Raw genomic sequence first — 68,558 nt, forward strand, 5'->3', positions numbered from 1 at the left:
GTGATGGCTCTCAGGATACCTCTCATGGCGTTTGGTTCAGACATGGTTGGAGAGGAGGCGGGCGGGGGGGGGGGGGTGACTGGTTTCTTCTGGGATCCAGTCTGGTTGAAAACTATTGCTGATGATACATATCCAGTCTGAAACAATTGTATGTACCGCTTTCTTCTTCTTGTCATGACATGGTGTTTGAAGTTTCACGAAACGTTCCAATGATTTTAACTGATCATTTCGTTCTGATGTCATGTGCTCTATTGTTCCATCTGCCATATTCTTGTGTAATGTTTAGGACAGCATTCAATACAAATACTGAGAGGAGCTGGGGCTGTAGTTCAGGTGGCAGAAGGCTTTTCAGAATGCCCTGGATTTGACCACTAGCACCACATAAACTGTATAATGGCACAGAACTGTGATGACGATTAGGAGTTCAAGGTCATTTCAGCTACCTTCATTGTCCCAATGTCTCTGTTCCAGAAAGTGTTCTTGGTATTGTCTGGATCCTACTAAGCCCCACAGTTATGCCTTCTTCTGTCTCTGTACAAAGACAATACTGATTCCAAAAGCACATTAGACCGAGAATCCATCTTGGGTCGTGACTGGGCAGCTGAGGCAGTTGTGGGCAGAGTAAAGCTCTCTCCTCTCTCCTGTCTCCCAAGTGCCAGGATGACAAGTGTGCTCTCCCATGCCCACAGACTCAGTTTGCTTTTAAGAGGGAAAGAGTTCTTGCAGGGACAAATGGCCACTGGCATGGATGAGCAGGGGCAAGAGGAGGAGGCTGTAAATGATGAGGGTTAGACTGAGGGAGAGAGACAACACTGTGGGAGATGTATCATGGAGGACCTGCAGGACATATGCCTGCCAGGCTCAGCTCAAGACCTGACAAGTGGTTCAAGGAGCAGAAATCCAGGCTTGAGAGGAACTTGCCCAGAGGAGGCCAGTGACCTAATGGGAGTGGGAGAGAGAGAACAAGAACATCAGAATTTCAGGGATGAGAAGCAGCCTAGGCTGTGGGAACATTAGAAAGGAGACAATAGAACCCAAGGAGGTTCTATCTTAGGGGCCAGAGAGGAAGACTGAGGACCCAGCACAAGGCTGTGCCCTGGGGCATGCACAAATGGAAAGGTTAGGCTGCAGCAGAGGTGGGCACTTCTACTCGGGGATTTTAGTGAAAACAAGGAGCTGGTGGGAACATGGGAAGGACACAGGGCTGGGCCAGGCTGGTTCAGAATCAGAAAATTCTGTGTATCTATAAATAGAAGGGAAAGTAATATGAAAAGTGGGCAGGGGTTTGGCCAGAGGAAAGCAGCTGACTGAATGTCACAAAAATGTCATTGCAAGCTTCCTGCTGAGTCGGAGAACACAGACAGACGTCATGGGCACCCCGTGAGGACACACAACCATTCAGTCCTTAAAACGGAGGCATAGCGGGCACATGCTGTATGCAATGTCTGCTTTCTTATCAGTGTGTGCTCTGTGTGCACCAGGCAAAGTGCTCCTTGCTGTGTTCACTGCCAAGAGCTTTTAACCCAACACCAATGCTTTCTTCACCTGAGAGAGTCTGGCATGTGTCCTGCAGTTTTAGTCCTTGGGTCCTCCTTTATAATGAACCCGTTTCCCACTCTCAACAGCCTTATTCACTATAGAGCAGTTTACACACTTCCTGCCTTCTCTTAGCATTTATGCTACAATTACCCATAACATCACCATAAAACCATAACCCAAGCTATGGTGCCTCATGGGTGATTCTTCCTCCCACGAGAGGCTTTCCTCCTGATAGCTGGACCAGGGAAGGGGAAAGGATTTGGAGATAACCCATCACTGAGGCCTTATCACTAAGGAAGAGTATTAGGGGTCTCAGATCTCAATAAAGTAACAACAAAAGGTGTTGGCCTGGGGATACTACTGAGGGCTATGGGGACATGCAGTAAGAAACAAGCTATATAAGTATGTAAGAAACTCAAGGACAAGGAGAGCAAGGAGTAAATATGTGTGGGCAGACTCCTTGAACAAGAGAAGCTAAGGGACCTCGAATGAAGGGCCAATTGCAAAGTCTGTTAGTGCCTGATGGCAGGAGACCTGAAGTAGCATCTTGGGATAAAGGGCCAGAGTGGCAGGGTCTCCAGAATAGACCCTAAGATAAAAAAAACATGTCCACAGGAAACAAAAAGAGAGGCCGGGAATAAGTATAATCATCACAGGCAGAAGTGGCAGGGAGTTGTGGCCTGATAGAGGAGAGGGCGGTGTACTGGATATTCCCTTACACTGTGTGAACATGTGTTACTGTGGCTGCTTTAATAGAGATGAGTGGGCAATAGCTGGGCAGGAAGAGGTATAGGAGAGACTTCAGGGCAGAGAGAGAAAAAGAAGCAGGCAGTTGCAAGCCTAACACAGAAGGAACAGACATGCAGGAGAGGTAAAAGCTACGAGTCATGTGGCAACATGTAGATGAATAGAAATGAGTTAAGTTATAAGATCTAGTGGGACAAGCCTGAGCTATAAGGCGAACTTTCATAGCTAATAATAAATCTGTGTCATTATTTGGAGCTGGCTGGCAGGACAGAAAGTTACAGAGTGGAGATGGCCAACTGACTCGGACAAGATCCTTAGGATGGTAGGAATTACAGTATCTGTTGAAACTGCATACTGCCTACCTACCACACACAGACTGTGCAGGAAGGATGGTAGGGACGGTGGAATAAAGACAAAGAGGAAGAATATTTAGAAGATGCTCAAGAGAATGAGAATCAAGAGGTGATAAAGCTGCTGTTGGGCAGTGGCGTCTTAAAACAGAAGTGGGAGAGCTTAGCTGGGCACTCTGGTGTAAGCCTGTAATCCCAGCATTTGAGAGGCTGAGGCACTGGCTACACAGCAAATCAAAGACAGTCTTAGCTACATGAGATCCCGTCTCAAATAAAGTGTGTGAGCTCGGGAGGAACAAGGCGGCTGGAAACAAATCAGAGCAATCCCTGTGACCTGCTATTGAAAGCACAACTGAAAACATGAAGCAGCAGGGCATGAAGAGAGAAGAGGCCTGTGAGGCACTGAGCCAGGTGACGGGAGGGCAGGTCACCCACTGTGGCCCACGGTGTAGCCGAGGGAAGGAAGTTACTGTGTCTTCTTTGGTGTCCCCCTCCCTAAACATTCTAGACTGCCCCAGCGGTGCAATGAAGAAACAGATCGGGGATCCCCACATGGAGCCTTCTCAGCCCCAGCTTCCCTCCCACCTAATGCCCCACATATCCAAAGCAGGAAGACAAGCAATGTCAGTCAGTTCTTCTCGACCAACAACCTCCACTCCTATGGTCCTCCACTGCGTGCAGACAGATCTCCTCCTCCAAGACTTACTCTTCTGTCCCTCATTGTCAGTGGCCCTGCTAGAAAGTAAACACTGCACCAGGACTGTGTTCTCACACCTGGCTTATATAGGGGTCTCGTGCACCTCTTGAGTAGGTTGGGGTTTGAGCTAAAGCAGGTCTACAGGGTTCCAAGCCAGCATCCGCCCCTCTGCCTAGGTCTCTGTGGTGCTCCCTCTGACAGCTGAGCCCCTCCACATGTGCCACCGGAAGATGCTTTCGTCCCTCTGAATCAGCAAAGCAGATCTGGAAATGACTTGCTGGGAAAGATTTAAGATCACAGAGAAGTGACTGAGACACTAATAACCACTTTGGGACAGGAACCTGTCGGGGCCCACACTTTCATCATAGCATGGCTGAGGAGGCTCAAGATCACATTCCCCCTCCAAGGGCAGGTTCTTTGGCCAGAGTTCCTTGAGTAGCACCGCAGCACCACCATCAGGACATCTGAAGAACTGCTGTGCCTATGTCATCTGATGAAGCAGCTCTAAAAGGTTCGGGGGCAGAGAAGGCCAGAGACCTCAGCGTTAACTCCACCTAAAGCAGGAGGCCTTAAAAGACCCATTATTCCCTGCACCACATCTCCAGGCGACCAAGCCTCCTTTGAAGGTTCCTGCAGCAACTTCCTAAAGAAAACAAAACTTGTCAGTACACAGCGAGAAACAAAAGTTTACCAGCCCACTCAAATCCAGTTCTAGTTAACCAGTTCTGAAGGTCTAAACAGAGGGAGGAGAGAAAAGCCAGTCATGCAAAGATGTTTCAAGTCCTGTCAGAGAAGGAAATAAAATCAGACTTGGGGCATAAATCACCGGTTTTTCATAGGTATTCAAAATATCTAGTTCATATCGTCTGTTCCATGCAGAGCATGAAAAACAGGGGTGTGATATTGTGGGGCCCACTGGTACCCAGCACTAGGGAGACTGCAGGGACTAATGGTAAATTCAAGACCACTGTATACTTGACACGGGAGTTCAAGATGAGCCTAGGCTGCAGTAAGACCTGTAACAAAAAACAACAATAAAGAAAGAAATTTTCATATGAGTTATCCTTAAAATCATTTTAAAAGTCTACATTTTGACTGAATGGAAAGAGGGAATCAGGAGAGTTTACAAAATGAATTCTACAGTCAATGAATGAGAAAAAAATAGTCTAAGAAAAAAATTATTATGTAAGAAAACAATTATGTAAACAAAATTTACATCATAAACTTAAATAGGCAATGTAAAATGTATACTCTGAGCAATTAAAGCAATTGAAAAGAAAATGACATAGCTCTCTTATCAAAAAATAAATAAAAATGTGGGACTAGAGAAATTGCTCAGCAGTTAAAAGCACTTGATACTCTTCCAAAAGATCTGGGTTCAGTTCCTAGCACTTACATGGCTGCTTACAACCAACCAGCTGTCACCCCAATTTCAGGGGATCCAATGCCCTCTTCTGACCTCTATGGGCAGCAGGCATGTACAAGGAAAACACACACATATACAGGTAAAACACTATTCATAGAGTAAAAACAAGTAAAGTAAATCTTTAAAACAAAAACTCTAAACAGTGTTTGTAGCTCCACTGCCTAGCATGCAGAGCTCTAGGTTCAAACCCCAGGACCATATGGGTGCATGCGTTATAATCTCAGCACTCAGGAGGTGAAGGCAGATCATCCTCAGCAACACAGCAAGTTCAAGGTCAACCTGAGCTATGTGAGACTTTATCTCAAAATCATGATGGTGAAGATTGATTTGAGACAGATAAAATGATCCAACCTTCCCCAAGTATTTGACTAAGTGGAACACTTAACTATCACGAGAGCACCATTAATGTTAAATGAAGGTCTTTAGTATAAGCACCTCTTCAATGTTTACTTTTCCTTTAAATAAGATGTCGGGACCAGGGTGTTTTGATTCCCTAATTGGCAGCTGCTAGACTCTTCCCTGGGACCCAGCTGGCATGAGCAGCGTATTATCAGCACAACCCTGTTTGTGGTAGTCTACCCACTTCATACTCTATGGACACCTTGAGCAAACTACACTCAATCACATCTGCCTGTTGCACACATCTACAGCTCCACAAAGAACTATGACTGTTACATCAGACACACTACAGTAACTTTCTCAGTGAGGCTCAGTGAATTTCGGCAGTTATTTTCACCCAGACCGGTCAGGGAGCGCCTCCCCGGCGGCCAGAGAAGGCCTGTGACCGGTATAAACATACTTACCACATCTCTTTTCTGGACATACAAGCACTGCAGGCAATTCAGTTGACTTTAGGACACTTTCCTGTGTTGCACTCTACTGTTAAAATCACGACTGCGTCCAACAGAAGATTTCTTGTAAGCAGTCTTTTGCTGTTGTTTTCTCTGAGACAAGATCTCATGCAGTATGCATGTTGGCCTCAAAATCTCTGAGAATGACAAACTGATCCTGATCCTCTGCCTCTACCTCCCAAGTACAGAGATTATAGGCATGCACCATCATACTTAGCTCAAGCAATCTTTCCTTGCTTGCTTTTTTGGTAGTATCAGTGAGAACAGGCTGAGCTAGCTGGTAACGTAAGAGACGGGAGCAGAGGTAGAACAGCAGTGGTGGCAAAGACGGTCATTAATAACAGCAACAACGGCAGTGAAAGGGTGGCTAAAGAGCTCTAGAAAGTGACCAGAATCAGTGCAGAGCTGAAAAGGAACAACTGCAGGCCCTACACATGGACTGACAATTCCAAAAAGCTGCCAAGGCTTAAACACCTAGAGTCTTAAGGCTGAAGAACCATAGAACTGACCATTGTCAAAGGTCAAGCATTTCAGACACCCTGGGTCTGAGAGCTGTAACACTGGTCACTGTGAGAGCTCAGGTCTCAGTATTCAAGGCTCATTTAAGAGCTGTAACACCAAGTGTTACATGCCACCACTCCCTTTGCTCATGGCTATCAGAAGCAAAGGATTGTAATAGTTGCCAAGTGCTTAAAGCTCACAGCAGTTAAGCCTTCTACTTAAGGATCAAGGTCCAGAATTCTAAGACTTGTAAAGCCTACTGTCTCCAGCTCTCTAGCCTTAAGCCATAGACTTCTAGGTCTGCCAGTCCAGTTCCTATGCTTCGGGTGTTGCGGGAGGTCCTTCCGCTCCTCCAGCCAATAGCCGCTGAGATGCCAGCCCATTGGGGCGTGGTCTCTCTCCCTTTAAAAAAGGGGCTACTTCCCTCCTCGCTCTCTCTCTCTTACTTCCTGCTCTGCTTCCGGCCACTAGACTCCCTTCCTGATTGCGCAGAGGGCTGTTGTCTGGGGCGGTGATCTGTAAGTTTTTTCCCCTTTAAATAAATAGCCATTATATTAATCATAATTCCAAACTAGCGTGGGATTGTTTGTGAGTTATGCCTTCGCCTTCATTCGGGCACTCAAGGGCTGGTGCCTGTCAGCACCAGAAGAACTTCTTGCCTACCCACAATTCCTATCTATGTAGAACAAATCAAGTGGCGACAGATATACTTGGGGAAAAATCAATATGTATGCTTTCTAGAGAATAAATGTGCAATATTTATAGAAGTTTATTAAAACTTATATGACTTTCTGGTCAGGCTAACCGGTGATATGTAAAAAAGAAAACCAACTACAGTGGCACACAACTATTATCCAAATACTTACGTGGCTGAAGCGGAAAGATCAAGTTCAAGGTCGGCATGGGCTATAGAATAAATTCCTGTCTCAAAATACAAGACATAGTATTCAAAACTAAACAAACAGCTTATGCGAATTTTTCTTAGGAAATAAATCAAGCCATGGACGATATTTATAAAGGAAACTGTAGAAGAATCCTATGTCTGACAATAGGGGACTTGGTAAATGAAGCAGCTATGCTAATTAAAAAATACCAAATATGTTTATTGACTCTAATATAACAACTGTTACAAAAGAAAACATTAAAACACATTTTGATCAATTTATTATATATTTATATATCTACACATACAAAACAAAAAGACTAAACAAGGCATTTCTTTAGTGGTAATAAAGACTGTTTGGGTAACTGAGACCACTAAAATATACTGTTTAGATATAGACAGTAAGAACAGTTAACATTATTTCTCGAACTGAGCAGGAATTTTTATAATGAACTTCTCAAACTGAAGCAGGAACAAACAAGAGCCCTGGCTCCTGTGCTAGAACACCTACCTACCAGATAGGTACATACCATCCTATCCAGGGCCCTGGCTGCTCCCCCAGCATCACCAGAATTCTCAGAGGGAAGGCACAAAGGTGGTAGCTGGAAAGTGTCTCTGTGCTACTTGGTTTAAAGGGCAGAATTATTCAAACAGGCTCTAACTACAGTCCCATGTATCAGAAGCAAAACACCAGTCCTACAGTTTCCAGCCAGGAGAGGCAAAAAGGAAAAGGACGTTAGGTACAGTCATAATGATCAGCAATTTTTTTCCATTAAATTCATCCAATCCCAAAACCTATTTTCAGGTTTCTTATGGCACACTTAGTTATAAAAAGATATACTGAGGCATGAAGATGTAGCTGAATGGCAGAAGTGTGAAGTTAGTATGTTTAAGGCCCCAGGTTCAATCCTTATCATCCTAGGAAGAGGGATATTAAAGAATACTCAGATTAAAATTTTAAAAAAGCTATAAAAATAAATAATCTCGAAAGTGGTGCATGCCTTTAGCACCAACATACAGAAGGAAGTGGCAGGTGGATTTCTGTGTTCAAGGCCAGCCTGGTCTATATGGTAAGTTCCACACCAGTCAGGGACACACAGTGAGACACAGTGGGACTTGTGGGTGGCAGGAAGAGTCCCTATGGTTGCTGATAATGTGCATGAGAATTTCAGAAGCCTTACATCCTCTATGACTCTGAACCATGAAGCCTCTGCAAGATGTACCAGAAACTGTGCTTCTGTGGTGTGGCCTAGGCTGTATATCTTTTCTCTCCTTCATGCTTGGCCTTGTGGTACTTGAGGTAGTCGCTGTGCAGCTCCTTAAAGACATCTCGTGCTCCAGGCTGTAGCGAGGCCCGCAGAAACTGAATATCACGCTCTATGCAGAGATCCAAGATGAGATAAATTCCCTCCTGTAGCAGGTTCTTCACAGTTGGGTACAAGGTTACCTGGGAAGGAAGGAGGAAGGCTCTAAGCACAAACCAGGGACAAATCAGGCAACATGCTGAAAACATCGGAGCTCAGTAAGCAGAATGAAATTGGTGCAGCCACAGATCCCTGGGCTTCAGACTTTCTAAGACAAAGGCAGTTTCTACAGCTAAGATCAATGGTCAGTGAATGAAAACATATCCCAGCAGCTTCAAAACTCGCTGAGTGGGATGAGCATTAACCACTACTCATTCCAAGCTAGCAATATGATATGGAGAAACTGTTGTAAACCTAAGTTGGAAGTAAAAGAGCAAAGAACTGGAAACATCTTCCTATGTTTTCACTGGGATTCCTCACTACACAGAGCAGACAAAACAAGCAGGCCTGTAGGCTGCAGCATCTCCTGACCAACAGGGTCTTCCCAGGAAATCTGTCTGTCTCTCACAGGTCCTCCCACAACATCTAGTCTACAGAAACACAAGGAATGAATGCAGAAATCTCTCTGTTTGTCTTTACTCTTGGGCATTTAATTAAAGCTAAACATGCTACCTCGGAGAATTTATGGTTTTCAGTAGCAGTCTCTAATGCATATGGAGTGTTTTATTACTAAATTTAAAAATAAATGAAAGATAAGACCTAGACTTCTGCCAATGGACTCCAGGATGTAATGGCCTTAATAACTCACAAGCCCTTTTGGTTTTCAAGATTAAAAAAAAAAAAAAAAGAAAAAAAAAGAAAAAAAAATGGACAAGTTTAAATTAAAGATGAGTAATAAAGCCAGGAGACCAGAGATTTCATAAAATAAATCTTAGGACAATATGACTTCAAGGTTCCAATTATCACTTTCCTTTTTGTACCTCAGCAAAATGAAATTACTATGTCTCTTTTCATTCTCCAGTTAAAAAGTACAAGCTTTTCTCTCATCAAAAGCTTATATGTTAATGACTCACATGCTTACAGTGTATCAAGCTTCGATAAAACTGTTAAATGTGCATAAGGAAATCAAATGACAAGTCCTCATGTCATTCCAGAACCACTATAAGTATCTTCTCAAGCACTTACTTAGCACTGCTGCTCCCTCCTACCCCCTAGCCCAGATAAAGTTAATAGAATGACAAGAAGGTGTAGGGTGGAAAGTTACTCAACAGTTATAGTTACTTGAAATAGGGAAGGAAGCAATCTAGAAAGGCTGTTCAACCAAACCTCTCTGGAGAAATGCTGACTTTTCTAGCTAGACATTCCTCTACAGTGCCCACCAAGAGATCCAACTACCATGCATGCAAGAGACCCAGTACCAATCCGGTCCACCAGACTCACTATTTCCCAGAAAGCATGTAAACATGTTTATACAAATACAAGCAAATGGATTTATTCACTTGACTCTGACACACTGGCATTCATTAATCAAAGTAAAGTTCCAATGTCATTTATAGTTCTAAACTGGCCTGACCACGGGGCACCAGTAGCTTACGGAAGTGTGAAAACAGTACATGGACATACGTGAACAAGTAACTCTTAATGATAAATTCATCATTTAAAACAACAATCTCAAAAGCCAAATAAATTTAAACAAAAATCAGCAGTAACAAAATTCCCAGTATGTCTACCCTGTAGTCCACTCTGAGTGTCTAGGAGCAAATGAATGTGATGACTACCCCAGGGCCCTCTATTCCAGGCTATGCTGGTATGGATCCTTAAGAGTTCTTGGGCCGGGCGGTGGTGGCGCACGCCTTTAATCCCAGCACTTGGGAGGCAGAGGCAGGCGGATCTCTGTGAGTTCGAGACCAGCCTGGTCTACAAGAGCTAGTTCCAGGACAGGCTCCAAAACCACAGAGAAACCCTGTCTCGAAAAACAAAACAAAACCAAAAAAAAAGAGTTCTTGGCCCTGGGTGAGATTTCACTTGCTTATTGGATAACAAGAAAAGGAAACAGGTCCAAGGTCCAAGTCTATACTGGAACCAGAGACCTGAGAGTCTTGGAGTCCTGAGCAACTTCAGTGAGGGGCTCCAATGACCCTTACACGTCCCTCAGTTCTACCCATAACTCTATAAGGCTGATCTCACACACACACACACACACACAAACCCACCCATGTACAGAAAAGTCCACTGTTGTGAGCCTATCATTGCTATTTTTGGTAAAAAGCTATGCTCTAAGACTGAATGGAAACCCCTGATGAGCATGTTCAGTCTACGTTTTTACCTTCTGTGCTTCTGTCACATACTGGGCCACCAGGAATGGGGAGAACGCGGTGAATTCCTCAGCTCGAGTAGCAATGTGGCTATACATCCTTTCCACCAGGCGTGCACACTCAAGGACCACTGGCAAGTCATCCATGCTTCCTACAGATGGAAAATGATTAGCTCTGAAATGGCAAGAGCATTTCCTCTAGCCCTACAATCTTACTATAAGTAGAATTGCTGCAACTCTCTACTCTTTCCAGACTCTACTGGCTTATTCTGTAGACAAAAATATGGTAAAAGATATGTCCAAACACGACAACAGTAAAAAACATGATATTCAAGTCCGTGTGTTTTTCGGGTGGGGGGGGACTCTGAGAGTTAATTTCATTGTCAACCTAGTATTAAGTGGGCAAGAAAGATCACCCTGAAATGGACAGCACCATTCCATGGTCTGGGGTCCTGGGCTGAAAATGGAAGAAAGGAGTAGGAAAGCCAATTGAGCACCAGCATTCATCTCTACTTCCTGACTACAGAGCAATGTGATCAACCACCCCATACTTCTGTCCCATGATGGGCTGTATCTCCTCAAACTGTGAGCCAAAATAAACCCTTCTTTCTTAAGCTGCCTATGTCAGTATTTTATCACAGCCAGGAGAAAATTAATATAATATCTAACTAGAAAAATCAATTCACTTAAGGATGAAATCTATGATTGTTATCATTTTAAAGGAGACAGACTGCTATAAGACAGGATCAAATGAAGATTATCTTCAAGACAAACAGTTTATTGAGAGGATTTAAAAGAGTTCCAAATTATGCCTTTGCCTCTATCAGTTCTAGAAATTGTCTGTGTAAGGTTTTCCTTTCACAGGCAAATGGAGATAAGATATAAGGCCATCAGCCGACAATCCCCACCTCCCCCTATCTTCCCAGAGTCACTTCTCACTCCAGTCCTCCCTTGCTAGTCAATGTAGGACCATCTAGTTCCTGAGCTCCCCAAGTCTGCCCTGACTTGATAGGGAGCACTGGCCATGCTATAGCACCTCCCAAGCTTTGCTGAGCACAGTAATTCCTATAACTTTATTTATAAATCTGGAAAATGCAACAAACCCACAAACAAAAGGTAGACTGGTGGTTGCTCAAGATCAGACCTAATACAGAGACACAGAACTCAAATGTAGAAAGAATCTATATTTTGACTGTGGCGTGGCTTCAGTTTGTTCTTAATTATCAATTAAACAGATGAAGCGCATCATGCAAACATTAAACCTCAATGAAACTGATTTTTAATATGTACAGTAATTTTTGAGAATAAACACACAGACATCTTTAATAAATGTAGTTCTCTAGATCAATTTAATTTCTATGAAATTCAGTTAATATTGGGAAGTATTTCACAAGGCCCACACTTTGCTATGTGCTTCATGACCTAACAATCTCCATTTAGACAGTATGAGTGACTGATTATTGCAGTCACTGAGTTCATGCATAATCATAAGAGTGCACTAGAACCCAATAAGGAGAATAGAACTGATAAACTGACAAACTGGACCAAGCCATAAGTACAGAGAATAATCTTGGGACTAGAGAGAACTGAGTTAGGTCAACATGAAGCACATGTTTCCATGCATGCTCAGAACGTGTGACAAGGGACAAGCTTGACATAGCATACAGCCACACTTTACTTCCACAGTCCACAGCAAGACCTTGCTTTGCCTGTTTGCCTCCCTGGGCACATCAGGGAAGACATCACCATCAGAAGTGCATCTTGGGATATTAAATAACCTTAACTGGAACCAAAGACAGTCATATACCAGCAAAGGCTATCAAAGAGAAGGAACTTGTTACCAGCCCTACACATCAGTAGATTTTTAATATTAATTAGATGAACACATGCACTGTGCTATGCAAGATAGATTCGTTATGCCACCAGCTAGCTGTTCATAGCTGGGCAGAGTAAAGGGAGAACTGCAACATCTGTCAGTAGTGTGCAACCTCTCATCTCTTCTCCTCCACCCCCTTCTTTCCAGAAAAAGAAGTTTCAATCAGAGATGCCAGATGCATTCACACTTTGGGATACAGTAAAATGTGATGATTGAAATAGTTAAAAAAAATTATCTTGAGTCAGGAGGACAGGTGTTAGTTTGAAATCAATGTGGTCTACATACTGAGTTCTAGGCCAGCCAGAGCTACATAGTGAGATCCTGTCTCAAACAAAAATTATCTTGAGAGGTGCTGGCTGGGCAGTGTTTAGTTTTGTTCTTGTTTTTGTCAGTTTGACCTTAGTTAAAGTGAGTTGGAAGAAAGAACTGAAAAAAATGCCTCCATAATATTTCCTGTAGGCAAATTATTAATAGTATTTTCTTTATTAATGATTCATGTGGGAAGGTTCATGTGACAGGAGACAGTGCCACCCTTGAGCAGCTGGTACTGAGTTGCATAAAAAAGCAGGTTGAGCAAACCATGGAGAACAAGCCAGCAAGGAGCATTCCTCATGGCCTCTGCTTCCGTGCCTGCCACTAAGTTCCTGCCTTGGCTTCCATCAGTGACAGAGTACAGCCTGGAAGTGGTAAGCTGAAATTAAACCCTTTCCCTCCACCAAGTTGCTTTTGGTCATGGTGTTTTATCACAGCAATAAAAATCCTAACTAAGACAAGAGGCTGGAGAGAACTCAGTGGTTAAAGTCCAGAGGACCTAAATTCCATTCCTAGCACCCATATCAGGTGGCCTAAAACTACCTATAACTTTAGTTCTAGGGTGGCAGACACCCTCTTCTGGTCTCCACCAGTATTAGCATTGCACACATACACACTCACATGTGCACACACCCATAAATAAAAATAAATATTTCTCAATAAATTCTTGAATATTCACTTGATAATCTGAACATATTTTATGTGAACTCAGTTTGGTGGCTTTATTTTCAGAAATATTTATGGTCAGAAACACTACATGATAAATACACTTGAATCTATATACCTGAAGCCATTACTCTGAATTACCTTTGTCTTTCTGCCGTCCTTCATGCATAACTGAAAACAATAGTATATTAAACGAGTTCAAGAAGGATGAAATGGCCTTCAGCATCACCTGTAGTAATAGAGGAACACAGAAGTAGGTCGGTGATCTTTTGTCTGCTTACCTGGCATGACATACAGAGAGATGTATACCCTGCTGTGCAGCACAGATACTTATCTTTTGCTAAAATGACTGCTGAAATCTGGCTCACATCTGGTTCCTTAGTTCTTGTTTTAACGTTTTAGGAAGTAGGGGGTTCTACATTGCACACGATTTAAAATTTGCTGAGTCTGTGCTTATTCTACACTGGTTCTAATATACTCTAGAAACACACAGAATTGGTATTTAAGAGGAAAAAAAGATTACATAAATTCGCTTAAAATGAGGATCAAACAATCTTAAATGGAAGTTCTAGCTTGCCTAGGACTTTCCCTTGAACACTGAGACTAAGCAACTCTTTTAAGAAGTTTGCTCCTGGAACTGGAGAGATAACTAAGTGGTTAGGAATAAATCATCTTGCTGAGAACATAGGTTTGGTTCCCAGTACCCACAGAGGAACTCACAACCATCTGTGTCTAACTCCAGATCAGACACCCTCTTCTGACATCATGAGCTCTGCATGCATACGCTGCACATGCACACACGCAGATAACTCTTATACATAATCTTTTTAAAGGTTAGCTCACTCCTAACCTTCTTAAATGTCTAATCATCCTCCAAGTGCTTCTCCCTTCCCCACTCACTTTCTTATATTTTTAAATTCATTTTTTTCCTTTGTGACAAAGATTCACTGTGTATCACAAATTCATATGTAGACCAAACTGGCTTCAAACTCATAGAACTCTTCCTGCCTTTGCCAAGTGCTGAGATCACAGGCATTTACTACTACACCAGACAATTTTATTTCATTTTTTTAAAAAAAAGGAAGAAAAAAAAGAAAAAGAAAAATGAGGCTAAAATGACAAAACATGCTTTTTAAATCTCTGTATCTATCTGTGTGCATGCATAGTCATGTATGGAGTGTGGCTGCATGCGTGCCATAGCACACATGTAGAGATCAGAGGACAACCTTACTTGTTAGTGCTTGCCTTCTACCTTATTTTTGAGACACAGCCTTTTTGTTGTTCACTGCTGTGTTCTCCAGGCCAGCTGACCCTCAACCTTGCAGGAATTTGCCTATCTCCACCTCCCAACTTGCCATAAAAGCACTGGGATTACAGACACAGGGTACCATGTCCCATTTTACATGGATTCTGGGGATCTAAACTGGGCTCCTCATACTTACATCTCCCCAGACCCCAACATGCTTTCTTTATACCTCACGTCAGGAACACAACCACAATGTCCAGCCAAACAGCAATGAGTTCATGTAAATTTAGCTAGAAATTAAGCAAAATTAAACATGCAGATCCTAGTCATACTGACCACATTTCAAGTGGCCAACAGGTCTCAGGCTACTGAGCACCACACTGATGTGGTACTCACAATGCAGGCAACACTGAGTATTTATTTACTAATCTACACTGTTCTACGTGTTCAACTAAAAAGAAGAGTGAAACACCAGAACAATTCTCTCTGGTATAATTAACTCAACAAAATCCAGACATCATCACAGCAAACCTTTCATACTGGCTTTTTGCAACAAGTTGAAGTAGAGGCTGTTTTGGGGAAAGCATCCCAGAGCTTCATCAATACTCTAAGTTCTCTCTGAACCCTTGTTATACTGATAAACAGTTATAAAATCCAGACCAAACTTTCAAGCTCCACAATGACACCCTTGGTAACTTCACAAATCTGTCCTGTGTGTGCCTCATTTTTCTCATTTGCAAAATGAAGGTAACAGGTCATCATGAGGAAATAATTGTAACGTGAAGTTTTCTCATCATAGTCTCTTCCTGGGTGTTTAGTCAATGCTGGGCACCTGCTATATCATCCAGATACATCTGAGAGGATTTTAGCTGAATGTTCACATATATGTGGATCTAAGACCATGCACTGGCTTCCCTCATGAGACCGACAGTGTCAGTGAATGTTAGCTGCTTTAACCACTCACTTCGTCCTGTTAATATCATGCTGTTGATGTTCTCTATACACAAGTCTAAACTCACTAAACACACGTGTGTTAGCAGCTTTCCAGGAGTCAGTTTCTAATCTTACTTTCAGCAAGATCTGTACTCTCAGACTGTGATGGATTTGTGCTGCATTATATTATACAGTCTCAAAACAACCTTAATAATTAGTCAAGAAAAAATCTTATCAAAGGTAGTGACAAAGGAGGCAGGGTCAAAGACGACAGCTGTAAGTCTCTGGAACAGACCATTTCTCTTAAAAATGGCATTGATGGGGGAGATTACATAATTTAGTGGGTAAAGATTTTTGTCATGCATGTCTGGTGGCCTGAGTTCAATCCCTGAATGTGCTGACTAATTTTATGTTACTTGACACAAGCTACTAGAGTTATCAGAGAGGAAGAAGCCTAATGCCTCCGTAAGATCCTGCTGCAAGGCATTTTCTTAATTAGTGATTGATGGGGGAGGGCCTAGACCACTGTGGGTGGTATCATCCCCTGGGTTGGTGGTCCTGGGTTCTGTAAGAATGCAGGCTGAGCAAGCCATGAGGAGCAAGTCAGGAAGCAGCACCTTCCATGGTATCTACATCAGCTCCTGCCTCCAGGTTCCTGCCCTGGATTCCTTCAGTGACAGCCTGTGATGTGGAACTGTAGTCAAATAAAGCATTTTCTCCTCCACTCCCTTTTGGGTCATGGTGTTTCATCACAGCAATAGAAACCATAATTTGGACACTGGACTTCATATAAAAGAGATAGAGAGAACCATCTCTACAAATTTGTCCTCTTACCTTCAAACACACATCATAGCATATATGTAGACTACCTATTCTTAGATTATCAAAATACTTAGAAATATTTCAACATGTATGTGTACATGAGCATACCTAGTATTTATTCCTACTGGTCACACGTATTAGTGGTGGTGCATGAAAAAACCCCGGTCAAAGGTATCAATAGGTTTGGCCTAACACTCAGTTTCAACAAAGTGGCATTGGTCAAAAGGTTCATTGAGCCTCGGTAACCTCATCGCTAAAATAGGATTACCACATGCTTTACAGGCTTACTATGGGGTAAAGAGCCAATGCTCAACAAATGCTAGCTGGCCATTCTCTCTTCTATGAGATCTGTGTTCCTAGCCTCTGTATAACATAACAGTAGTAACTATAAACTCTGACTCTCTTTAGCACTTGAATTATAATCCCAACATATCTAAGCAAGGTAGTGACATTTAAGTACATCATTAGCAAACACAAAATAATGGACCTCTTTGTATAATATATGACACCACTCAAAGTAACAGATGTGGCAAAGAACAACTCAAGCGGCCTGAAGAATAGGTCAAGTATTTCTATGTTTACATATGAGAAATTACAGGAAGCAAAGTCTGTAATGGTAGAGCTTTCCTTTCCTGCTTTCCTTTAGTTTTCTGTCTGTTGCTTTTGTTTTTATTGGTAGTTAGGATAACACAGGAGCCTCTCACATATACACCACTGAGCAGCCCCAGCCCTTGTGCTGCCCCTCTAGAAGCTGTCGTTTCCAGCACCCAGGAGCAGCTGCAGTGCTCTTACTCTCACCTTAGAGTGGCACTGTAAGATGGAGAACAGCACATTGTGCATCTTCTGGAAGACACTGCCAAACTCCAGTGCCTTCAGGTGATCCAGAGGGACTGTGAGCAAGATGTTAAAAGCCAGACTGACATGATGAGGGTTGCTGATGGTCTCCTCCCCTTTCCGCAACAGAACAGCCAGGACGTCGAGAACAGGCTCAACCACTACTAGAGCCACAGGCTGTTCCTGGCAGGCCTCTCGGTGTTGCAGCTACAAAGGAGGATGGACAAAGAAAAGAAAGTGAAGGTAATCCTGCAAGGAAATAAAATCACTTAAGCTCTAGATGACAAAGGCAGTCTGCTTATGATGTACAAGGAAATGGTGTGGACAATCAACAGCCCATGGGACGAGGCTTCATCCAGTCTCCTATAGACCTGGCTGCTTCAGCTCTCACTTTTTGCTGAGTACATCTACCATGAAGATAAGCTATTTCTTAAAAGGGATCAGACACACCCAACCTCTTACACAGAAGCTGCACGTCAGACATGTATTAACAGTATTTTCCCAAAACAGATCATCAGTCCCAAATGCCTGTGATTATAAAACAGGTCTAGTTAAGATTTTCAGTTATTCTCCTAGAAAATAAGAGAACAGACTCAAGATAAAGGACTTCCCTGTGTTGTGGGATGTTATTTTAAAATGTGTTACATTTGTTTATGCTGTAAAACATTTGTTTAATGATGCAAAGATGTGTTGCATTTTTTTTTTACATTGCATTTATTTAACTCTGTGAAGCTGTGTTATTTTACCTGTCTAAAACACCTGATTGGTCTAATAGAGAGATGAATGGCCAATAGCAAGACAGGAGAAAGGATAGGCAGAGCTGGCAGGCAAAGAGAATAAATAGGAGGAGAAATCTGGGAAAAGGAAAATAAAGGATCAAGAAAAGGAGGACATCAGGGCCAGCCACCCGACTATACAGCAAACCACAGAGTAAGAAGGGAACTTTATATAGAAAAAGAGAAAGAAAAAAGCCCAAAGGCAAAAGATAGATGGGATAATTTAAGAAAAGCAGGCTAGAAACAAGCCAAACTAAAGCCAGGCATTCATAAGTAAGAATAAGTCTTTTTTTTTTTTTTTTTTTTTTTTTTTTTTTTTTGGGTTATTCGAGACAGGGTTTCTCTGTGGTTTGGAGCCTGTCCTGGAACTAGCTCTGTAGACCAGGCTGGTCTCGAACTCACAGAGATCCGCCTGCCTCTGCCTCCCCAGTGCTGGGATTAAAGGCGTGCGCCACCACCGCCCGGCAAGAATAAGTCTTTATGTATGATTATTTGGGAACTGGGTTGGTGGGTCCCCACAAAGAGTCAAATGCGTAAAAAAACCAACCACATTCCTGGGTCACCTAGAGAGCACCCTATGGTTTCTAGCTTGACACACTGAGTATCTAAGGTGGCCTTTAAGTCCTGAATTTTACAAGAGCGTCATTCTGCAGGGAACATGGCTCTGCAGCCTGTCTGCCACACACATTAGAGGGAGGCATCAAGGGTTCTAACCTGGTGCATATAAGTGTGATCAATACACATTGTCACCATTATGGCCACCCATCAGTATGTTCCATATCCCACTCAGTAAATTGCTTCTCCACTGACTCCTCAACACACATATATGCAGCACATGCCTTCTGGTTTTACAGATTCTTTGGGAAAAGATGAAGAAGCTAATTAGAAAACAGGAGGAAACACGTAGTCTAGTTTTCAGGCCCGTTAGCTCTGGAAATATGCTGATTCATGACAATTCTCTCAGCAAAAGTTCTAACAGGATGGTAATGATGGCAAAAAGGTACTGCTCTTTCCTATCTAAAGTAAGAACCTTTTGAGACAGGTTCAATGAAGTGTGCAAACACTAAGGCCAGCCTCAATGAACCAGGCTTTTGTAGTAGAAAATTAAATCAAGTCACTGCCAGATGAAAACACAACACTTTGGTAGGGTAAGAGTATTCCCCTTTACCATATCACATGCCTTACACACACGTACCCCTCCTGATATGCCTTTTATGCTTAAGTGACCACAGAATTTTGTGGAGGATCAGTCCCAGGGATCCCCCCTAACCTACTTTGAGTATATGGCCCATAGTACTCACCTTGCCATTGCCATTTATCTCATCACTTCCTGTCTAATAGTTCTCAGTGCCCAACCCACTCACCACCTCCAAGTCAGGTGCACACAGATGGGAAACACAAGTGAGTTGGTTACCTGTTCATGGCCACCTTCAAGAAATGGCCACAGACCCAGAAAGGATGGCAGATCCCAAGAAACTAGCTGTCTTACAGAGGAGGGAATGACAAAAGAGCTGGAGAGTACATTTGGAAAAACCACTCACCGTTAGAGCCGTGACTATCTGGGGACACGTACGCCATAGCAAACTCGCCTTCTCTCCACTGAGTGGGCATTTCAGTAGTAGACTGAGTAGTCTAATGGCACACAAAACCACCTGAAACAAAAGGGCAAACTTTAGAACAGAAATAGCCAATCCCACAGGAGAGCTCCTCTTACTGGGACTGACGATAAAATGGAACCCTGTTACTGGGGATAGGGACAAAGGCTGGTCAGGGTTGGGTTCTAAGAGCAAGGGCCATTTCTCACATTTGTGCAGAGAGGAAGCAACGGTGATGAGCATAACTCCAGCAGAAATCGGGCCTTAGGGAGTATCTTACTAAACCAGGCACAGAATTGGTCCAGGATAGCAAGCTTAGTGAAAACAAAGAATGGTCTAATCATAGACCCCATTTTGCCAAGATGTTATCCACAGAGGATGCTATTACTCCAGCTGATCAAGAACTACACGAGGGCGCTGGAGAAATGACTTAGAGGTTCAGAGCACTAGCTACTCCTCCAGAGGATCCAGGTTTGATTTCCAATACTGACATCATGGCTTACAATCATCTAATTCCAGTTCCAAGGTATCTGATGCCCTCTCATGGCCTCTGCAGGCATAAGGCATGAACAAGGTGCATAGATATACATGCAGGCAAAACACCTATACATATATGGTAAAATTTTAAAAACCAAAAAACTTCATAAGGAAAGGTTTAAAAGAAATACTGGGTGAGATGCTGTGACAGCAGGGAATGCTTTTAACTTTAAACCAGACAAGAAGACCTACTTTTACTAAACACAAAGGCCTGGCCTCTTTCTCCCTTAATACTGTGAAGCCACACAACCCCAGCCAGATCCTAATTTCTGCCCTGTACACTCTCCCCTTGTCTTCTCTTGACTGCACACACCTGCACATCTGTTCTCAATTTCCTGCATACCTATAGGATACATTTACCTACTGAGGCTTGGAGCCCATTCATTTCTTCACAATTGTACACATTCTGCCCCAGTAGACAAACACACTTCTACCCCATGCACACCTTCAAATTCTTCATTCTTCAGTACTCAGTTCAAGTTTCCCTTGTCTATGACGCCTTCTCTAATCAATTTGTTAATGAAAATTTGGGGGCTATGTTCCCCCCCAAGTCACTCACTGAATGAATGGAAGCCCAGAGACCCAGAGGCATTCTTGAAGCTGGGCCCCAAATGTGCTATAAAGATACTTAGCAGGCACTGGAAGGGATGGTACAGGTCCTCAGGCTCATAGCTATGTGTCTGAACTATTCCTATGCCCCTCCCCAGAATTCATAATCACCCCTTAATTCTCCTTTAATTCAGATCAAAAACCAACCCCAGGTATTATCAGTAATCAGGAATGAAAAATTCACATGAGGCTACACATAGTAGTAAATATCTATATTTACAGTACTTGAGAGGCTGGGGGGGAGACTATAAATTCAGGATTTGGGCTGCAATGGCAAGACCCTAGCTTGTGGGGGAGGGGGGTGAGGAGGAGAAGCAGCAGCAGCCTAGAGCAGTCTATGGGGACTTTTTCATCAAGTGCCACTGGGAACACCTGACTAGACAGTACCCACAATCATTCTGACATGTTAGCTGTGTAAGACATTCTAAATGGAAGAGTACTGGGTTTATGAACTCAGGTTCCAAGTACTTCCTTGATGTGGGAAGGTCATTTGTCAATCTGTTGTTTCATTGGTTATCAATAAAGAAAACTGCTTGTTCTGATAGGTCAGAAAATTAGGTAGGTAGAGTAGACAGAACAGAATGCTGGGAAGAAGAGAAGTGAGCCAGATGCCATGCCTCTCCTCTCTGGGTCAGATGAGATGGAGCAAGCCACCAAGTCAGACATGCTGAATCTTTCTCGGTAAGACACCACCTTGTGGTGCTACACAGATTACTAAATATGGGTTAAGCAAGATTATGAGAGTTAGCCAAGAAGAGGCTAGATATAATGGGCCAGGCAGTGTTTAAATGAATACAGTTTGTGTGTTATTATTTCGGGTAAAGCTAGCAGGTGGCCAGGAGCCGGGTGGTGGGAAGTGGCCCGCCGCTCCTTCTACACTTCCTTTTTTTTTCTTTCCAGTTTTGGAGTTTGAACCCAGGACCTCATGAATGCAATACCAACTGAGCTACATACTCAGAGTGTTTGGGTGTGCATATATACACACACAGACAGACAGACACACACACAATCGTGCATACATAATTCTTAAGTTCTGGTCTACAGCTGTTTGGTCATATCAAGCACTTTTCAAAAAAAAATGTGTGTGGACAATGATTTGTGAAGTCCACACACGTTTTCACACGTGTCTTATTTTCTCACAAGCATCTCTCTTAATCTTCACTCTTAACCCTTAATAATATTTCCCAAAAAAACTGTGGCAGATGAAATGAACTGAGACTTTTTAAATATGGTCTTTATAATATTTAGCATCTCATGCACTAAGAGCACACTTTTGTAATTCTGAAGAAATTCCCCTGTGAAAAGTAAGAATCTTCAGTGGAAGCTAGATAGTCCACAACTGGGCTCCCTCCCACAGGCTCCTCCTCTGCCTGCACTCTCAGCCAAATTTGTCAGTCTAGTTTTAAAAGTGACATAAAATTTCAAACAAGCCAGGCGGTGGTGGCGCAAGCCTTTAATCCCTTTAATTGGGAGGCAGAGACAGGCAGATCTCTTTGAGTTCAAAGCCAGCCTGGTCTACAGAGTGAGTTTCTGGACAGCTAGGACTGTTACACAGAGAAACCCTGTCTCAAAGAAAAAAAAATCATCAAAACAATCCTTCCTTTCACCTGCAGTCAAACAAAAGAAAGAAGGTATCCACCTGCTGATCAGACTTCCATGCCTGAGTGATGTCCAGCCCCTGAAGAATAGACTGCAGTATGATCCCAAACTGCTCTGTTGTCCCAGTCTCAAACATTTGGGTGAGCAGGGCTTCTAAGTGAGGCTCAATATCCTGAGCAGAAATGCCTGGACCTGGAGGAAAAGACGCCAAAAGTGTTAAGATCTGATTTATAAGTGATAATAATGAACTACAAAGTAACTATATAATGACATCATGCAGCCATTAATAACTTGAGGTGTGTGATTATACAACCAAATACTGGTAAAAAAAAAAAAAAGAGGGACAGGTGCTCACTGTGCCCTTCTCTTATCCAGAGCTGTATCTATGTACAGTGTATGCACAGAAAATGCCAATATGCTCAGGTTAGTGCAGGACCACAGCAGACATGTGGCAATTTTTATCTCTTACCTCCCTTATACAATCAGGATGGGTGAGAAGTGGAGTATTTAATACCCAGGTAGGAGGAATCAGACTGACCTAGACTTTTTAGAGGCTCCAATGAAAGGACAATGTGAACTTTAAGTTCTGTATCCTTGTCCAGGAGTGGATTTGGGAAGGCTGGTAAAAAACTGAAGCCAATGCCTCAAAAGAGTCAAAGTTACAGCTTCTGGGGACCCAAACTCTTTTTCCCTGGGCTGTTTTTATCAGTCCTAATGCAGCTATGTGAAGGGGGAGAGTCTTCTGTTTTGTGTTAATTTCATTGGTTAAATAAAGAGACTGCCTTGGCCCTGATAAGACAGAAAATTAGGTAGGCGGAGTAGACAGAACAGAATGCTGGGAGAAAGAAGCCAAGTCAGGCAGTCGCCATGATTCTCCCACTCCAGACAGACGCAGGTTAAGATCTTTCCTGGTAAGCCAGCTCATGGTGCTACACAGAATATTAGAAATGGGTTAGATCAATATGTAAGAGCTAGCCAATAAGAGGTTAAAACTAATGGGCCAAGCAGTGTTTAAAAGAATACAGTTTCCGTGTAATTATTTCGGGTATAAAGCTGGCCGGGTGGCAGGATGCAGCAGCTATGTCTGAGGTATCCAATGTTCTCTTTGCCAAGACTGTCTGACTTAGCTCTCTTCTGAACTTGGCCATCCACTCCCATACCTAACCCTGTAAATAGTATGTCTGATGCTATATCTCTTAATAAACTTACGTGGCATAAGTTATTGGTTTGTGTAGGATCTCCTGGTCCCAGCTATTGCTTTCATTTTCTTTATTTCTCATCCCCAGTCTTCCCACTCAACACCATACTGTTCCGGTCACCCAGAAGTGTTGAAAAGACAAAAAGAACCTTGACATTCTGGGACTGTCTACTAGGTCTACCATGTGTTTTCTAGAACTTCACTGACCCACAATCTTGCAATAAAGCCCACGGCAGGATATTCAAGCCCTCCAACACTGACCTATCCATCCTTCATGTGTTTCAGAATGCCACACATTACTAGAATACATTCTGCCTCTCAATCTGTGTTATTTACAATCAAGAGGACAGAGACTGGGGGCTCCGACCGATTAAGTCACAGGTTACAACCTCTAAGACCTAGATTCACAGCCTTTTTCAGCCCCAATTTACTCATCAGTAAAACGAACACATCAGCAAAAGATGCCTGTCACTGGCAAATAAAAGAACACAGAACCTATTGAAGAGCCTCTCCAGGAGAGCTTACTACCTACACTTGCCTGGCTGGACTTCAAGGTCACTTTCACTTGGCTTACATGTATCCTCTAGCCCCAATACCAAATTCAGGTTGGGTTTTGATATCCCATATTTTCTCTTCTGCAGCCTCAATGGCTATCTGGCTGTTATGAAGCCCAAATCAGCCAGAGCAGAGATACTCCTATAAAGAAGGCCAGCTCTAAAGCATTGGCTTCCCTTAAAGCAATCTATTCTATTGCCTGAATGCATTATTCATAAAAGCTCCTGTTTATGAAATGCCCCCTTAGCACCACTGGAGGGCAGGGGCACCTCCACAAGCTGTTGTACTGCTATCTTTCAGTTCTTCAAAACAACCTTCATGTTATGCTCCCTTCCTTCCCCAGTGCCTTGGGCCTCACCTCACTTAGTATTCCTCCAGACTGCTCACTAGACAGTCTGACAGTTCATATATGTAAACATGCTGGACTCCATGTATTTGATATCACAGGTCCAGGGATATAAAAGTGAGGCTTAGAGCTGCCTCATCTCACTAGAGGTAGGAAAAAGGGATACAGAAGTTCTGCTTAGGCCGGGCGGTGGTGGCGCACGCCTTTAATCCCAGCACTTGGGAGGCAGAGGTAGGCGGATCTCTGTGAGTTCGAGACCAGCCTGGTCTACAAGAGCTAGTTCCAGGACAGGCTCCAAAACCATAGAGAAACCCTGTCTCGAAAAACCAAAAAAAAAAAAAAAAAAAAAGAAGTTCTGCTTAACAAACTGACAGTAGCCACAGCTTCAAATGCTAGCTGGCATCTTAAGACACTCACTTGGAATGCCGTCAAAAGCTTTAACAAAATCTTTGATGTTAATTCCAGTAAGGGAAGCAAATCCCTGAGTTATTAACAGGGAAAGATAGACCATCACAGTCAGGGTCTTCTCAGTTCATTCACACTTGAATCCAGACAGAGTGGTCTTTGACAGAGAGACAACAGCAGCACTGTTCAGTCCACACACTCGGCTCTGGTACTGGCCCGGGCAGACCAGGTGGCTTCACTTCCTAAAGGTCCTGCACCCTCGTAGCTTCTCTATGCAAATCAACTCAGCCAAACTCTACTCAGCATGTACTCTTGCCCCCCATCCCCACAAAGTCTAACCTCAAAAGACTACCTACTTCCTATTCTGGCCCCAAAAACTAAAAAGAAAGCCTCTGCCGCCTGTGATACGTACTAACTAGATTCAAGACGATATCAACCTGTTCATCTTTGTCTGCTTTGGGGAGTGACTCTATTTAATATACTTTTTAAAGATTTTATGTTATTTATGTTTGGGTTTTCACACAAAGGCCTCACTATGTACCCTTGGTCTGGAACTTGTTATGCAGCCTGTCTCTGGAGTGCTAGGATTAAAGGCGTGCATCACCACTCCCTTCCATAACACAATAATTTTGTAATTTTTTTTTTCTTTTCTGAGACTGGATTTGTCTGTAGCTTTTGGAGCCGGCCCTGAAACTCACTGTGTAGACCAGGCTGGCCTCAAACTCAGAGAATCACCTGCCTCTGCCTCCTGAGTGCTGGGATTAAAGGCATGCGTCACCACTACCTAGCATACTGTACTTTTTTAACATGAATATTTTTAAATGATTCTAAATAATTTCCATAACATTACAATGGCTATACAGGAATCCCTAAACCTTTGATCTATACAACTTCAGGGTCAGTTTTGGGCTGGAAGACATCAGCTCTCTCACTGGTCTGTGTCTGAGGTCTCAGCTGCCTAAAAGGGCGAAACTCATTAACAGATGACACTAGATGAGTCTATTTTACTATACATACACACACACACACATGCAACTGAGCACACTGATTGGGGGTGCTGAGGAAAATAGATTTTATGTAATTTTCAAAGTTAATCTATAGTACTATAGGCCTGATATAGGAGTTTCCCCCAGTAGCCCTTAAACCATGAATGGGGGTTGGAGAGATGGCTCAGTGGTTAAGGGCACATAATGTTCACATAGAAAACCTAAATTAAGTTCCAGCATCCATGCTGGGCAGCTTACAGCTGTACACTTGTATGTGCACTCCAGAGAATAAGCAGCTCTCTCCTAGACTCTACAGGCACCTGCACTCATATGTCCACACACCCACACACAAATATACACATGACTTAAAAAAAAAATTCTAGGTGTGGAATTTGAGATGAGCCGGGTCTATATAATGAGTTCCAGGTCAGCCATTACATAGTAAGACTGTTCCTCTAACAAACAGGCGTGAATGTACACAAAATAATCCCTAAAATATGAGAGGACCTGAGAAGACTAGAAAGGTATAGTGTGCACAGGGGAGGGAAAGCTGGAAAGGTAACTACTTACACATGCCAAAAAAGAAAGAGAAAATGATGTCCCAGATGCGTATCTACAGGGCAAGCTTGCTCATGTGGTACCTTCTGAAGCTGCCAGGTGGGGGGGGAGGCCCGGACAGTTGTGGTACACACCAGTAGGACATGCTGAAGTAACAGGCATATGAATCTTAAGAGATGAAACATGGTAACTTGGCCATGGAGGTCCCTTTGACTTAAGCCTCTGCAACGCAGAATCAGTTCAGAGAGAAACACCTTATTGGGGCTGGAGAGATTTTTTTCAGTGGTTAAGAGCACTGGCTGAATGCTCAAAGGATCCAGGTTGGATTCCTATCACCAACATGCAGCTCACAACCATCAGTGACTTCAAGTCCATGGAATCTAACACGATCCTTTGGCTTGAGGACACCAGGCATATACTTGGCACACAGACATATATGCAGGCAAAACATACATATACATAATTAAAAAACAAAAAACCCACCTTACCTGTAAGAACTTTCTGCACAGAATGAAAGATGGAAGCAAAAACAGAGCTCTCCTTGGAATGGAGCTCTGGGGCCAAAAGGAACAAGGTTAGAAATTGCAAGGCTGCCTGGAAAGACGGAGTATTCCCCGACAGGGCAGGCAACTCCTCCAGCAACTGAATGTAGACATCCTGGTAAAGGGCCACGTGAGAAAGCACTGTTCTATCGGTATCCACCACTTGAGAAGTCTGGGGCTGTCCTTCCCGAACGTGTTGGCTCAGGTCTACTTCTAAAAGCGTGGGAACAGCTGAGAGGAGGACTGAAGGCAGACGGCGGCCTGTAGTCCCAGGCACTAGGCAGAGATGCAGCATGGCACCCATCTGCATCATGGCCTGCTGCAGCAGCTCAGGTAGTGCTGCTGATGCCTCCAGTAGCTGCCTTCGCTCCTTAACATAAGGCCCCAAACTTTGACACAACTTGTTTAGAGCCACTAGAAGCAGCTGCCTGCACCGAAGGCTCTGGATCTTCAATTCTTTACTGGAAGCTTCCTTACTACATCTTGAGAGGAAGGCAGTGATTTTTCCAAAATTGAGCACCAAGCTCAGCTTTACTTGGATAAGCATCTGCATTAGCTGTTCCAAGAACATCCCTAACACTTGAAGAAGCTGTAGCCAATCGGGGTCATCCTCCCTAACTTGAAATTCTGTGCTGGCTTGCAACAGTGAGGTCAGCACAACCTCAAAGATGTCACTAACATACATGACCCTGAACACAGACCGGGCATTTCTTCCCCTCTGCAGACCACTAAGGAGTCGGTAGCATGTCACCAAGTACTGGAGGGCTAGTGGGCTAGAGCAATGCTCCAATGTGGAGACAGCCATGGAGACTAACAGGAAAAAAAAATGCACGTGGTAAGATGGCATGAGGCTATCCAGGTGAAGGGTGGAGATGACCTGTAAGAGCTCCAGGAGGACTTTTAGCTGCTCTTCATCCAGCTTGATAGGAAAACCATTCTTGATCATAGATAGAAAATTCTGGGCAACTTCTCCTCTTGGTTCTACAACTTCAAGTCCAACTTTTGCTAATTTGGTTTCCCAGTGAGCCACAAATGTGTGGTAGTCCTTTTGAAAAAGCCAGGGAAACCGCTGACTAATAAGACTCAGATCACTATGGGCACCAGAGCACAGAATGCTAGAACATTCTGCAGTAATACACATCAGGAAGGCAGAATGGAGGGACGGCATCTCTGGAAAGAGAGGGCTGTGCAGGAGGGCTGTGGATACTGTCTCAAGTGTGATGTACAGCTCACCATGGACCAAGCTTTCCTCGGCTTTATTTGCTGGTAAAGTTCTTAAAAGGACAGTGGCCAAATATTTCACATCATCCAAACAAAGGTAAGGTATTAAAACTGTGAGGTTTGATACGATCAGGTGCCAGTGGGCTACAGGATATGTAGACTCATTCATTGTTGACACCTGCCTATCCCAGGCAACTACTGTCTTCTGACTTAAACAGTCTCTGCTAGAATCCAGAATGCGGGCAGTGTCATCCCTCAAGGTTTGAAGAGCTTCTTTAGACTGGGAACTAGTCCGCATCAAAGTCCTTTTCACCTTCTGCAGGTACAGCTGTTCTAAGCAGTATCTACCGAGAGACCTGGACTGAACTATACACTTTTCCACCTTCTTCCAAAGCTGTGTTTCCACACCTGGTAGCAACAAAGGGAGGGTTGAGACATCCAGCGCAGCCCCAGCTAGGGGTCCCGCCAGAGAATGATACTGGCTGCAGTGCAAACTGAAAGTAGTGTCCACTTGAGCCCAGGTGTAAGAGAGTAAGAGTGCAGAGTCACTCACCTTCTGTTGCCACAGCTCAGACTCTGAGCTCCAGAGGTCCACGAGAAGACCCAAAAGGGGCCTCACAAGCTCTTTCAGCATCCTCTCCATTATGCACTGTGTCTGTCTGATGATGGGCAGAGGCATGCTGTTGTCCAGACTAGGCATGTTGAACATGATACAATGTAGCAGAGAGCTCAGTGACAATGCCTTCAAAGCCATGTCAGTGTCACTCTGCAAACAGGGTATGATTAAAGACTGGAACTTATCTAGTACAAGGGACCATGTATCCAGGATCTGACTCAGTGGCAGCTCCAAGAGGCATGCACAGAGAGCCATAGAGGGGCCTGAGGTAAGCAGAGGCTGCCTCAGTGCCTCTGCCGCTGGACAGCAGATCACCCACAAAACCTCTTCAAACAATCGTGGCACCTGTCGGAGCTTGGCATATGTCTGGAAGACAGTGTTAATAAGTACCTCCTGGGCTTTTTTAGCTCGAAATTCTGTTACTTCTGCGTCAATCCAGGCTGAAGACAACAGGTCATCTAGGTCTGGTTCTAAAATCAAATGATTTAGAGACATTAAAATCTTGAGGCAGCGAAACCAAGCTGGCACAGGTGCCTGTGAATGGTTGATCAGCAGTTCAGCCACATGGCGGTAGAAGTGGAACTGTGTCTCCTCATGTCGGATCCTGTCAGCAGCCACATTGTAGATGTTGGTGGTGGCCACTGAATTTAGCAGTTGCTCTACAGCCAGAAGCTCTGTGGTCCAATCTGATAGGGTTAGGGCTTCCATCTGTCCCTCTTGCAGGTGTGAAATCCGCAAGCAGCCAAACAACCTGGGGAGAGACTGAAAACAAAGGAACTGGTTTTCTTCCTTAAGGTACGAGTCCAAAAAGAGTCTGTACAGTAAGGACACTGAGTTTGCCACAACCGAAGCATGCAGGTCTGACTTGATGTAGTCAGGCTCTACCAGCCTTTTAATTACAGTTTCCATTGGAGTGAGAAGACTCTTCAGAACCCCCATCTTTACATTGTCTTGGTGCTGTTCCAAGAGCTCCTCTTTATAGGATGAGAGTAAATCATGTCGAAAAACACCGCTTCGAAGAACCATGTCAATCTTACTCCTGATATCTCGGCTCAGTACCTGCCGTAGCTGGCCCTGACCAGCCTGTGTCCATGTGCCCCCAAAAAGCAAATGTCTCAGGACTAGGCAAGGCTGGAGGAGGTGGCCAGTCATATCTGCAAAGACACGTCTGGGGTTGGCTTGCTGTTGCTGAAGCTTGAGGTAATGGTCAAGAGCCAGATGAATGACTTCAAATAGCTGGACTGTCATGGCTCCTTCCGGTTGTCTGCAGACTGACCAGCAAAGGTGGCTCAGCAAGGCTACAATCAGCTCTGGTTTGGCTGTGTAGATGACAGCAAGGGCAGGTGTTGAGAGGATGCCCTGGCAGCAACTCAGGATAGCACAGACATTCTTCTGGGATCCCGCAAGTGAGAACTCTGCTAGTCTCTCATTTATAACCTGAGTATTAAGAAAGAAATAAACGTCATGACTACCCTGAAGCTACATTTGCTCAGAAAGTGTGAAAAAATCAGTCATTCCTCTCCCATTTTGATGAGAAACCAGACTTTTTACCTGTAACATGAACTTGATACTTACTTAATGCATCAATAAAAGATAAAGTGTCTGTTCTAATTTCTTCACACATCCATCTCCTGTCAGTATCAATTCTAAAAAGGTTTACTGCCATCCAATTCCAAAAGGCTTTGCAAAGCTTAAAAGTCAGTAGTCAATATTTTTTCTTTTTATTTATTCTTCTCTCATACATCCCAACCACAGTCTCCTCTCCCTCCACTCCTCACAGTCCCCTCATCCCTAACCTCCCCTTTACCCCAGATCCACTTCTCCTGTTTCCCTACAAAAGAAAATAGGATACCTTAAGGATATCAATCGACATGGCATAATAAAGACTTTATCACATGGCATGTGATAAAGACTAGGCAAAAACCCTTGTATCAAGGCTGGATGAAGCAATCCAATAGGAAGAAAAGGTATAGACCCTAAATCTTTAACTTATCTCAGATGTCATCAGGTAGCACTTGAGTCATGATCCTGTGGTCCTATATACATATTATAGTCATTACATTTTCCTATTAAAAACACCAAAGCAGTACTAAGAGATGTAACTCCATTCGTAGAATGCTTGCCTAACATGTTTAAAGCCCTAGGTTCAATTCCCAGCACTACATAAACTGAGTGTGAGAGTGCATGCCTGTAATCCCAGTACTCAAGAGGAACAGGCAAGTGTAGCATGATATTGGGGTTCAACCTGAAGATCAGAAAAACAAGCAGCCAGTCACTGGCTCTTACCTTTACCTCAGACTGAAAATGGACGAACCTGCCTCCATGAATCCTTAGATTGAGACTGAGACCTATCTCTTCCCATTTTATAGTCCTCTCTAGTGCGTGCACCACACTGCCTGACCTCTATGGCTAACTTGTGTGGACTGCTGGGATTAAAGGTGTTGGCCACCACTGCCTGGCCTGTATGGTTGACTAGTGTGGCTGCTTTGCATTGATCTTCAAGAAGCTTTATTTATTAACACAAATAATATAACACTATAGGCAGAAGATCAAAACTGCAAGGTCATCCCTCAATTACATAGCTAATTGGATGCCAGTAAGTACCTTTCTTTTTATCATACAGCAGACACATTGTTTCCAGCTTTCAAAATTCCAAATTCAGGCAGATCCCAAAATTTACTATAAGGCCAGTGATTTGCTCCTGGTCATATAAGATCTAAGAATCAAAGCTGTCTGAGGTACTAAGCTATTAGCAACTATGTGAAACAATCATTATTTCCACTCAAGTAAGTACTAGCTTACAAGTCATAGCAAATGTGCTAAATCCTAAGATGTCAACATATCACCAGTATCCACCAGATATTTTATTAAATAGATAATAAAAAAAAATCTTTTCTACACTTAGTCCCTAAAGCATAATTTGTGTTCATGTTTCATGGGTCCTCAAGTAATATTTCACATAAACATACATTTATTTTAAAAGTTCTTCATTTCTTAAACATAAAGCTACCCATCTTTCAGTCTTACCTTGAAAGACCACTTAGAATGTTCTTATTATTTAACAGTGTCACAGGGAAGGGTGTAGTCTAAGAATTACTGGCAGCTTATCTACTTCTTTGTTCTCTAGTCTGTTCCATTCCATTCTGTGAGGCTCTGGCTGAACAGCTCTACAACCAGACACATCTAGTTTCAAATCCCAATACTGCCATTTACTATTTATATATGGCCATTTATATTCTTATACCCTTTGAGCCTGTCATGTGCTAAATGCTCAATAGTACTGGTTTTTAATGGCAATTATTATGGCATCTGAAAATACTATTTTAACAATGAAGTTCAGACTTTTGTGATTTTAATAAAAAAGCTGAAATAATTTCTGTCCAGATTACCTTTGATCTTCCCCCAGAAAATCTCATCAAACGTCTGTGTGCGAGTCTAGTTATAATACAGTAGCTACCTTTTCCAGTTAAAAAGTAGTAAAGCTGGCTCTGACGGTATACACCTGCAATCCCAGCACTTGGTATACAAAGCAGAAAGTAATAAAAACCTGTTCATAGGCCAGACAAGGTGGTTCATGCTTTTAATCCCAGCATTCAGGAAGCAGAGGCAGGTAGATCTCTATGAGTTCTAGGCCAGCCTGGCCTACTTAGAAAGTTCCAGGATAGTCAGAGTTACATATAGAGGCCCTGTTTTAAAAGTAACATTTTCTATTTTTGGATACTATTATTTCTTCTTCCTTCTCCCTCCCTTAACTTGAAATTTCCCACATATTCACATAACTGATTCTGAAAAAAACAAGTTTAAGCAGTAATGAGAAATTAACAAGGATGCACATAAGTCAACGGAAGAGACCATGATTTACCTTGACAAGGGAAATCTGAAGATTCACAGTCTTTCCATTCTTCAGGAGATTCTGCAATTTCCTGCTGTGTAGAATGTTATCTACATAGACCCAGAGCCTTTCAACAATATCTTCCTGCAGTTCGAGTTTTTTATTATAAAATGCAACCAATGTCTGTCTTGCCCAATCAAGTAAAACCTGGATTTGTAGAAAACATACTGTGAAAATGAACTTCTTACATGGGAGAAAAATTTTAAACATTATGGAGACATCCAGCCATGACCAAATTCTATTGCAAGAAAAACAAAAACAGCTTTCCTTTAAAACGTGTCTGCAGTGTCAGCTCCCACTGGGGCTGAGACAGGAAGAGCACCTCCATCTACAAGATCAGGATGAGACTGGACAACAGAGCAAGAGCCTATTTGAAACAAATAGGCTGAATATGGTTACACATGGCTATTAATATCAGTACTTAGGAAGCTGTGGCCAAAAGATCTCAATTCAATGTCAACATAAGATGTATAGTGAAAGCATTTGTTTTAAATCCTCACTTGTATGTTAAATAATATATGTTATGAAATCTTGAAATGTTTATTAAGGAATAAAAGAGGAAAAACAATGTTGCCTTAGTCTGGAGTCAATGAAAAATTTCAGTGCAATAACATTATTCAATGGTTTTTTTTTTTTTAAGAAAAACACAATGTCCACAGAAGGAATCACATATGCAAATCAAAATGGAAATAAGGGATAAGAAAAAAATGGGGCTGTGAGACAAGACATATGCAGTATACCTTCTAGATCTTTCAGGAGTCACAAGCAAGGCAAACTGATGCACCAGGGCTTTCTGAGAAAGAGCGCTGTGCACATGCAGTTTCCATTATGGCAATGTTTACTCACTCGCAACACTGAGAAAAGGTAAAGCCTCGGCCCTCAAAACTGTGGTGCTGTTGATGGTGGCAAACACTACAACATTGAGTTACGCTTACTCCGCCCAAGCCCTGAGCTTCCCTCTCCAGACCTGTCAATATGTGTGAAGGACAACCAACGCTAGAAGGAAAAGGACAAGGACAGCGCAGGTCTTGACCAAGCCTGCCGTGATTACCCTTCTGTTTCACACTGTGCAGCACCAAGCTGCTAAGCTGATTCAAATGTGTAGTAGGTGTGGACACTAGGAGGTCAACTGTTCTACACACTACATCTTATAACTAACAATTATAATAAATTTTTGATACATCTCATGTACTTCCTATAAAACAAATATTGCAAAAATTTAATAATAAAAAAAATAAAACCAACATTGGGATGCATGTCAACCCAATACCATGAGCTTGTCATCGTACTAGTTACAGTATCTACTTTTTAGTCACAGAAGCTTAAGAAATATTAATAGAATAACGTTATACTTGGTCCTTCTCTATTTCTAGCTTGGCCTTCTAAAGAGACTACCACTCCCCATCTTCCCAACCTTCAACCTAACAACCTGAAAGATCTCACTACTTTTAACTCCAATGAAGCTTCCTCCCTAACTTGTCTTCTAATCTTTTAAATAAATGTCAATATCCAAGTCATACATGTAATTATTTTAGATCATAAAAATCTAAGTTCTATATTAAACTTACTTGTTCTTTATTTGGTAGAAAACACTGATGGGAAATCCAAGCAAAGTGAGCTAGTTTTAGTTTATCTTCCCAGGAAGTTGTCTTGCTTTTAAGCTTAAAGGAAATGCCAGAATAAACAGCAGCCATGGCTACACGTCTTCTACAGTTAAAAAGAAGAGAAAACAGTATTATAATAAGGTCTAACGGAACAGGCACCAGAAAATGACACTGTCTTTAAAAAAATATTTATGTATCTGAGTGTATGCATGTAAGAGCCCAAGATAGCCAGAAGAGGGCATCAGATCCTTTGAGACTGGAGTACAAAGAGTTATGAGATAGTCACCACGCAGGTGCTAGACACTGAACACAGGTCCTCTGCAAGAGTGGCCAGTGCTTGCAACTGCTGAGCCATCTCTCCAGTCCCCCACCACATACCTTACATATGGGGACAACTGGGAAACAGAGGAGGCAGGCAGAGCTCTAGGAGTTAAGAGGCCAGCCAAGGATACAAAGTGAGACACTGTCTCAAAATTTTATACATGAATATATAAACATAGAAGTACATAATATAAATATGTATTTAGACAATTATATAAGTATAGTGTATTTATTATACCTATAACATAAAACATTTATATGTATAAATAAAGTATATATTTAATTTGAACCTGGATTTCAGCAAAAACAGACAGATGATTATAAATACTCCTGCTGTGATCACAGAACACACACTTAGAATATATAGAAATTCAACAAGGCAAATGAGTGTGTAAACAACTCACAGAATGATAGTCACCATCCATAAGTTAAGATTGAAAGACGTTTCAGCAAATAGCTTTTAAAATGTATTGTGTCTTAGGATGAGCTTTATTAAGTAAGCAAATAAGCAAGCAATACAATACTTGAAGTAATGCTTCTTCTCCAGGGTAAAAAGACTCAGGTGTCGTGGTGGTGGAAATAGCTTAGCAGTTAAGAGCATTTCCTACTTTTATAGACAGAGGACCTGAGTTCAGTTCCTGGCACCCACATGACAGCTCATAACTATCTGCAACTCAATTTCAGGGAATTCGGCACCTTCTACCCTCCCCAGGCTCCTGCATGCATGAGAAATAAACAAGCAAGCAAACAAACAAAACAGGCATCAATTTCAATAGAAATGCTGTTATTTCTACTATAACAAGTAATTTCTTACACATGCAGAGCTACATTAGACTACAAAACATATACACGATTTTAAAAAAGTTATAATAAAATCTTAAGTAACAAGGGGAAAGCATATACGTTAACAACCTACAATTACTATGAAACCCACGCAAAGCTTTTGAGTTTCTTCAAAGTCATAAAAATTGGTCATTTTCAGTAAACAAATTAGCTCAGAAAAGATAAACATTCACCACACTGCTGTGTCAAGGCAAGAGAACATAGGCTGCTTTCAGAACTGAGACGCATCCCTTCCCGCCCGTCACCCTCGGAAGGAGCTAGGGCAGCAGTTTCACGGGTCGCCTATCAGATGTTTACACGTAACAGTGGGGAAATTATAGTTACGAAGTGGCAACGAGATAACTTTATGGTTGAGGGGTCATCACAACACGAGGAACTGTATTAAAAGGCAGGAACATTAGCAAGCTTGAGAACCACTATTCTAGATCCGGAGACTTGGTTGACTCATTGGTTAAGATTTCTTAACGCTTCTCCAGAGAAGCCAGGTTCGAGTCCCGTACCTCACTGTAGCTCACAGCCCCCCCGGTAACGCCCTCTTCCTGCCTCTGCAGGTGGACACAGACACGCACAGGCGAAACACTCAGACAAATTAAAAAAGAAACTTCTTAAAAAGAAGGTTCCAGACTGATACCTTCAAATCCTACTAGCTCGGATCGGGGTTCTCTGCCGCCCTAACCCCAAGAGCCCTTAGATCGGGGCGCGCGCTCTCAAGCCGGACTCTATAAAGTGGGGTTCTCTCGACCGGGGCTCCCTCGGGTCCGGGCTCTCGCCGCGGCTGGGGGAACCCTCTGGGAGAATTCCCTCAGACGGGGCGGCGGCGGGCGGTCCCTCCTCGCACCCGGCCTCTCCAGCGGGGTTCCCTCCGGGGCCGGCTAGCGTCCGGACGACGTTCCCGCGCCGCCTTCACCTGGGACCTCCACCGCCACGAGCCGCACGTGAGGGAGGCGCTTCCGGCAGACGTTGACGCCAACGGCTCGGGGCGGGGAGGGGCGTCACGCAGACATCGCTAGCGGAGCGCCGAGAGCGCCCTGGCTGCGGCGTCGCGCGTCCGCGGCCTAGCCCGGCGTGCCCGCTCCGTCAGGCGGTCATGGGGCGGCCGCCAACGGCGCGGCGCGGTGGGACGTAGGGTGCGGGGACCCCGCGAGCCGGCCGCGCTACGGAGTCCTCGGGCGGGACACCCGTACGGAAGCAGCCGGTGCCGGGGCGGCGGCGGGGCAGCGGGAGCCGCCTTGGGATGTTCAGTGAGTGCGGGCGGGGCGCGGGGCAGGAGGGGGAGGGGAGGGGACGCGGGGGAGGGGCTTGGGGCTGGCGCGCGCGCGCGGGCCCGAGCGACCCCGCACGTGGCGGCCCCGGCCGCACGCTCCCGGAGACTCCGCGGCCCCGACCGCGAGCTCACGGGGGCGCTCGGCGGAAGTGGCCCGCAGAGGGCTGGCTCGCGCCTGCCGCCGGGAGTCGCCGCCCCGCGGACCCCGCAGGCGCTCTGGCTCCGGCGTCTAGAGGTGAGTGAGTTTCCCCGGGCTCGGACCCCTGGCTGGCCCGCAGGTAGATGGCCTCGGGGCTTTGCCGGGAGTCGGGACCGCGCGTTTGGTGACCCGCTGCAGCCTGGCGGGCCCTGCGGGGAAAGTGAAGTGGGAAGGGGAGTCCGCCTGCTTCGGGTTCAAGACTTCGTGGCTGCTGAAACTCGAAGGGGCGGAATGTCACGGATGGAGTTGGTGACCGCAGAGACGAGGATTGCAGCCGTGTAAGCTCGCTCGCTGCCGCAGTTTCTCCTCCTGTAAAATGGGATGGTGATTTCAGACAAGACTCGGCAGGTACTGGTAGCGCATTCTGTAGGCTGAGGCAGAAAGATTGCTGTGAATTCGTAGCCAGTCTGGTCTACAAAGTGAGTTCTGGACCGACAGAGGAGACTTGGTCACATATGGAAACCTTGTTCTGTGAATTATAAAGCGAATATTAAGCCAGAAAAACCGAAGTCAGTTTGTGCCTTCAGTTTTAGTGTTTTGCCATCAGTAACAAATTGGGTTTACGTGTTTTGGGACAGTCCTTTCCAACTGCGAGCTGTGTACTTCTGTTCCTCCGAAGAGAGGTGAAAGGCTCTCCTGACTGCTCGGTAACTGATAATTTCCGTTGTTTCTGCAAGAATCTGTGGAAGACACGATGGGATAGAGGAAGGGACTCGGCTTTTTTCTGACTTGTTTTAGCTTGATCTTGTGTGATGCACCGTACTTGAAGTCACGTTTCCAGCCTTCCCCGTAGCCATCAGCATCTCAAGCGCTTAGCTTCCAGTGCTCGTTCTCAATGAGTGTTTGCCCTTGTGCTCCCCTAGGACTCCAGGGTGCACTCAGTAGGAGCGTGGGGTGCTGTAAAGAGTGCAGGCTCAGACACTGCATCCAGATGGCTGGGTTCTCATCCAGGAGCTAGACGGCTCTGCTTTCCCGTCTGGAAAGTAGAGTTGGGAGGACAAAAGCAGGTAGTATGTGGGAAGTGGTTAAGAAGTGTCTAGCAATGGAATATGTCAAATCAACATTAGTTATCGATGGCAATGTGGGGACCACGGTGATGTCACATACTGTGATGGTGCTCCAAGCAAAGACTAGGAAGCCATGGGAAGACGAGACATCCAGGCTGAGCATCAAGACTGGCTTGAGCATCAAGCCTGGTGAGCAGTTGTGAGGTGCCTCCATCCATTGGAGAGGGATTGGCCAGAGCCTACATGAAAGACGAACGTGCCTGCAGAATCCCCAATAAAGTGAGACCGAATCGTGGGTAAACAGGCAGTTCAGAGCCTGTTTTATTTTATTTTTTCATCCTTCACACCAGTGACAACAGTAAGTTTTCAAACTAGTACATCACGTGGTCTCTTTAGAAAGGATGTAGTAGAGTGGTGTTGGGTTGAAATAGAGAAGGCCATCCCTTCCTCTGTATCTAGCTTAGTGTAGATGGGCTTTTTTTTCTTTGATTTTTTTGAGACAGGGTTTCTCTGTAGCTTTGGAGCCTGTCCTGGCACTCCCTGTAGACCAGGCTGGCCTTGAACTCTGCCTCCCAAGTGCTAGGATTAAAGGCACCACCACAACCCACCACAGATTTTTTAAATCTAATTTTTGAAGTTTAGAGACCACTCAAACAAGGCATGAATAAACTATATGTTATTCTAGACAGTAGTCTTTCCTAAAACCCCTATTTTGGTGTTTGTCATGTAGCAGGTTAGAAGGCTGGTTTCTCTGAGAAGTCTCCCTGTGATTAGAGGCTGTCATTTCATGTTGTGGTCTCTGCCACCAGGCACACTTGATTGTTTCTCCAACACCAAGATGCTCTTCGGGAGGGCATACCAGGCTGAAGCAAGCCCAGTGTACTGGTTTGGGGCTTTAATTCACCCCACCAAATCAGTTAACAAAAGAACAACAGGAAAGAAATGTTTACTGATGACTGCTGGGGTCCCGTCTCCGAGAGCACAGGCACAGCGCACACACACTACACAGAAAACGTCTGGAAACAGCAGTTTATTCTTGTGGTCCAGGTGCAGTGGAGGCAGTGGCAGGAGGTTAGGACACTGAGGATCAGGCTGGCTTTGTACAGAGTTAAGGCCATCATGGGCTATATAACAAGAACTCTGACTCGGGAAAAAATACCATCGTACCTAGTGACTCCCTTTCTTTTTCATGTTGGTTTAAAAGTTAAGAAAAACATTTCCACTGTACATGGTGGTGGTGCACATCTTTAATCCCGCACCTGGGGGCAGATCTTTTTGAGTTCAAGGGCTGCATGGTCTACAAAGCAAGTTCTAGGCCAGCCAGGACTTCATTATGAGACCTTGTCTTAAAAAGAGAGAGAGAGAGAGAGAGAGAGAGAGAGAGAGAGAGAGAGAGAGAGAGAGAGAGAGAGAGAGAGAGAGAGAAGGGAAAAAATAAAACCACCTCTGGGTAGACTCCCCTCTGGAGAACAGTGGTGGTAAACAGCCTGCCCTGGAGCAAGAGAACTTAGAGGTGGGCGGATATTAGGGTAGTCCAGTTGAAAAGTGCTTTGTGCGGTCAGCAGAAGATGCAAATGATTCTGTCTAGAAAGTATTCATTTAATATAGGGATTAGAGATTTCTTAAAGGGGTCAGGGTATTAAAGAGTATAACTAGATTTCTTGTTTTAATGAGGGGTAATAGCGCCTTTAAGTTGAGTAGGAGGAGGCTGAGGTAGGACGATTTGTTCCAGTTTGAGACATTCGTTGGTTATAGGGTATCGCAAAGGCCGAATTCAGCAGTCATGAACCATAAAGGGAAAGGAAAAACTTCCATTAAGATAAGAGGTGAGGAGACACAGTCTTTCAGCAGCTCACAAGGAGACTGATGTGGAATCGCTAGGTTAGGATGTTGTAGACAAAGTTAGTTGACCAGAGGAGATGTTGAAATCTTGAAGGTGGTGGGTGATAAAGAAATCAACTTATGTGTATGAAGTCTGCACACCACATGCATGCACTGCCCTTGAAAGCCAGAAGAGGGTGTTAGACCTCCCAGGGACTAGAATTGCAGACAGTTGTGACCTTCCTTGTAGGTTCTAGGAATTGAACCCTGCTCCTCTGGAAGAGCACCTCTGAGCCATCTCTCCAGCCTAAGAAAATTGTTACTGATGTCTGTGGGTGTTGTGGTTCCTAAGTATGAACTTCATAGATACCACCACCAAAACTCCAGGTTTTTTATTCTGAACTCTGACTGTAGCCTCATTTGCAAGATCCTTTCTTTCTTTCTTTCTTTCTTTCTTTCTTTCTTTCTTTCTTTCTTTTCTTTCTTTTTTTGGTGTTTCGATCCGAGACAGGTTTCTCTGTGCATCTCTGGCTGTCCTGGAACTCTGTAGACCAGGCTGGCATAGAACTCACAGTAATCCACCTGCTTCTGCCTCCCTGAGTACTGAGATTAAAGACGTGCAAAGACGTGCGCCATCACCACCGAACAAGATCTTTTATTTCTTAAGGACACCTTGGGAGAAGGCACAACTACTGTAGAAGCATATTGGAATATTTGAGCAAAGAATCACTTTGAAACAGTCCTGCTTGAAGGGAGAGATAGAACCAGAAGTTCATACCCTACTCAGGGGTTACATGCAGTGAGTTTGAAGTCAGCCTGGGATACATGAGACATGGTCTAAAGGGGAAAAAACAAGGTTTTTCAATTCCATGAGATCTGACTGAAACTACATAGTGTGTCTCAGTTATTTTTCAACTTTGATTCATTTTTTCACAAAGCTAATTGAAAATGCTCTCGTGACAATGCAAATACTGGGTGGGGTCCACTTTGGTGACCTTTTGGATAAATCTTTTGTTCCACGCGATTATGGTTAATTCCAGTACTTGGGAGGTGAGGCCACGAGAGCCTGAGTTCAAGGTCACCTTCAGAGACTGTAGAGTCAACTTGGCTTACAGGAGACCCTGTCAAAAATCAAAACCAAACAAAACGGGGGTGGGAGGATTAAATTAGATTGAGTCCTTAGTAAGTACTTTATTTGACATCTCAAACAAAAACTTTCAGACTTTTTAAAGCATAAATTCACAATTAGAAAAAATACTCAACCCTCCATACCCCCAAAACTGGCCCTTGGTCAGCAACTCTTCCAGAGCTAATTTGAAGAGTGTGTAAAGTTAGCGTCCCTGAATTTACCTTGAACACATTTTATTTGAAGCTTCCACTCTTAAAGGAATGAACTATGTCTATATAGTAGTATGTTGGCATCTCACAGAGCTGAGTGGTTACTACTTGGCTTGTCTTAGCAGATTGGTATGTTCTCTACCCACTGTATTTGACAGTAAGTGGGTGAGACAGATGCAGTGTATAATGATGGACCAGGTTTTACCAGGCCCTGTTCCAACATCCTCATTTTAGGGAAGTGTAAGAAAAGTCTGCAGTTTGTCCTTCCTGGTGATTACCTAGAGTGATCATGTAAGATTTTACATTGCTACTTTGTTGAGTGTTAGTGGAACAGAAGCAGTCATTAAGATACAGGAAGAAAATGGTATTTGGTATCAGTTTTGTGTGAATTGAAAACTGAGAAGTCTTGAAATTTTAACAAAAGATTGTATAATTATATCCAAACCCCTTTATTGTTTTATTAATGTGCTGGAAAACTGGGCAGGTATCTCAAAATTGCAGTGTAAGCCTCATATCTGAGTCTTGAGAGGCTTGGTTCTATTTTAAGGCACCACCCCCCACATGTCCATTTATGGATATTTTACCATGGAAAGCCAATTGCTCTGAGGGATTCTTTCATTATTTTGCTTGAAATATGTGCATCAGAATAGAACCAGCTAAGCTGGTTGGATCATATCTGTGGTATTTGTATTCCATGTGAGCAATAAACACAATTCCTACTGAATTCTTGCCTTGAGGTCCTTTGCCCAGAAGCTGGCTTAACCTCCTGCCCTCAGGGTCTCTTATAGTAAAGGCAGTTGCCTGCAAACAATCCCCACTTCAAACTGTTAGTTTGGGTAAATTCATTGACTTTAGTATTTACAAACTAAGTTTTCTCAATTGCAAATGTAGCTGAGCTTTCCTATTTGTGTTTTGTTTTTGTTTTAAAACAAAACTAAGCTGGATTTTATGTAGCCTGAGCTAGACTTGATCCTCCTTCCTTCACTTCTTATAAATTTGGAATATAAGTTTGGGTTATAAATTTGGATAATAAATTTGGGTTGGAAGTTTAGATTGTAAATTTGGGCCTTGGCAGCTGTTTTCTTTGCAGCTTTAGCATCTCCTCCCTCGCCTGTAGAGACATCTGTAGGCACATAAGTAATGTCCTATTTTGAGAACACTCATCTCACGATCTGCTCTCTCAGTGGTTGTCTAGTGTCTCACAGACAGTGTTCTTTTCCTGTCAGAAGGGCTTGATTAGAGCAAGGCATTGGTAGCACACACCTTTAATCCCAGCACTCGGGAGGCAGAGACAGGCAGATCTCTGAGTTCAAGGCCAGCCTGATCTACAGAGTGAGTTCCAGGCAGCCAGGACGACACAGAGAAACCGTGTTCGGGGGTGGGAGTCGGGGAAAAGGGCTTGATGGGAATGCTGTAAATTCACACGAGTACATATACATAGTTCCACGTCACCAAAAGGTCACAGTGGGAAATCTGGAAAGATCTTAGTTTTTAAGTGTAGAATTGGACTAGTTTAGTAGGGTTTGAAGCTAGGCACTCTGGAAGAGATTATCATCAGGTATGTATAGTGTGATGTGGCCAAGGCTGGGTGTCTTGACTGTCCTGATTGAACTACACTTGGAAAGGGTCATAGAGTCACTGCTGCTGTATGTATTTGGTCCCCCACCCCCAATCAGAATCTCCAAGACTGGGGTTACTTATTTATACACGTAAACACACTGCCGGGATTCTTATATAGCTAGATAAGCCAAAGAGAGTCACTGATGCAGCAGAATGAATGGTTATATTGAATAGTGGCCACAGAGAACAATGATTTTGGCTTCATTAATGGACAGGAAGAGAGATCTCTCAAAATATCAGAGCCCTTGTGCTAGCAATAAAAAGGAAACATAATTAAAATAGCTCATCAGTACACTAAAAGAATAATAAATCATCATGAAAAGTAATGTCAGTATTGGAAATTTATTCATGCTTTGTTAGATGACCAAATTACAGCCATTGCCCTCCTTTCTGGGCTGTCTTGGACTTTGTGATAATCCAGGGTCAGAAACAGTTTGTAACATACATATGCTTTGGTCCATGTGACTCCAGCCTTCTCTGTTCCCCTTGCTATGTGATTTTCAAGAAATTGGAGAGTTGGTCTTCAGAGTATCTCACAAATCAGTTTAGAGGGGAAGAGACATTTACAGATTACTCTGGAAGCAGTGTGTTAGTCAAATAACCAGGGAAAATGTGCTTCGCTATTCATCCATATGGATAACAATGAGAGGTTAAGTCTTGAAAAGTATTTAAAGAAAAAGCATAACAGCTGGAGAGATGGCTTGGAGGTTAAGAGCACTGGATGCTCTTCCAGAGGTCTGGGTTTGATTCCAAGCACTCATATGGTGGCTTACAGCCATCTGTGACTCTAGTTCTCTTCTGGCCACTGTGGGTACCTGACAGAAAAGTGGTATATAGACATACAACATTCAGGCAAAACACTCGTGCACATTTTGTTAAAAAATGTTTTGAAGAAGGCATTTGTTTTTTCAAGACAGAATTTCTTGTGTAGCCCTGGCTGTCCTGGAATTCACTGTGAAGACTAGACTAGCCTGGAACTCAGAGATCCACCAGCCTCTGCCTCCCGAGTGCTAGAATAAAAGGTGCCACTATTCCCAACAGGGTGCCACCTCTCCTTGACTATTAAGATATATAAGTTGCAGTGTTGGCACACACCTTTAATCCCAGCACTCGGAGGCAGAGGCAAGCCGATTTCCATGAGTTTGAGGCCAACCTGGTCTACAAAGTGTGTTCCAGGACAGCACAGTGGCTGTATAGAGAAACCCTATCTCGAGAAACTTTATTTATGCTGAGTATGGTTGCACACACCTTTATTTCCAGCACTTGGAGGGCAGAGGCAGGTGGATCTCTGAGTTTAAGGCCAGGCTGGACTACAAATCGAGTGACAGGCTAGCCATCACTACATGGTAAGAACCTATCTCAAAAAAAGGAGGAGTGAACGAGCTATGGGTGGGGGATACAGCTCGATGGTCGAGTGTTCACCTGACTTCTGCGAGGTTCCTGGTTCCATCCCTGGAGCCACCAAAAAAAAAAAAAAAAAACCTCCCTTACTAGGTTCTTACCTTGGCTGCATCTACTTACCCAGTCTGTTGGTTTCTTGGGCCTTTGATCTTACGCTGCCCCCTTCTTGAGCTTTTAGCAGGTTCTCTACTAATGAATAGCTCTGATGGAGCAGTAGAAATAGCCTCATATTCAAACTAGGCCTGCCTGCTTGGTGCTAGGTGCACTAATGAAAAGGTTCAGGAGCTGGTGAATAACAGTGTTGGGAGTAATCTATGGGATGTGTTACTCATGCTGTTTCTCTGTTTTCCATCAGTGAGGCTGGCTGTATGGCCTTTGGGAAAACAGATGAAATGGAACAAAATGCCAGGCTTGTGTCCTCACTGGGTCATTTCAGTATCCATCTTCCTAGTGTGTGATAGCTCTGCCGTCCCTTACAGTCTGCTTCCTGTGTTCCTTTCCCACAGGTCATGAAACGAGGGCGCACGGAGCAGGTTCAGGTGGCAGTGTCCTGCTACCTCAAACGCCGGCAGTACATGGACTCAGAAGGCCCCTTGAAGCAAGGCCTAAGACTATCACAGACTCCTGAGGAGATGGCAGCCAACCTCACAGGTACCAGGGTCCTGTGACTGGCCTGAACAGGAGCTGTCAGTGACCATAGGTTCTCAGCAAAGGGTAGGCTACCAGGCCTCAGTGAGCAACTCTTAGTGTCTCTGGCCTCTAGGCCTTTCCTGTCCTTCAGAACTGTGCTCACTGGACTTCTGAACCTTCCTCAGAGCATCAAGATTGTTTTATATGTACCTGATGGTATGTGCAACCTTTTTACCCTTCAAGACCCAGAGTAATAGGTTCTCTCTGTTAGCATAGAACTTTGCTCCTAGAAGTCAGTCTATAAAGTGATTGCATTCTACAGGGTTGACAGTTGGAAATACTGTTATCATAAGCACTTCTGAAATTTTTAAATTTCATTTTGAAATCACATTTCAGAACTAGACATAATGACTCAGACCTTTAATCCCAACACTTGGGAGGCCAAAATGGGAGAGTTGTCAAAAGCTTGAGACCAGTTTGGGTTATAGATTAAGATCCAAGCTAGACTAGGCTACAGAGTGAGGCTGTCTTAAACAGCCATAGGGAAGGAAGGGTGGCTCCATCGGGAATATCAAGTCTTTGTTACCATACACAAAGGTTGTCACCTAGCTTTCCTATGAGTTCAGGGTTTATGATACAGTTTTTTTGTCCTTCCATCTCCCTCTGGTTTTTGTGAAATGGATTCTCACAAGGCCCAGTCTGACCTTGAACTCTCAGCAAGTCTCAGGCACATGCACTAGACCTAGCCGGTTTTCTTATACTGAATTTCTGTACAGTACTGGTGGTTTGATGTATTTCAGTAAATTAGGTGTTTGCAAAGGACACATTAATGGCTTTTGGTGTGGAGTTCTCATTGTTTATGTGGCCCAGCTCTGGCTTCCTTCACATATCCAGAGGGGCAGCTTCTCCCTTCTTTGCTCCTGGACTTGTTCTTTCCTTGAACGGATGGCTCCTGCTTCATCCTAGCAGCAGCAGACCCTGTGGTTCCTCTTCACAGCGCTGTCACTCAGTGGCCTGGTTTGCTTTAGACTGCCTTTGCTATGGAGAAAGTGATGAAATGTTTGAAACCTGAAGAGGTCCTTGACTTCATGGAGGAGTATCAGAAACTGTCAGCAATCTACCTCCATGTTCCTTTAAGAGATACCTGGCTGTTCCCTGTTTGAGCTCCTCGGGGATACCCTGGTGAGCAGTTATCAACTTGTCTCTAGTGGACTCCTCCATTTATCAGGTTTAGAGCAATCTCTAAACCTACCACAATTTTTTGGAGTGCCCAGCACTCCTATTGCTACACATGCATAGAATCCTGAGCGATAATTCTGCCTTTGTGGGAAGAAGAGAAAGTACCTCTGCAGTTTAGATGCAGTGGCTTTTCAAGAGGCCAGCAGGAATGGAGAAGTTGAAGTGGGCTGATTGTGCTATTGAATCCTGGATTTTCTGATTCATGAATGATCTGAATCATTGGTCTTCGCTTTGCAGGCTTTCATTGCACATCTGCTTTAGGCAAGATGGTAACAACCCTAGAACTTGCACAGATTCCAGCTGCTGGGAGTCCATGCTGCAGTACAGCTGTGAAGGGCCATGGTGTACTGAGCTTTGGCAGGGATACCTTAGGGTCAAGAAGTAGAGGAAATAATCATTTGCACTAGGTTGGCAGGGCAAGCAGGTCTTGCCAAAAGCTTGGTACTCCCCACCTTATGGTCAGATTAGCCAATAGCAGAAGGAATGATCTGTTTTCTGAGGGATTATAAGGAACACTCCTGTCAGGTTAAAGGAGGACATGTGAGATCCGGAGATAGATTTCAGGAGAGTGACTGGGTGCTAAGTATTGCTAAAGGGTCCAAGTTAGAATTAGATACACTAGCCAAAAATCAGCATAGTCAGAGGGTAACCAGGAATCTGAAGGGCTTTGACTGATGAAGGGGAAAGAGCACCTCTCTGCTCTAGCCATCTGAATTCTGCTGGAGGGCAGGAGCTCTTCTTCACACCCTTTTCTGTGCACCATGTTTTGATTTCTTCAGTTCTACTGTGTTCATTACCATCCCTCCATCCACATGATAGTGGCTAGATGTGATATAAAGAAGACAGCTTAGCCCTTGGCCCCTAGCTTCCATCTGGAAGTCAAGGTTGGTACCTAAATGGGTACCTCCTGCAAGGAGTTTGAGGGCCACCTTCTCCATTTATAGAGCATCAAGGGCTCTGGACATCGTGTGAAAGTTTGCCTTTAAGTAACAATAGGAATCGAGAACAAAATGGTGTAGGCTCTACACTGGATAGTGCAGAAAGCTTGAGTTTCTTCTTTAGGAAGCATAAACTCAGGCTAAGTGTGATAGCGTACTCCTATAATTCCAGCACAAGGAGCAGAAAGATTGAGATTCCCAGATCAGCTGGGGCTACGTAATGAGACCCTATTTAAAAAAAAAAAAAAAAAAAGTATAAAGTCAAAAAGTGCATGTTTACATGCTAAACATTAAGGCCCCAGGCTTCTCTTCCTGTCAGCTACCCTAAACACTGCAATCAACCTAATTCCCCAGGAAAGCTAGTGAATAACCGTTTGATGAATTATGACCTGCCCAGGACTGCAGACCAAAGACACTCTTTGGGAAACTATTCCTACCATCCTAAGTGATCAGCTACATTCCCATTATCCCTATGATGCTCTTTTTCATATCCAGTGCCATAAAACCCTGGGGGAAATGTTTCTCTTGACAGGTGTCCATATCATAGTTTGAAGACAAGAAGATAATGCTGCTCCGGGAGAAAGAACATTTTGAGAATATTTTTAAATGCCAGATAGCTAATGATAAAAAGGATTGTGAGCAAAAATAACTGTTTCCTCCTTTGGAAAAAATAAAGGAAAAATCAACAAAGAGGTTGAAAGTTAGGCCAGGTGTGGTGGCACACACCTTTAATCCCAACACTCAGGAGGCAGAGGCAGGGGGGTGTCTGAGTTTAAGGCTAGCCCGGTCTATACAGAGCAAGTTCAGGACAGCCAGTAGTACACAGAGAAACCCTGTCTAGAAATAAAAAGAGGGGATGGGGGATTTGAAAGTTAAAGAAACCCTCCTGTTAGTAAAGCAAAAGGATGAAATGTAGAGAAAAGATTAAATGATTTTCAGAAGATCCAACTTTGAAATCAGGAATCTCAGAAAATTAGAAGATATGATCAGAAACAACAAAGACTGTTTCTCTGAACTGGAAACGTGACCTCTCAAATTGACAACCTCAGGCCATAGCACATTATAACATGCCAACATGGGTTAGACATTTCTAGGTAAATCTTAAGAATATTGTGTGCCTGTCCTCTCTTCACTTAAGGTATCTTATGCTTTCTAGCTTTTATTCCTCTGCCCTAGTTTTATGGAGTATCAGGAGAGAAGGGAGACAAACAAGTATTATCAGTCTGCCCCAGTCTACCAAGACCCTAGAACATCTTACTTAGAGATGCCATTGGACTCCATGCCCTGTGTCCTTCCTGCTGCATGGTATAGATAGTAACTGCCTTCCTGCCTCTGTCTTGTGTGTCTTCCTCTTTAGTCCAATCAGAATCTGGTTGTGCCAATGCAGTGTCTGCAGCCCCTTGCCAGGCAGAACCCCAGCAATATGAAGTACAGTTTGGACGACTGAGAAGCTTTCTCACTGGTAAGTCCTTTTTAAGAAACCAAATAATGTAGGTGTCCTCAGAACCTCTTGTATTGCAAGCATAGTGTTAGGTTCTAGAGAGTCAGGTACTTTTTTGTTCAGTGGTTGTTTGTTTTTTCAAGACAAGTATTTCTGTGTAGTCCTGGCTATCCGAAACTTGCTCTGTAGCCCAAGCTAACTTCAGACTCAGAGATCCTCCTTCCTCTGCCTCCTGAGTGCTGTGATTAAACATTTGCACCACCACAGTTTTAACGCAGTTCTTGTTGCAAATGGAATTTCTGTGAGAGTTAGATCTTGAGGTTTAAGTTCACAAGGATAGAGAGAGAGCTCTGTGTGTTTCTATTTACTGTTTGCCAGTGACCTTTGGCTTGACTTGTGTATAAATGAAAGACAAATTAGCAATGGAGAAAAGCATTCTTTAAGTGAAGTGGGTTTGAAATGTACATCATCATTCAGAGTAGCACTCATGAGTCAGGTAAAAAAGTTAGCTGTTCCCATTTAGGCAGGCCATAGATAAAATGACACAGAGACACAAAGTCAGTGGATATGTCTTCATTTGCTTCTTAAGGCATTAATGTGAGTTTTTAAATAAAGACGGTTGCTTTAAGAAGAGCCATTTAACCCATTGGTAGTGGTCCATGCCTCTAATTTCCAGCACTCAAAAGGCAGAGGCAGGCAGATTTCTGAGTTCAAGGCCAGCCTAGTCTACAAAGTAAGTTCCAACATAGCCAGGACTGTTACAGAGAGAAACGGGGGGGGGGGGGGGGGTGTAGAAAGAGCCATTGAGCCATTTAGGCATATGCCACCACTACCCACCCCCCACCCCCCCAAAAAATAGACAAATATCTAAAAGCTGTGTTTAGAAAAATAACCCTGGAGCGGGAGAGATGGCTCAGAGGTTAAGAGCATTGCCCACTCTTCCAAAGTTTCTGAGTTCAATTCCCAGCAACCACATGGTGGCTCACAACCATATGTAACGGGGTCTGGTATCCTCTTCTGGCCTTCAGGCATACACACAGACAGAATGTTGTATACATAATAAATAAATAAATAAATAAATAAATAAATAAATAAATAAATATTTTTGAAAGAAAGAAAGAAAAAAATAACCCTGGGCAGTGGTGGCACAAGCCTTTAATTGGAGCACTTGGGAGGCAAAGGCAGGCAGGTATCTGTGAGTTCAAGGCCAGCCAACTTCCAGGGCAGGCATCAAAGCTACACAGAGAAACCCTGTCTCCCGAATGAATGAATGAATGAATGAATGAATGAATGAATGAATGAATAAATGTGGGTAACTGAATAAATAAAAACCCAGTGATTAACCTAAAAGTAAATAAATACTTTGGGTGTTGGAGAGATGACTGGCTCTGCAAGCAGTTAAAAGCCCTTATTATTCTTCCATAGGAACCGAGCTTGGTTCTCAACACCCAATTTGAGCTGCCTGTAACCCATCTCCAAGGGACCCATCTCTGGCCTCCATGGGCACCCACACAGATGTAGGTTGCATGCGTGCATGAATAGTTCACACACATAAATACAAATTAAAAACTTTAAATTTTTGGATAACTCTCCCCTCGAGTGAATAGTCCTTGTGTTAATCTAATGACAAAAATTCATATGAAGAGACTGACCAAAATAAAGTCTCCATCCATTCTGTGTGTACAGTCATCCTGTGTTACTTGACTTGCATAATAAAGAAACCTATGTTTACATGGTGTAGTGTTTGGGATGAGGGTCAAACTATTATAGAAAGTAAAGATTTAGTTAAAAAGTATCTATTACCTTTGAACTGAAAGGATAGATTTCATTATATCTCAGAATAGAGCTGGGCAGGTGGTCCAGTGATATAATCCTAACACTTCGAAGGGTACGGATTTTTATGATAAGGGTTATATTTTTTAAAAAATATTTTTTTATTAATTATATATACAATATTCTGTTTGTGTGTATGCCTGAAGGCCAGAAGAGGGCACCAAACCCCATTACAGATGGTTGTGAGCCACCATGTGGTTGCTGGGAATTGAACTCAGGACCTTTGGAAGAGCAGGCAATGCTCTTAACAACTGAACCATCTCTCTAGCCCAATAAGGGTTATATTTGTAGTAAAAAAAAGTATGTGGAGATAATAAAGGTTGTTCCTAACTAGCTTTGGTTTATTCAGTTTTAAATGGTTATATCTGTTGCTCTGTGGTAGTTTTCTTACCGTTCAGTGAGGGGCTTCTTCCAGCCTGCCTCTCATTCAATCAGCTTGTATTTAGATGGAGTCCTAGCGAGGCCGTGGTGTGAGAACATGTGCTGTCTTTGCGGAATGTCCTGACCAGTGAGAAAGCCACACACGTGGAATGTTTCGTGGATGGGGCTCTTGTGTGTTCTGGTTGTGGTCTGCTCCATGATAAATGATTCCAGGATGACCCAGTAACAATATGTAGTTTTTAGTCATGAAGGTATAGAATAGTTTTTTTAATAATTTTATTACAGCCTGGGCTACTTTTTCAGTGAAGCCTTACATTGCGTTGGGTTGTTGGAGTTTGTGCACATTTTCGCGGTCGCATCTAGTGTTTATCTAGATCCCTGCTATGGAATAGCTCGTGGTTTTTAAAAAATAGGCTAACAGAGCATAAGTACTGGGTTACATTTTTATTCAACTTATTTCAACATGAACAAACATTACACTAAATTTGAAACCTTTCTGTTTCTGTATAAAATCCAAATTCATTACAGTAAAAGACATGCAAAACCCATAAAGCAGTAAAGTTCAAGTTAATGGTAGCTTTTGCTAAGGCTAACTTTTGCCCTCAGGTGTCTAGACACTGCTATGGCTCTGAGCGAGTTGGCCTGACTTGGTTGTATGGTACTTGTGCCTTGAGGTGGCTGCCCTCTGCTCCTCACTGTGTCTGCAGAGCCCTTCCCTTAGACATTCTGTCCTCACTTGCACACATACTTAGTCCACATGCACCTCTTTTCCCATCCATCTGTGACAGTTAAAGCCTGGCTTAGCATTCTTTATCATTATCGAGTTTGATGACATTAAAGTTTCAGACTAATGAGTGTTCTCAATGACAAGAAATTATCTTACTTATAATATATCACCAAGAAAGGAAAAGTTTTATATTTTTCACCAAGGAAGTCAAAGCTTTAAACGCATATTGTCATCATCACACAGGACAAATCAGCCTGGACAGCCACTGAGCTTTGATTTTACCATTGACTACAGTACTCATAGAACCAAGGCTAAGTGGCATTCAAAAGATTTTTTTTTTTTTTTGAGACAAGCTTTTTTACTGTTGCATCCCTGAGCAGTCTGGAACTCACTGTATAGGTCAGGTTGGCATCAGACACAGAGACCCACCTGCCTTCCAAGTGTTGGAATTTAAGGCATGCACCACCACCCTGGCTTGCCACCTGGAAGATTTTGAACATACTTAGTTCTAACTTGAAGCCTATCAAGATAAAGTCTTTGTGAAGAACACAGTTTGCCTAGATCCCATCTAAGAACCCTCACAGGTGTGGGTTTCTGACCTGAGAAATACTGGGAAGGATGCTGGACTGTAGGTCTGGTCACAGCTGCCCAAGGCATGGCCAAATCCCCCAACGGTGACTGAACCTCAGAGTCTGCTCTTCCTTGTTTGATTGGGAAGTCTTTGAGACTCTAGATTCTGTGGGCAGGAAGTGTTGGGTTACTGGCTCTAGGAGGGCATCTTGTTTCTCCAGTGTTAATGGGTGTGAGTTTTTGCTGTTTCTTATTGCAGATTCTGACTCCCAGCACAGTCATGAAGTTATGCCTCTCCTCTACCCACTTTTTGTCTACCTCCACCTCAACCTGGTCCAGAGTGGCCCCAAAAGCACAGTGGAAAGCTTCTATAGCCGCTTCCATGGAATGTTCCTACAAAATGCAAGCCAGAAGGACATCATTGAGCAGCTGCAAACCACACAGACCATCCAGGACATTCTGTCAAACTTCCAACTTCGTGCATTCCTGGACAATAAGTACGTGGTCCGTCTCCAGGAAGATAGCTACAACTACCTTATCCGCTACCTCCAAAGCGATAACAACACTGCCCTGTGCAAGGTGCTTGCCGTGCACATTCACCTGGACGTGCAGCCTGCCAAGAGGACAGACTACCAGCTGTATGCCAGTGGTGGCTCCTCGCGCAGTGAGAGCAGCAGCCTGGAACCACCAGATGTGCCCAACCCTATTCTGCAGAATGAGGCTGCCCTGGAAGTCTTGCAGGAAAGTATCAAGCGAGTCAAAGATGGACCTCCTTCCCTCACCACCATCTGCTTCTATGCCTTCTATAACACAGAGCAGCTGCTGAATACTGCAGAGATCTCCTCTGATAGCAAACTTCTGGCTGCTGGATTTGACAATTCCTGCATAAAGCTCTGGAGCTTGCGGTCCAAAAAGCTGAAATCAGAGCCCCACCTTGTGGACACATCTCGTATCCGTCTAGCCTGTGACACTTTGGAGGAGGAGGTAGGAGTGCCACTTACTCTTTCTTGTAGCTCTTTCCTGTTAGAGTGCTCTTCCTAAACCTGACCTGTTTTCACCAAACAGTACTCTGTAGTCCCCTCCTAGGCAACCAGAGCTGGAGTCATGCCAGATGATTTAGCCATTGAGTCTTGCTCATGCCTAATAAATGCACATTAAAGCCCTTCTCCCAACACTCAGCATTATATGAGTAGGCAGTGTTTACCGCTGTCTGAAAAGCGTTGAGCCTAACAGATTGTCAGCTGAAATTGACTTCGGGATCGCGTTACTTGTTTGTTGTTCTGTGCACTCAGATGTACACCGCAGGTTCCAATAGGAACAGGATTGCTAGTTAAGGGTCTGCATTTAAACAGTAGTGAATATTGTCTTCCCTGCAGAAGTCTAGGCTGTTTTGCAGCTTACCCAACATAATATACACTGGTGATGCCAGCACCTGTCCTAGCTCTGTGTGCCAAGAGTGGTCTCAGCCCCACTTTGAAAAGGGACATGTGTTGTAGAACTGTGATGCCTCCTCCGTCAGTACAGCAGCCTGCTGTCAGGTGGAGTGGCTAGTCTAGGGTGGCCATGAAAGTGCAAACACAGTGGCCTGTGTTTCAGTCTTTAGAATCAGTACTGTGTAAAAACTTCGGCTGAGAGAGACAACCTTTATGATCCACTTCTCTTGAACACCCAAAAGCTTTTGCATTTTCTAGCCTGAAGTGTATGTAGTAGCTATTTTGAGTAATTATAGATACCAGTGTTTAACTTCCTCAAGTTTCATGCAAATGGGAAGTAGTCGTTTGCTTTTCCTTAGTAGTTTTCTAGTAGAAGAAGCAATGCCTACTAAAAAGGTCTTCTTTCCCTGTGCAGGAACCAGCAAAGCTGAGTGCTCAAGAATCCTGATTGTCTTCTAGTTTAAAACCCCTTGTAGTGGAAAATCACAACCATAGTATTCAGGAGCTTCTCTCTGAGGGAGTGGAGGGGAAATGGATTTATACATAGGCTGCAGCCTTGTGGGCAAGGGCTGTGGAAGCACACTTACCTCCAAGTGTCTTCTATTTTCATGGGAGGGAATATTTCCAAGGGTGACATGAGTCACTTGGCCCTGTTTTAAGCCTCCCCCTCCTTACTCTCTCGCTCTCTATGAGACTGGGCTATCCTCAAACTCAGAAATGTGCCTGCCTCTGCCTCCTAAATGCTGGAATCAAAGGTGTACACCACCATGCCTTGCTGTCGTTCTCAGTCTATGGTTTGTTACTTTAGGAGACATGTTTGAGGCTCTCCACCTTCCTGTTCTTTCTTTTCCTTTGTTTTTTTTTTTTTTTGCCCCCCACCCCAGTCTCTGTAATATCAAAATCTTGATGGTCCTCCTAAACACTGGCATTGCACACATAAGTTACCATGTGCAGCTTTCATGTATCAGTGCTCATGGTCTGTTAGAGGCCGTGTACTCTGCTTTACAGTTCCTGTGCAGTTAGGTTTTATTTTGGCTCAAGTCCTTCAGATTCCTCCAAAGCAGGCTCTCGTTTTGTCTCAACTGGTCTTGATCTCAGGATCTGCCTGCCTTACTTTCTCGGTACTATGATTAGATGTGTACTGCCAGGCCTGTCTAGATTTCATTACATGGAATAGAAACAGCGAATAACTTGACTTGCAAAGTAGTGAGAACTGACAGCTATAGAGAGCTCCATTAGTGAGAATCTAGGAACTTAATATCAATTCAGAAGTCAGTCAGTCTTTTCAAAAGATACACATCAGAATTAATAGTGGATGTTCCATGGGCTTGTGTGTTTTTTTTTTTGTTTGTTTGTTTGTTTGTTTTTTTCCGAGACAGGGTTTCTCTGTAGCTTTGGTGCCTATCCCGGAACTAGCTCTTGTAGACCAGGCTGGCCTCAAACTTCCAGAGATCCGCCTGCCTCTGCCTCCCGAGTGCTGGGATTAAAGGCGTGCGCCACCACCGCCCGGCTAATGGGCTTGCTTTTAAGTCAGATCCTCATTCAAAAATTAAGACTCGCAAAAAGTAATTTCTTCAATCTGGTGTGACCTGTGGTTGGGCATTGTCATCTGGAGTGACCATGAAGGGCAGACATGCCCTCTATGACAGATACTGCTCAAGGCAGGCCCTTTTCGTCTCTCAGGCTTATATTCATTGTGAAGCCACTGAATATTTTCTTCTTGTGTGTTTTACCACCCTACCCACCATGTTCCAGGAGAATGAGGAAGACCATACAGGCACAGAGATGAAGATCCTGCGTGGACACTGTGGCCCAGTATACAGCACACGGTTCCTCGCAGACAACTCGGGGCTGCTCTCTTGTTCTGAAGATATGTCCATCAGGTACTGGGACCTGGGGAGCTTCACCAACACTGTGCTCTATCAGGGACATGCCTACCCTGTGTGGGACGTGGACATCAGCCCCTACAGCCTGTATTTTGCCAGTGGGTCCCATGACCGTACCGCCAGGCTCTGGTCCTTTGATCGGACGTACCCACTGAGGATATATGCAGGACACCTGGCTGACGTGGACTGTGTCAAGTTCCACCCCAACTCAAACTACTTGGCTACAGGCTCCACTGACAAAACTGTCCGGCTGTGGAGTGCCCAGCAGGGCAACTCAGTGCGGCTCTTCACAGGGCACCGAGGTCCCGTGCTCGCCCTTTCCTTCTCTCCCAACGGTAAGTACTTGGCATCCGCTGGTGAGGACCAGCGGTTAAAGCTGTGGGACTTGGCCTCTGGGACACTTTTTAAAGAACTGAGAGGCCACACAGACAGTATCACCAGTCTGGCCTTTAGCCCAGACAGTGGTCTGGTTGCCTCTGCCTCCATGGATAACTCTGTGCGTGTCTGGGACATCAGAAGCACGTCCTGCAACACACCTGCTGATGGCTCTTCGGGTGAGCTTGTGGGCGTGTACACTGGACAGATGAGCAACGTCCTGAGTGTACAGTTCATGGCCTGCAACCTCCTCCTGGTGACTGGAATCACACAAGAGAATCAAGAACATTAAGTTTTTATTCAGGCAGCAGACTGGGTGGGACTGGGACTGGTCACAGTCCAGGACTTGCTAAAACTGAATCAGTGATTTCAAAAGAGCCCTCACCTACCACACACTTAGCCAACACAGCCCTGGTGCACAAGACTCCAGTTGAGAGCTGGATGCTCAGGCTTGAGGCCTCCTGGCTGTGTGCAGGCACCTTGCTTTAGCATCTGTCTCTCCCCAGTGGGGTTACTGGAACAGTTGCAGAACTCCCCTATAGCAGCTGTAGACAGTGTCTCCTGTGGCTTCTCGAGGAAAATGGGGACAGGAACTAGGAAAAGAAAGGATGATCTAGCAGTCTTTCTTTTCCATACTGATAGAACCAGGACTTTTTATTATTATTATAATTAATAATTATTATTATTGAGAAGAGGAAACCTAGCACTGGCAGAGGTGTCTGCTTGTATCTGCAGGTTTGACTCCTGGCACTGGCTGTGATACTTGGAATTTTGAGGTTCAGGGAATTCATACTTTGGTAGCCCAGTGTATCAGGAAAAGGGGCACCGTATAATGTGCTTATCCGAACATGGTGGGAAAGAAAGATTCTTTATTGCCTGCACTCCTGTCAGTCCTCCTCTCCCCTGGAGAGATGCTGTGGTGGGCAGAGGGTGGGCCTCGGCTCTTGAGTCAGTTGTCCAAGGTTCCATCCCTAGCACCATGAACAAAATTATGATAAAGAGTAATTTTGAGTAAGTCACGGGGTAGACTTCAGAGTACTGATGACTGCTTATTCTGGGGTGTGACTTTCTGGTGTCTTTCTCCCTCTGATCTGCTTCCGCCCTCACTGCAGCACCAGTTCAGTGAACCGGAGCGAATCATGAGTGCACACTCAAAAACGTCAAACCATGCTCTAAGGACAGAGGAAGTTCTGATGGTGTGGACAGGATTAAATATTTCTGTTTTCTGAAAAGAGTTATTTTGTATTTTGTTTTCTATTAAAATGTATTTAGTTTCCAAAAAAAAAAAAGTGTGGCATCTCATTTATGTTACGCCCAAAACATCACCACAAGACTATATCTGATGCAAAAACAGCGTCTTTTTTTTTTTTTTTTTTTTTTTTTTTTTTTTTTTGGTTTTTCGAGACAGGGTTTCTCTGTGGCTTTGGAGCCTGTCCTGGAACTAGCTCTGTAGACCAGGCTGGTCTCGAACTCACAGAGATCCGCCTGCCTCTGCCTCCCGAGTGCTGGGATTGAAGGCGTGTGCCACCATCGCCCGGCCAGAGTCTTTATTGTAAGTTAACTCGGGTCCCTCTGTCAGTCCAAAGTAGCAAGAGAAACAGTGCAGGAGAAACCCCAAGCAAGGGAAAGAGGGAGTTTACATAGGGGAAGAAGCTTGGGGAATTCCATTGGGATTGGCTGCCTCTGAGTGGGGTGAAGGGAATACCAGACTTCCAAGTTTGGGATTGGCTGCTCCCTATGGTATAAAGGAATTTTTCAGGTTTGAGTGGGGAATGCTAAGCCTCTAGGGGCTCAGTGATTGATCTCTTTTCCCTGCTCAGGGATTGACTGGTTTTGTGTCAGGCAGAGGTGGCTCTGATTCTGGGGCCAAACTGTTTCTTTCTTTGGTTCTTTTTACCCTTTTTGACTGTAATTTTGGGACCATGGCGAATATCTTTGGTATGCCTGAATCTAGAGTCTTAGTATATTCTTTTGGTCCTGGTTTCAGGGTCCGGGGACTTTTCTCCACCTCTAGGTTCGGGAGCAAAGAGCCTCTTCCCCTGACTCTGGTCCCATTTTCAGGGTGTTTCTTTCCCTGGCTCTGAATCCAGACCCAGGCCACTTGGAGGTTGTGCTAGGGCTACAGACTCACTGAATCTGTAGGGGCCTGGACCTCTCAATTTATACTTTGAAAATAGTCAAGTGCATCACTGGTCCTGGAAGGGTGCCTCACCTTTTTTCAGAGTAATGGCCAGAGCATAGGTCAGATCAGCCACAAAGCAAGTATGGTGGTCTATTTTATTCTGTTCAATTTACTCCTGGTATCTAGTTGGATTACCTACATCAGTAATAGATCCCATGTTGCTAGCTGCTGATGAGGGATGAACATCTAGGAGGGTCCCTCTGTAGCTAGGCATGTTGGTGTGTATACCTTTAATCCCAACACTTGGGGGGCAGATAAAAGTGGATCTCTATGAGATTGAGGCTAGCCTGGTCTACATAGTGAGTTCCAGGGTGACCAAGGATACATGGTGTGTGACACTTTCAAAAAAAGAGAGAGAAAAGAAAGAAATAGAACATCCCATTGTAAACTATAAGATGTCTAAAAGCCAGATAAATAAATTGTTGAACTGGGCTGTCATGGTGCACGCCCTTAATCCCAGCATTCAGGAGGCAAAGGTAGGCCGGCCAGCCTGGTCTACAGAGCAAGTTCCAGGGCAGCCAGGATGGTTACACAGAGAAACCCAACTCAACAAAACAAAAATAACAAGTTGTTGAACAACTTCAAAAGGATGGGTGTGGTGGCCTCTAATCCCAGCATTTAGGAAGAGCTGGAATTTGAGACTAACCTGAAATATATCTTGTCTAAAGAATAAACTACAAAAAGAAACAAAAAAGTAATGCTAAGGGTAAAAATAGGTTCAGAATTTAGAGGGGTTTGCTTGGAGTTAATGTATCATTTTAGTCTACTAGAGAAATACAAATTCTGTTTATGCCAAGAGATGGTCTGCGTTGAAGTCTTCACGTATGCTAAGAAAACTGCAGGTAAGTTAAACTGGAAGGTTTGAGTTTATTTTTAATTTTCAGAAGAATGTGGTATATTTTGAAATATAATACAGCCGACACACTGAAACTGTGTGCGCCAGTCCTGACTGTACACACCTATAATCCCAGTATTTGAGGGCAGAGGAAGAAGGGTCACTGTAAGAGGCCAGCTTGGTACACAGCAAGACCTCAAAAAATAAAAATCTGGGAAAACAAATCAGGAACTACTCAATGTTTTAAGGATACCATGATTATTTCTTGTCCTCATGTTTATAATATCTTGGTTGCTTAAAACGTCTACTGAGTATAGACTTTCTCAGATTGGTCTTTTAGCATGTGGATTAAAAGGATGGTCTGTGCTTGAGCCTGTTCTTAGTGACATGTTTTGGTGAAATGCTCATTTTCTACACCAGCGCACACCAACATTCCTGTCTCTGGTTCCTGAGTGCAAAAGGAAAAGGTCCCACTATGGGGTTTCCTTTTTTTTGGGGGGGGGGGGTTTCGAGACAGGGTTTCTCTGTGGTTTTGGAGCCTGTCCTGGAACTAGCTCTTGTAGACCAGGCTGGTCTCGAACTCACTGAGATCCGCCTGCCTCTGCCTCCCGAGTGCTGGGATTAAAGGCGTGCGCCACCATCGCCCGGCGGGTTTCCTTGTTTTGTGGAACTCTTTGGACCAGAGCTTGTGTTAGAAAGAGGCATGCTGTGGTAAGCAGACTAATGCTGTCTCTAACCCAGAGACTGCTGTCAGCAATAACATCAGTGATAGCTTTTAGTCTCTCAGTGCAATACAAGATGCTGTGAAGAGTGCTGGGGTCTAATTTAGGTTAAGAATTTACTGAAGGGGCTGTAGAGATGACTCAGGGTTAAGAGCACTGGCTGCCCTTTCAGAGGTCCTGAGTTCAATTCCCAGTAATAATAATGATAATAATTTGCTGATGCCCTCTCAAGGACAGGACAGGTAGTACAAGCATAACATCCCAACTGTATAGGAGGATGAAGCAGGAAAAACAAAAGTTTAAGACTAGACCGGGCAGCCTTAGTGAGACCCTCTTTTTGTAGAAGGGGTTAGAGAGCTCAGAGGTTATGGACATCTCTTCTTGGAGAGGACCTGGTTTAGGTTGGCTTGGAGCCAACCTTAACTCTAGTTCCAAGGGATTTTATGCCCTCTTTTGACCTCTATGAGCAAATGATTTTTAAAAAATGGCCTAACCTTAGGCTACTGAAATGGACATTTAAAACAAGGGGGTTGCCACTATACACCCATCAAACACATTAGGGGACCCTACCTCTTCCTGTTTTATTTAGATTGGATCATCTCTTCTTGGAAGAAAGAAGAATATCTCATGATCCTCTCTGAGGTTATAAGCAATAAACAAGCTTACAGGAGAGTAGTGGTCTATCTGTCTACAGGTTGTATATGGAACTCCAGGGATGGTAGTCCTCTCCTGGCTGGGCATGATACAGCACACTATTAATCCCAACACTCAGGAGGCAAAGGCAGGAAGATCTCTGAGTTCGAGGCCAGCCTGCCTGGTCTACGCAGTTCCAGGATAACAAGGGCTACACAGAAAAACCCTTTCTCAAACCAAAAAGAAAGAAAAAGAAATTTTCACATACATTGGGATGGAGTTTTGGATGTGGCAGCTGCCCAAATCACCCCAATAAAAACCTGTTTATCAAGCTGGACTTGGATAATTTCTTCTTGGCTGTCATTCTCTCTCTCAGGGGTCAATAGAAGTAGACTCTCAGGAAGACACACCGTACTCTGAAACACTGGCCCTCATTAAACTTTCCTAAAGCATGCTTAATTATTAGTATTAATTAACGTTAACTTAAAATCCTGAAGTTGGGGCTGGAGAGATGGCTCAGAGGTTAAGAGCATTGTCTGCTCTTCCAAAGGTCCTGAGTTCAATTCCCAGCAACCACATGGTGGCTCACAACCATCTGTAATGGGGTCTGGTGCCCTCTTCTGGCCTGCAGGTGTACACACAGACAGAATATTGTATAATAAATAAATAAATAAATATTAAAAAAAAAAATCCTGAAGTTGTAAAGTTAAGCACTCCTGATGTCCACTGTCCTGTCTGCTGCATTGACAGCTAAAGAAGAGGCAGAACTGAGCTTCATGTGTCAAACTCGGAAAGTGGTAGAGCAGCTGGTTGCATTGACAGCTGCCAAAGAGGCAGGGCTTCAAAACTAGCCATTCGCAAAGGTAGAAACAGCAATAGCAAAAGAATGACAGTTGCTGCTTCCTGAACTGGGACAGAAGGCAGACGAGGTGAGCAGCTCTAAAGAGAGCGGCCAGGGCCGGGAGCAAGAAGGATGGTGGAGCTGGGCATGGTGTACAAGCCTATAGGTCTAGCAGCACGAAAGGCTGAGGCAATAAGATTGCCCCAAGTTCAAAACCAGTCTAAAAACTGAAGAGATGGCTCAGTGGTTAAGAGCTCAGGCTGCTCTTCCAGAGGACCCAGGTTTAATTCCTAGCATCCATATGGCAGCTCACAACTACCTGTCTGTAACTCCAGTTCCAGGGATCTGACATTGTCCTGGTCTCTTTGGGCACTGGACATGCATGTGGTATGGACATACATCAGGCAAAACACCCACCTACATAAGTTATAAACAAATCCTTTTTTTTTTTTTAAACATAGGTCTTAAAAAAAAATAGTGAGATTCCAAAAGATTCCATTCTTCAAATGTTAGTTGAGCATCTTACCTCATTCCTATAGTACCAGCACTTGGAAAGCTGATGCAGGTGTGTGTGGAGGGCAAGGGGGATTGCCATAAGCATAAGGCCAGCATAAGCTACATTGTGCAACTCTGTCTCAACAACCAAAAGGGAATAGAGGACAGTGTAGAAGGAGAAGCGAGCAGGCCTGCTTTTCGTCCCTCCCGGCTCCCACATGGTTAGCTTTACACCCGAAATAACACACAAACTGTATTCATTTAAACACTGCCTGGCCCATTAGTTCCAGCCTCTTATTGGCTAATTCTCACATCTTGATTAACCCATTTCTAATAATCTGTGTGGTGGCTTACCGGGAAAGATTCAGCATGTCTGACCTGGTGGCTGGCTCCATGGCGTCTGCCCCAGAGAGGAGAGGCATGGCAATTGCCTCACTTCCCTCTTCCTCCCAGCATTCTGTTCTGTCTGCTCCACCTACCTAAGGGCTGGCCTATCAAATGGCCAAGGCAGTTTCTTTATTAACCAATGAAATCAACACAAAACAGAAGACCCTCCGACATCAGGACAGAAGGAAAGAGAGCAGAACTGGGATTAAAGAACTAGACTAGAAGGCAGTGAAGAGCCCAAAGAGGAGAAACTCAATCTAGTTGCCATACTTTTAGAGAGCTGTCAAGGCTTAAGAGCCAGGGCTCTCAGACATTCCAGACCCAGGAGCTGTAGCACTCACTACTATTCAGTGCTGAGGCTTCCCGATACCTAAACCCATTCATCAATTAGAACACAAGATCCTCTAACACTGCAGTTAGGGTCTACACAGAGCATTACACAAGAGGGCGCCATCTGCCTGCAGTTTGCCTTTGCCGGCTGCTATTGCTCTCCTCTGAAAAAGGGGTGAAGGACAAAAAAAAACGAACCAAAGTACTTCCCGAAGAATTCAAATTGTAGCCCGTCTGGAAAACAGAATAGTGTCACCAAGAAAAGCACAGCCAATGTACCTTAGGGTGTTGAGTGGAAACAAAAGATGAATTCCTGAATGGTGAGTCCATTCATACTGTCTGTTCATAACACTGCCTTAGTTACTTTTTCCATTGCTTTTGAAATACTTTATTTTAGCAGGGCAGTGGTGGCATACACCTTTAATCCCAACACTCGGGAGGCAGAGTCAGGCGGAGGCCAGTCTGGTGTGATGAGCAAGTTCCAGGACAAGCTACAGAGAAAAACAAAAACAAAGAAAAAAAAATATGTGTGTGTATACATATATATAATATTATTATATATAATACCAAAGATACTTGTCATGCTTTCTCCACTTGTATAGACCCTGCCTAACTAGAAGGCAGGTAGGGAACCTTTTCAGGAATTCATTCAGAAACTGTGATGATATCTTGTTTGTACTCTAACAAATAAAGTTTGCCTGAAGATCAGATGGTTGGTTAACTAGTGGCTAGCTCCACCCTCTGATCTTCAGGCAAGCTTTATTTGTTAGAGTACAAACTATCACCACAAGAAAATATTAGATAAACTCTTATTCAGCTTCTGAAGAGGCTGGAGTAGAGCAGGAAGAACAAAGCCAGCGTGGCCAGGTAGTGTAGGCAAGGCTGGGGTTGGTCACACAGGTTGGGTCATTATTCCACTTCAGCAAACTGTAGACATCTTTGAAAGTTTATGTATCTCTGTTACACATCTGCTAAGCTGGTATCAGATGTGATAACAGGACTTAGGTTATATCAGATGTCTGAGTGGCTGACCTTTGATGCCCTCAAAAAATGGCACTGATGTCTCTTCTCAGGCTTTCATTTCCTTTCGTGTGAGTTACAAAATGTAGGCTGTCATTTCAAAAGACTGTCTGGGTTGTGTTAAGCATCTCTGGCTTTAAGATCACTACCAGTGGGCATCTCTTTGTAGCCCTTCCTTTGTTCTAGAATGTAGGAGTATACTTTCCTGACTTTGCCGCATGAACTGTTCTCTGCCTTCCCCAGTGAGATAGCTGTCTTTCCTAGCCTGGTAACTGACACCCTTGCCAGGCTTCCCCCACGGGGAACTGATCTCACAGTTCTGGAGGCGATGGGTCCAAAGTCAACAAGTCTAGGGCCGGCTTCTCCTGAACCTGGTTTTGTAGATACCCTTTCCTCCCTAGACAACGTCACATCTCTGTGTGTCATAATCTTCTCTTTCGTAGATCTGGTTATAGCTGGTGAAGCCCTGCTCTAAGGTCTTTGTTGAATGTTAATTATCTCATTAAAGCCTTGTCTTCAAATACAGTCACATTCTGGGGAACTGTGGAGATTAAAATTTCAACATAAAACCTGGGGGGCATAATTTATCCCTAAACAGAGAGAGTCTCGGTCTCTCTCTCTCTCTCTCTCTGTATGTGTGTGTGTGTTTGTGTGTGTGTGTGTGTTGTATGTAGTGGGATTGAACTCAGGTCCTTACTAAGTAAGCACTATCTACAGCCCCTTGTAAGTCCTTGAATTTGTGATCCTTCTGCAGTAAATCACAGGCATTTACCACCACATGGCACAGGGGCTCTTTAATAACCATGTTTATGCCTTAAGAAGATTGCAGCAGAGCTTTTTATAACTTGTACATGATGCAACAGTGAAGATACTAAAGTAGAATAAAGATTTAAAAAAAAAAAGACCAATTATTTTTTGTTTGTTTGTTTTGAGACTGGGAAAGACTGAGTTTGAGGTGAGATTTCACTGTATAAGGAATTTCTGACCCGAGAGGAGGAACCCCAAAAGCTCCAGGCATTAAGGTTACCTCAGTGTCCAGTACGACTCTTAGAGGCCCGCTAGGAACCTACGCTTGTTCTGCCGCTTACAACCGATTAGGGTATTTCTAGCTCTGAGGGAGAAAGATAAGGGAAGCTGACAGTGTGGCAGATGATAGTTCAGAATAAAGATAACCTCAAAGATTATCAGGTATTGCCATGTTGAAAATTAACTAGGTTTCTGTGTAATGGATTGAATTTGCTGTATCTTTGAAATAAGAAACTTCCTTAATTACAGTGTGAACTTTCTCATGGTTAGCATTTGTTGGCCCCTCACTGGTTACCTAGCAATAAATCTTTGGCATTTTGACTCCGTATTTTCATGAGACAGCCATGCCTTGTAACTTTTTGACAACCTAAGAACTATTTTAAACACTTAATTTAGCTGAAGAACCACGTCAGGATTTTTATTTCTTTTGCTGGTTTTTACTTACCAGCTGCTTTGTTTCTTTGTTTTAATCAAACAAGAGCTCTCTGTGCAACTCAGCCTAGCCTGGGACTCACTGTATAGACCAGCTGGTGTTGAACACACAGCCATCCTCTGGCTTCAGCCTCACAAGTCCTGGCATTATAGTTGTGAGCTACCACACCCAGCTTCTAGAGTGATGTTGAACTGTAGCGCGAATAATAAAAACCCAGAGACAGAAGATCAGAGAAGCCAAGCCACTAGAGAGCTCTTACCTCTATGAAATCTTCAGAATGAAAGAGCAAGTTCCTGTCTCATCCCCCATTATATTCCTCTGTAGGACTGGGATTAGAGGTGTGCACCACCACTGCCCAGCCTCTATGGCTAACTAGTGTGGCTGCTGGGATTAAAGGGGTGTGCAACCACTGCCTAGCCTGTATGGCTGACTAATTTTAAATTTATTAAAATACAAATGAAATATCACTACATTGAACAGTCATGTAGACACCAACTTCCCTTCTCTGATCTGAACAGAACCATATGAAGTTAAGAAAGATGCTATTTGAAAACTAAGTATATACCTTCCATCACATGAATCCACAGGCTTAGTGGTGCACAGCTGCAATGCCAAAAGTCAGGAGGGGGCACCAGGACACTCACTGGGAGTCTGAGGCCAGCCTGAGTTTACGTGGGGCGTTCCAGCACAGCCAGGATTATCTAAGGAGATGCTGTAAAAAAAAAAAAAAAAAAAAAAAAAAAAAAAAAAAAAAAACCAATAACTGCAGAGACATTCCAAAAAAATTTTAAAGGGTCACAGTGACACTATGTCTCAACAAACCACAACAGCCCCCCCCAATCTCTCCACCAAAATAACCATGTGTCCATCAGGTGTTATTTTCATGTGTTTTTCATATTTTTTTAAATAAGAATGAAGTTTTGATTTGTCAGGGTTTTTTCCCAATTCTATGGAGATAGTCATTATTTTTCTTCTTAAGTGTATTAAGATGGTATATTAATGAATTTCCAAATATCCAGTCACTCATCCCAGGATTAAAGTATGTGTGTGTTGTCTGTGTAAATACAGGTGCCCCCAGAGAGCAGAGTTACTGGATACCCCTGGAACTAGAGCTACGGCACCTGTGAGCTGTCTCGTGAGTGCTGGGAACTCAGTAGCAATAGGTTCTTTTTAGAAAAATAGTTTATTTAAATTTATTTTATGTGCATTGGTGCAAAGATGTCAGATTCCCTCAAACTGGAGTTACAGACAGTTGTGAGCTGCCATGTGGGTGCTGGGGATTGAATCTGGGTCCTCTGGAAGAGCAGCAAGTGTTCTTACTGCTGAGCCATCTCTCCATTTCCATCCACACTCTTTAAAAAAAAAAAAGATTGAGCCGGGCGGTGGTGGCGCACGCCTTTAATCCCAGCACTCGGGAGGCAGAGGCAGGCGGATCTCTGTGGTGAGTTCGAGACCAGCCTGGTCTACAAGAGCTAGTTCCAGGACAGTCTCCAAAAGCTACAGAGAAACCCTGTCTCAAAAAAAAAAAAAACAAAAATAAATAAATAAATAAATAAAAAAGATTGAGCCAGGCAGTGGTGGCACATGCCTTTAATCCCAGCACTCGGGAGGCAGAGGCAGGCGGATCTCTGTGAGTTCGAGACCAGCCTGGTCTACAAGAGCTAATTCCAGGACAGTCTCCAAAAGCTACAGAGAAACCCTGTCTCGAAAAACCAAAACCAAAAAAAAAAAAAAAAAAAAAAAAAAATCCCAGCACTCGGGAGGCAGAGGCAGGCGGATCTCTGTGAGCTCGAGACCAGCCTGGTCTACAAGAGCTAATTCCAGGACAGTCTCCAAAAGCTACAGAGAAACCCTGTCTCGAAAAACCAAGAAAAAAAAAGATTGAGTTTAACTGTGTAGTTCTAGCTGTCCTAGAACTCACTGTGTGGGCCAGAAGGGCCTCAGACTCACAGAGATCCACCTACTTCCTTGAGTGTCCTGGGATTAAAGGCACATGCCCATTGATCAGCTTAAGTGCTGAGTCATCTAACTAGCTCTGGATAATTTTTCTTTTCATGTGAATTTAGCCCCACACTGTTAAGAAAATACTATACCTAAATATTGTAAACCTGTAGGATTAGGTCCACTGTCTTACTATTTTATTTATCATTGTTTTGTTGCTGCTACTGTTTTGAGACACAGTCTCACTGTATAGACCTGGCTGGCCTGGAACTCACTTTGTAGGCCAAGCTGGTCTTGAACTTACATAGCTCTGAATCAGTGCTAGGAATGCTGGGATCAAAGGCCTGTGGCATTATGCCTAGCTTTGGTTTTTATGTCTGAGACAGGGCCCCACTGTGGAACCCAGGCTGGACTGAAATTCATGACAGTTCTGCCCCAGCCTCCCAAGTACTAGAGCTACAAGTGTGAGCCCCTGTGACAACTCATTTGGTATGTGGATTTTTAGACAAGGTTTGCTATAGGACTCCAGGCGGTCTCAAGCTAAGCAGCTGGGATGACAGGTTATGTTGTTTTTTAAGTAAGCTAGCTGCAGCTGCCACAATGATACACCACAGGGTTAGTGCCTTTGTTTGTTTGTTTGTTTGTTGTTTTTCAAGACAGGGTTTCTCTGTAGCTTTTGGAGCCTGTCCTGGAACTAGCTCTTGTAGACCAGGCTGGCCTCAAACTCACAGAGATCCACCTGCCTCTGCCTTCCGAGTGCTGGGATTAAAGGCATGCGCCACCACCGCCCAGCTAAGTTTAGTGTCTTGATACAGAAGGCAGTTGTCTCAGAATTCTGGAAGTTAGAAGTCTAGCTTACGGCATCACAGGGGTAGCCTCTCCTGTCTCCTCATAGCTTCTTACGGCTTTGTCAGCATTCTCTGTTTCCCCTTGGTTTGCAGCTGCATACCTATCTCTGCCATTGCCGTCACAGGGTGAGGACCTAGCAGGTTGATCACTAATGACCGACAGCGCTCCTTCATACTCGGGCTTCCATGGGAGGGAGGGGTCAGTGTTTATGAGTCTCAACTTCAGAAAGCTGCATCTGCGATTCCTAGTTTCCAGACAAGGTTCTAGGCTGGGAGCTATCATTTCAGCATAGCCATTTGAAGGGACCAAATCTCAACCCTTCTTTGGCCTCTTGAGATGCTGCAGTGACCTGTGCTGGCCTGTCTTCCTGAGACGCTGTTGAGAGACACGGCTCTAGATGCCGCACTCACAGGAAGCTCCTCGGCAATTTCTAAAACGTCTCTGCTCGAGTGGGTTCTATGCCCTTGTGGCCGTCTCCAGGCGTCATCCTGCCACTCAGGCACCACAGAACAAGCTATGCGTCTGATCATCAGTTCCTGGACTGCAGCAGGGCACTGTCTGCTTCTACTCCCACTCTACCCTATATATCTGCTCTATTGTCCTCTGAACCTTATGTATCTGCTCTATTGTCCTCTGAACCCTATGTATCTGCTCTATTGTCCTCTGAATACGCCTAACCCAGCAGGTAGACCAGGTCTCAGGTTTCCTCTACAGATCACTTTAGAATGTGACACCCGTGAACCACTAAGCCTATTAAGATTTTGTTCACCTAGGGTCAGAACTCCTCCGAGCCAGTCATACTTCCTCCCAGAGCCCTTTCTCTCTTGTGGGAAGGACTTGAACTTTCATCTGAGCCCAGCATTGCTAAACCTTTCTCCATGTTGCTGGGGACTGTGTACTATTTTGTTTGTCTGTTTGCTTTTTTCAAGTCAGGGTTTCACTGTGTAGCTGTCTGATCTCCAGATATGTTGTATAAACCAGGTTGTGCTCGAGCTCACAGAAACCCACTAGCCTCTGCTTCCCCAGTGCTGGGGAATTTTGCACTGTTAACTCGCCCACTTCTAAGTAGCCTGTTTCTTTCCTTGCCAGCACACTTTAGAGCATCTCTTGTGCTTTGATAGAAGCCAAGGAAATTGTCCTAATTTCTAGGGTAATCCATGACTTTCGTTCCTTCCTCCCTTCCACAAGATCTCATTAATTATGTATGTTTAAGTGTAATATTTCTTTGGGGATAATGATTTTCAGGTTATTTCCCTG

At 43.9% G+C, this 68,558-nt stretch overlaps 2 protein-coding genes across 4 annotated transcripts; one reads left to right on the forward strand and one right to left on the reverse strand.

The window, feature by feature from the left end:
- Positions 1-7,275: 7,275 nt before the first annotated feature.
- Urb2 (URB2 ribosome biogenesis homolog) lies at positions 7,276-36,445 on the reverse strand. Its single transcript, XM_057753506.1, has 10 exons — positions 36,136-36,445; positions 34,305-34,443; positions 32,707-32,883; positions 26,954-30,281; positions 22,458-22,609; positions 19,619-19,729; positions 17,266-17,508; positions 13,608-13,695; positions 10,625-10,764; positions 7,276-8,441 (listed from the first exon to the last, which is right to left on the reverse strand). The coding sequence occupies exons 2-10, from the start codon at positions 34,428-34,430 to the stop codon at positions 8,244-8,246; spliced, it is 4,563 nt and encodes a 1,520-aa protein (XP_057609489.1). The 5' UTR covers positions 34,431-34,443; positions 36,136-36,445; the 3' UTR covers positions 7,276-8,243.
- A 10-nt stretch (positions 36,446-36,455) lies between these two features.
- Positions 36,456-56,881, forward strand: Taf5l (TATA-box binding protein associated factor 5 like). Of its 3 annotated transcripts, none has more exons than XM_057753507.1 (5): positions 36,456-36,745; positions 44,661-44,805; positions 48,319-48,423; positions 52,173-52,897; positions 55,102-56,881. In XM_057753507.1, exons 2-5 carry the CDS (start codon positions 44,664-44,666, stop codon positions 55,897-55,899), a joined length of 1,770 nt encoding a protein of 589 aa, XP_057609490.1. In that variant the 5' UTR covers positions 36,456-36,745; positions 44,661-44,663; the 3' UTR covers positions 55,900-56,881. The 3 variants fall into 3 exon arrangements, with proteins under 3 accessions (XP_057609490.1, XP_057609491.1, XP_057609492.1); XM_057753508.1 differs by lacking the exon at positions 36,456-36,745 and adding an exon at positions 36,888-37,003; XM_057753509.1 differs by lacking the exons at positions 36,456-36,745; positions 44,661-44,805 and adding an exon at positions 49,828-49,919 and having other exon boundaries at positions 48,363-48,423.
- The last annotated feature ends 11,677 nt before the right edge of the window (positions 56,882-68,558 follow it).

Source organism: Chionomys nivalis, chromosome 21 (assembly GCF_950005125.1).
Source record: "Chionomys nivalis chromosome 21, mChiNiv1.1, whole genome shotgun sequence".
NCBI classification, from domain to species: Eukaryota; Metazoa; Chordata; class Mammalia; order Rodentia; family Cricetidae; genus Chionomys; species Chionomys nivalis.

Bases quoted from the DNA above. Each gene is read 5' to 3' on its own strand.
- Urb2 (XM_057753506.1), bottom strand. From the start codon at position 34,430: ATGGCTGCTGTTTATTCTGGCATTTCCTTTAAGCTTAAAAGCAAGACA. The intron at 30,282-32,706 runs GTAAATCATGGT...CTTAATACTCAG, and splicing joins TTCAGATTTCCCTTGTCAAG to GTTATAAATGAGAGACTAGC. The intron at 8,442-10,624 runs GTAAAAACGTAG...CTTCCTTCCCAG, and splicing joins ATGTGACAGAAGCACAGAAG to GTAACCTTGTACCCAACTGT.
- Taf5l (XM_057753507.1), top strand. From the start codon at position 44,664: ATGAAACGAGGGCGCACGGAGCAGGTTCAGGTGGCAGTGTCCTGCTAC. The intron at 44,806-48,318 runs GTACCAGGGTCC...CTTCCTCTTTAG, and splicing joins GATGGCAGCCAACCTCACAG to TCCAATCAGAATCTGGTTGT. The intron at 52,898-55,101 runs GTAGGAGTGCCA...ACCATGTTCCAG, and splicing joins GTGACACTTTGGAGGAGGAG to GAGAATGAGGAAGACCATAC.